Source organism: Pongo abelii, chromosome 12, assembly GCF_028885655.2.
Source record: "Pongo abelii isolate AG06213 chromosome 12, NHGRI_mPonAbe1-v2.0_pri, whole genome shotgun sequence".
NCBI classification, from domain to species: Eukaryota; Metazoa; Chordata; class Mammalia; order Primates; family Hominidae; genus Pongo; species Pongo abelii.
Window position 1 is genome coordinate 62,458,329 of NC_071997.2, and position 61,389 is coordinate 62,519,717.

Sequence of the window (61,389 nt, forward strand, 5' to 3'; positions counted from 1 at the left end):
CTGGGATTATAGGTGCATGCCACCACACCCAGCTAATTAAAAAAAATTTTTTTTTTTTGGTAGAGATGGAGTCTCCCTACGTTGCCAAGGTTGGTCTCAAACTCCTGGACTCAAGCGATCCTCCCACCTTAGCCTCCCAAAGTGCTGGGATTGTAGGTGTGAGCCACCATACCTGGCCAATTGTTGAGTTTTGAGAGTTCTTTATATACTCTAGATATGAGTCCTTTGTCAGATATATGATTTACGAATATTTTCTTCCAATCTGTGGTTTATCTTTTCGCCCACTTAACAGGATCTCTTACAGAGGAAAGTTTTAAATTTTGAGTAAGCCCACTTATTATCTTTTTTACAGATTGTGCTCTTAGTGTCATGCCTAAGAACTGTCACCAAGGCCCAGAATCTTGCTGTAGGTTGAATGTTTGTTTCCCCCAAAATTCATATGTTGAAACCTAACCTCTGGTGTGATAGTGTTAGGAGGTGGGGCCTTTGGGAGGTGAATAGGTCATGAGGATGGGGCCCTCATGAATGGGATTAGTGCCCTTATAAGAGAGACCCCAGAGAGTTCCCTTTCCCCTTCCACAATGTAAGGACACAGCAAGAAGGCACTATTCTGTTCTATGAACCAGGAAGTAGGCCCTCACCAAATGAAGAACCTGCTGATGCCTTGATCTGGAACTTCCCAGGCTTCAGAACTGTGAGAAATACAATTCTGTTGTTTATAAAGCCACCCAGTCTATGGGATTCTGTTCTAGCAGCCTGAATGGACTAAGACTGTCCAAAGACTTTCTCCTACGTAATCTTCTAAAGGTTTTATAATTTTACATTTTATATTTAAATGATATTTTGATTTTTGTATAATGTGTAAGGTTTAGGCCAAGATTCACTAAACCTCTTAGTGTTATATTTGGTCAAATGCTTTTTCTGCATCTATTAATATGATCATGTGATTTTTCTTTAGTTTGTTAAAATGGTAAATTACACGAATTGATTTTCAAATTCGTTCATATTGAACCAGCATGACCCAGAGAATCCCTCTGTTGGGCATATACCCAAAGGAAATAAAATCAGCACCACAGAGGTGTCTGGGCTCCCACATCAATTGCAGCATTATTCACAAGAGTCAATATATGCAAACAATGTAAGTGTCCACTGATGAATGAATGGATCAATTGTGCTATATATAAAATGGAATATTATTTGGCCTTAAAAGAGGAAATATTCCATTTGCAAAAACATGAATTAAACTGGAGGACATTATGCTAAGTGAAAAAAGCCAGACACAGAAAAATACTGCATGATCTCATTTATATATGGAATCCAAAAAAAGTCACATACATAGTGTACAATGGTAGTTACCAAGGGCAGAGAGGAGGAGGAAATGGGGAGATGTAGGTCAAAGGGTACAAACTTGCAGTTATGTAGGATCAATAAGTCTAGAGATCCAATGTGCCACAAAGCTACAGTTATTAATCTTGCATATTGAAGTTTTGCAAAGAGCGTAGATTTTAGGTGCTTTTACCACACAAAACAAGAGGTAACAGTGGTAGGTGATGGATATATTAATTTGCCTGCATGTCCTAATCTTTTCGCTATGTATATCAAAACATCATGTACAGTTTAAACATATACAATTTTTTTTTTAAAAGGAAAACAGCTCTGGGATTTGAGTTTGCTTTCAGCTCCACTGCTCCACAGCTTTACCAACTTGGCTTTAAGCTTTCAGTTTTTTCTTCTCTAAAGTGGGAATAATAAAGTTTAATACTTTAGACTATTGTGAGGAATAACAGCACATAGCCCTTAGTAAATGTGTGTTTTAAAAATCTGGAATGTTTTAATCAGATATGGTGTCTTAGTCTGTTTCTACTGCTATATGAGAATATCACAGACTGGATAATTTACAAGGAAGGGTTTATTTGGCTCGTGGTTCTGAAGACTGGGAAGTCTAAGAGCATGCTGCCAGCATCTGGTGAGGGTCATCCCATGGTGGAAGGCATCGTGTGGTAAGGAAGCACGTGCAACAGAGAGCAAGAGGGGGAGGGGGCAAACTCATCATTTTCATCAGAAACCCCCTCCCGCAGTAATGGCATTAATTCATTCATGAATGTGGAGCCCTTGAGACCTAATCACCTCTCCAACGTCCTGCCTCTCAACACTGTTCAAATGGGAATTCAATTTCCACTTTATGAACTTGTGAGGGACACACTCAAACCATAGCATATGGTAAGACACAGAGACACAGAAATGAATGTCACGAAGGAAGATGTTTTTAACTGGGTAAAACATTACAGTTTCCTAGAAGCAGGAGGCATGGCATCCCACACAGGGAAGCACTAGGGTTGACCAGGAGGTGAAGGGAATGAGGGGAAAGCATGGGTGAGACTTTACTGTGGTTGTCATGGGAAGGAATGGGTGAGGCAGGTTAAGCAGCTTCTAAGACTGGCTAGTTTGCATAATTTCAGCAGGCTCTCAGGTGAGAGGCTGGCACTGGGGTGATTAGGGGATGGGAATATTGGCTTGGCTTAAGAGAGTGTGTTAAAGGAGGTAGTTGGGGATACAGGCTTTGGTTTGGCTGGGGTGTACATGTAAGGCATGCTCCAATGGGAGTCTTTTGCAATCTCTAGGAATTAGTCCTAGGAAGAGGAGTCTTAGCAAGAACCCAGATGTCAAAACATCAGAAAATAAAAAGGCATGTTACTACAGTTTGTCATTATTCACACATTTATGGCACACCGCATGTATCAGAGGATTAAACAATGAAAAAGACACAAGTCGTGAGTAGCTTGCAGTCCAGTGGGGGATACAAACAAGTAAACAGTGTGAAAGTGCATTAATGGGGAAAGAACAGAGTATTAGGATGGCACATACCATGGGAGGGTTGTGAAGAAAAGTTTCCAGGAGAAAATAATGTCCAAACAAGACCTAAAGTATGAGCAGAAACTAGCCAGGTGAAATAGGGTGACATCTGTGGTGGGGAAAGGTGGAAGAGATTGTCCAGGCTGAGGAGACTGCACGTGCAAGGGCGAGAAGCGAGGGACAGGATGGGCTCTTTACAGAACTAAAGAAAAGTATGACAGTCACCTTGGGAGCAGAGTGCGGAGATGTGAAGACAAGGCTGAAGCAGACTTGTTAGCTATTGTAGAGTTATCCTGAGGGCAAATGGGGAATCTTCAAAGAATTTTAAGGATAGGAGAATAGATAGAGATTTGAGTTTATGCAGATAATGGGTAATGTGGAGACTCAATTAGAAGGGGAAACACAGGAGGTTGGTGCAAGAATCTAGGTTGGAAATTATCATGGTCTACTAGAATGGTGGCAGTGGGCAAGGTGAGAAGTGGCTGCATTTGAGATACAGTTGGTAAAACCAAAAGAACTTTGTGATGCAGAGCATGAGGGAGTTGGAAGATTCGAGAATGACATCTAGGTTTCTGGCTTGCACAATTGAGTAGTGTGATTTGCTGACATGAGGCATACAAGACAAATTCTGGGGAAAGCAGATGCATGCAGATCTGGACACGCTAACTTGAGATGCTATTTTGAACACTCAAGAGATGTCAGCTAGATGTGTATCTGGAACTTGGAAGAGAGATCTAGCCTGGAACTACAGGAAAAGGAATTACCAAAATACAGATGGTCATTTGAAGCCATGAGAGTACATGAAATCACCTGGTGCAGGCTCAGGAGAGAAAAGAGCCTGGAGACAGCCAGAGGAAGAAAACAAAATGAGACCAAGGAGTGGCCAGAGAAATAGTGTGATGTCAGAGAAGTTTAAGAGAAGATTCCTTTTTAAGGAGAGCAAAGTGGTCAATTTTAAATGTTAGTTAAAGGGAATGCACATCTAACCTACGGGATTGACAGCAAAGTCTTTGTTGACCCAGGAAATTTTATTTTGAGCCAGGAAGTTAGATTTTTTTTTTAACCTTTGCCAGTCCTAGTTCATATAAAATTACCAGCCATTACAAATGTATTCTAGTTTAAGAGACAAGGTCTTACTCTGTTGCCCATGCTGGAGTATAGCAGGTACAATCATAGTTCACTGCAGCCTTGAACTCTTGGCCCAAGCAGTCCTCCGCCTCAGCCTACTGAATAGCTAGGACTATACCCAGCTAATTTTTATTATTTTTATATTTATGTATTTACTTTTTTGAGATGGAGTCTCACTCTGTCACCCAAGCTGGAGTGCGGTGGCGTGACCTTGGCTCACTGCAAACTCTGCCTCTCTGGTTCAAGAGATTCTCCTGCCTCAGCCTCCCGAGCAGCTGGGACGACAGGCACGTGCCACCACGCCCGGCTAATTTTTGTATTTTTAGTAGAGACAGGGTTTCACCATGTTGGCCAGGCTGGTCTCAAACTCCTGACCTCAGGTGATCCACCGTCCTCAGCCTCCCAAAGTGCTGGGGTTACAGGCGTGAGCCACTGCGTCCGGCTTCAGCTATTTTTAAAAAAAAATTTTTTGTTGAGATGGGGTCTTGCTATGCTGCCCAACCTGGTCTCAGAACTCCTGGCCTGAAGAGATCCTCCTGCCTTGGCCCCCCAAAGTGCTGAGATTACAGGCATGAGCCACCATGCCCAGCCTTTTATACTTTACAAATGAATGCACGCTGTTGAATAATTCTGCTCCATGATTAGATACAGTCTGACCACTAGTAAATAATGATTGATGCCCTTTGAGGATTTTTGCTCTTTGTACCCATGTACCTTAGACCTTGGGAAGAATTAAAACTCTCTGGTTGAGGAGAGTTTGTGTCATGCCCTTTTTTTAGAATTATTTTAATCCAGTAACATGATTGCGTCCATATTGGTTGAACATATTTCAGGAGATTGACAAGTCATCTATGCTTATCATTTTTACCCCTGGCTCTATTATTTTCTATTCTTTACACAGGTTCATCTTAAACAGTTTAACCATTACCAGTCCAATATTCTACATCAGCTATCAGAACTTTCTGCAACAGAAATATTCTATAGCTGTACTGTCCAATATGGTAGCCACCGGGTACATGAGTTACTGAGCACTTACAGTGTGGCTAGTGTGACTGAGGGAGTACATTTTAAATTTTTTTAAATTTTAATTAACTTACACTTAAGTGGCCACAGTGATCTTCAGTAACCCTATTTTTTAAATGTATTTTTTGAGATGGAGTCTTACTCTGTCACCCAGGCTGGAGTGCAATGGTATGATTTCGGCTCACTGCAACCTCTGCCTCCCAGATTCAAGCGATTCTCCTGCTTGAGCCTCCTGAGTAGCTGGGATTACAGGTGCCCGTCACTACGCCCAGCTAATTTTTGTATTTTTAGTAGAGACAAGGTTTCACCATGTTAGTCAGGCTGGTCTTGAACTCCTGACCGCAGGTGATCTGCCCACCTCGGCCTCCCAAAGTGCTGGGATTACAGGTGTGAGCCACACTGTGCCCAGCCCCCAGTAACCCTATTTTTGCATTTGATGTTGAAAATTGCTCACATATGATGGTAATCCTATTGAAAGACTTGAAATTAGATAAAATGTTAGCTGTGAAACACTTCATAAAAAAACAAAACAAAACAAAACAGGCCGGGTGGTGGCTCATGCCTGTGATCCCAGTACTTTGGGAGGCCAAGGCGGGCGGATCACGAGGTCAAGAGATCGAGACCTTCCTGGCCAACATGGTGAAACCCCGTCTCTACTAAAAATACAAAAATAAGCTGGGCGTGGTGGTGTGTGCCTGTAGTCCCAGCTACTCAGGAGGCTGAGGCAGAAGAATCGCTTGAACCCAGGAGGCGGAGGTTGCAGTGAGCCGAGATCGCGCCACTGCACTCCAGCCTGGCAACACAGCGAGACTCCGCCTTAAAAACAAAACAAAACAAAACAGTGACTACCACTGTTCTCCACACAGTTTTGCCTATCTTGCTAAGTTTCCATGCCAAACCATTTTTTTAAAGGAAAGGTATTCATATCCCTTCTTAATAACTTACTGTGAAACTCTAGGACATATTCTCTTAAAGACCTCTTCCTTACTAATAGACAAACACAAATCATTCTTAAAATATAAATATTGTTTTCTAGCTCTAGCATAAAAAAATAGTAGAGGCTGTAAGACAAAAGCTGACAAAACACAAAGCTTTCACAAACCATAGTTTATACAATACTTTAGCTTACACTATTAACACTTATTGAAAATATTTCTATTGAAAAGAACTCTGCAAACACATAAAAATATTTGGTAAGAAAACAAAAGCACATCTTTACTACCAGTGTGAATTACTAGCTGACAATTATCAACTTCTCAAATAAGAACATTAACCTACTTGTGATTGAAGAAAGAATTATCCTGTCTATGGATGACATAAGCAACTTGGCCAGGACAGAACCAATGGATGAAACCACATATAATTCCAATTTGGCCAGTTAACTTATGTAAGTGAAATGAAACAGTTAACTTTATTCATTAATATGCTCAAAACATTATCTTTACTTCCAAGATTTGCAAAAACTTAATTATCCAAATAATTTAAGTTTGGCATTTATATATTTTTCAATACACAAAGGGTAAGGAAAGTCTTATACAGGAATGAGACGCAAAGAAAACAACAGCTTCCCGTGAAAGAGACCTAATATAGTCAAATATAAAAATAAGTAATCTTTTTTTTTTTTTTTTGAGACGGAGTCTCACTCTGTCACCCAGGTTGGAGTGCAATGGCGCAATCTCCGCTAACTGCAACCTCTGCCTCCTGGGTTCAAGTGATTCTCCTGCCTCAGCCTCCTGAGTAGCTGAGATTACAGGCTTGTGCCACCATGCCCGGCTAACTTTTATTTTGTGTATTTAATAGAGATGGGGTTTACTCCTGACCTCAAATGATCTGCCTGCCTCGGCCTCCCAAAGTGCTGGGCTTACAGGTGTGAGCCACCACACCTGGCTGACGCCCAGCTGAAATGTAACCTCTTGATAACAGTCAAATCACTGTATTAGAAACATTTAAATTCCAGCTCTGAGGGTCAAGGGTGAGGCATTTAAAAGGTTCCTTTAAGTTAAATCAAATGGATGAATTTTAAAAGAACAAAAGCAATTTATGAACCTATGGGCATATCATTAAGAAAGAAAAAAATTATTAATAAATTCCAAAAGTTAAAAGGAGTTGGGAAAAAACCTAACTAAAAAGAAAAAATTTTGGTTTCAATTAAGGGGGGTTTTTTGGTCCATTTTATGTAAGAGCTTACTTACTCTTTTTCCAAATGGGCATTTATTATTTGCACAGATACATAAAAATGATTCCCATTTTAAAAACCGTAATAAAAATATACATTAACCACAGAAGTACTTACTCTAACTGGAAAGAAAATGAACATGGCTATTTTCAAAACAGTAATAAACACAAAAGGTCAACATACATAAATCATGACAAGTGTACATCTCATTTTTGACAAAAATAAGTTCCATTTTTACATTAATGCTTCATCATCAGGTTCCATATTAGATCCTCTGAACTTATTTACATTTACTATGAAATTTCTATTAGCATGTGTAACTCAAAGGCACTCAATTCAGAGGGTAAAAAGTCCTGAGCTTAAGCAGGAAACAAAGTTCCCAACTAAAATTTGAACATAAATAATTCTAAAGATCAGAGAATATTAAAATGTTTAAAACTATAATATCTGGTACATAAATAATTCAAAACCTAATAATAAAGGTGTACAGACTGTCAAAGAAAAGACCATATAAGGCAAGAAATATCCTTGGAATCAAACTGATTTTTCCCTCATTCAAGATCATTTGAAGGTGCGAAGCTAACTTTCACTGTTCTTAAACTCCTAGGAAGTCAAATTAAAAAAAATAGCAATAACAATGCTTAAGTTTTAAAAAAAGTTTATCAGCTTAGTCTCCAAAACCAGGAAGAAAATATTTAATGATTAAAAACAAGTATGAACTGGAAAGATATTAGACTAAAAGGAGGACTCATAATGAGCAGGTGAAAATGTTAAAGGAAAGCTTTAAATGCACCAACTGAAAAGAGCATTTCTAATTGGCCATCCAAATTATTCTTTTAGATTATTTTAGCCAAATAAAAAGAAATTTACAGATGGATAACTGAGGTCCACTAACATAAGGCAGAAACAAAGTTTAAGCTAAAAATTAAATCTATATTTTGTTGCAGATAAATGTGAGATTTACCTACAGCAATTTTCTATTGATGCTAAATTAAAAGCATGAGTTGACATCATTCTAACAGAAATGGTTTGACAGATATTTTCTTGGCTTTAAAATGTTCTTTCGCATATGCATAGAAATGCAATGAGGATAAGAATAATCTTCTGTATTGTCTGTACAGTTCGTAAGGCCTTTGTCATTGTTAGTCACCTTAGATGTGAATATCAGTAGGGCCATTAAATTAAAGCTGGCCTAAAAAGTTTTCAAAGTGCTACTGTTTCCAACTGATGAGATCTTCAGCTTTCTGGATTTTCTGGGTGACGATTATTTTCAATTCTTTTTTTCTGGTGATATATACAAGAAGTTACAGCAGATATATAAAGGGAAGATCAGAAGCCTGCTGTCCAAGTTCATCACCACTTGTTCCTATAAGACAGATTTGTAGATTTAATGACAATTAGATAGCAATATCTTAAAAATAAAAACAAAAAACCAAACTGTTGAACTGAGTGAACCAGAGGAGATAGTGTCCTGAGTCTGAGATCCATAACTCCACTCTCCAAACTCCCACCCATCAGCTGTGTGACCTTGTCAAATGCAGCTTCCTCACTGTAAGATGGGGACAATAAGAGTACCTGACTTACAGGAGGATTACGAGAGATAATGCACGGGGGGTTTCGCAAAGCCAGCTATCTATTAAGTACTCAATAATGGTAGTTATTTTCATTATTGCAAAAATTTCTATCAAATACATATTTTGTCAACAGATACAATGTCTAGAAATACATAAACTTCTCACTTGGCTTCAATTTTTTAAAAATTTTATTTCCTTTTACAAAATTAATTAATTATTTTTAAAAATGAGATAGGGTCTTTCTATATTTCCCAAGCTGGCCTTGAACTCCTGGGCTCAAGAGATCTTCCTGCCTCATCCTCCCACCTCAGCCTCCTGAGTAGCTGGGACTACAGGCAGGTGCCACTGTGCCCGGCTACTTGGCTTCAATTACTGATGGCCGTTGGGTACAGCAAATCACCCGGATGAAGGTCGGGAGTCATTATCATCACCAAAAAGCAGGGTTCCTACCATTGTTTAAGATTTCCCACTGTCCCTATGACAAACGTGTAATTTGTCTCCTGAAACATAAAATACATTATCATGGAAAAGCAATTTCAGGTTCAGTTACATCAACACACACAAGAATGCTCAGAACTCCCAGAGACAGGAGCTGACACTACACAAATATAACATCCCTGATGCTACAGATCTCTGTTTGGAACCTCATATATCCTTTACTAGAAGCATTTGGTAAATAGAATCAATCCTCAGAGTAAAAGAAGAAACACTAAAATGAGAATTCCTATGTTTTAAATGCCTGGGATACGCTCTCTGCAATAGTATGCATTAGTTACACTTTATTTATTTTGGATAAGATAATATTAAACACTGTTTAAATCCAAAGTTTTAATTTTTTACTGAGGCATGTATTCCTGCATGAAGAGGAAGTAAAACTAGAATATCTTTGTGACTGAAGCAGACTCACTGAACACAGCTTCTGTGTTGAGGCAACAAGAAGATAAATTTGAATAAAGAAGGTAGAGAGTACAAATGTCTCACACACACACACACACACAAACACACAATCTCTCTCTATACGAGGGAAAGTGGTATTATAAAAAGACATCAGTGAACAAAATCAGGGGAGGCCATCACCTAGACTGTGCTAACAAGTGTCACCAGAGAGGAATGATGCCAAAGCATGGTTGGTCTTCAGATGCTTGAGACATCCTGACCTAGTCAAAATTTATATCAATAATCTGGGTGAAGGCACATTTACCAAATTTGTTGAGGACAAATGCTTTGATGATAAAAAGCATTATATCAAATGCTTTGATGATAAAAAACATTTATTTATTCATATTATATCTGATGATAAAAATCAAGATTCTGTTCCATAACTAAAAGGCTCTGAGGAAGATTAGACTTCTAGTATTTGAATATAGTTAAGATTGAGGCAGGGAAGGGTAGGTTGAAGGGCCAACTCTGGAGAAAGAGGGAAGCCATGTGGATATCACTTGGCTGAATGGACACAACAATTTTTGAATATTAAATTGTATTAATCCCCACTCTCCATTCCCAAACAGGATAGGTCGCTCCGAGCTTCATCAAATCTGTTGTTTCACCTAAAGGTTCAATCTGCATCTACATTTGCATCGAAGTACCTTTATAGCAAAGTTCTATTTTCCTTATTCCACTGTGGATGGAAGCTGTGGAGCCTACATATCGCAGCAGCAGAGCAGCAGCATCTTCCTAGGTCCCCATTTCTACTTCCAGACAATTAGCTGTTCATCTCTACATACAGATCCCTGCTTCTTTGAGGTTTTTGCAACTTATTCTATACTATTCCTCTATTACTTCCCCCACATTCTATCTTATATGTCTAAATTCCAAGATCCATAAATACAACTCACTACTGAAAATCTTCACTCAGTTATAAAGTAACTCAAATTCAAACCCTCAACTATTGGCTACTATCTATCCCTTCCTTTCTTTCTGGGCCACCTCCACGTTTGCTCTTACAATTTGGCTTAAAAAAATAAATTTCTGGGTATTTGTTGTTGTTGGTAGTGTTTTTTGTTTGTCTGTTTTTGTTTTGAGACAGGGTCTGACTCTGTCACCCAGGCTGGAGTGCGGTGGCACGATCACGGCTCATTGCAGCCTCAGCCTCCCAGGCTCAAGTGATCCTCCTGCCTCAGCTTCCGAGTAGGTGGTACCACAGACACATGCCACCATGCCTGGCTAATTTTTTAATTTTTTGTATAGACAGGGTTTTGCTATGTTGCCAGGGCTGGTCTTGAACTCCTGGTCTTAAGCAATCCTCTTGCCTTGGTCTCCCAAAGTGCTGGGGTTACAGGCATGAGCTACCATGCCAAGCCTGCAATTTGGCTTCGATTCCCCATCCCAGCTTTTGAATGTCTCACAAGGTTACCTTTTTTGTCCATCTCTTAAATACCAGTGGTCCCTAGGGTTCTATCCTGTCATATTCTCTACACATTTCCTGTACATTATCTCATCCAATTATTATTTCTAGTTCAGGCATTACTTGTAAACTCCAAATCCATTTATTCACCAGCCTATCAAGTTTTCACCTTGATGCTCTCAAATTAAACATGCCCTAAACAGAATTCATCATCTCTTCACCATCACCAACACTGTCATGTTCATTTTCCTTCCTATAATTCAAATCTCAGGTAAAACCACTACTGTAAATTAAATTGCCCAAATCAGAAAACAATCTGACATTTCCTCATGCACACACACAATTAAGAATCAAATTCTCAATGCACCACTTTATTTCCAGAACCCATCAATATTTTCATCTTCATTGCTACATTCTTTAAGGTTCTCATCACTTTTAATCTGAATTATAGCTATATAATCATAAATTATTTTATTGCCATTATCATATCTTTAATCCTTCCTACACATTGCTGTCTGAGGGAACCTTCTATAGTGAAAATCCATTTAGCATGGTCTTATAAGATGGACAGTTACAAAATAAATATACAAAAATCACTAACTTTCTTACATTATCAAAAACTATTAGAACAAATGATTCATTTCATATTAGCAATTGAAATGTAAAATACTGGCTGGGTGCGGTGGCTCACACCTGTAACCCCAGCACTTTGAGAGCCTGAAGCGGGCGGATCACGAGGTCAGGAGATCGAGACCATCTTGGCCAACAGAGTGAAACCCTGTCTCTACTAAAATACAAAAAAGCTGGGCGTGGTGGCATGTGCCTATAATCCCAGCTACTTGGGAGGCTGAGGCAGGGGAATCGCTTGAACCCGGGAGGTGGAAGTTGCAGTGAGCTGAGATCACGCCACTGCACTCCAGCCTGGCGACAGAACAAGACTCCGTTTCAAAAAAAAAAAAAAAAAAAAAAAAAAGAAATGTAAAATACTAAGCGTTATACTTCCAGGAAATATAAAGGAAGAATATGGGAAAAACTACAAATTTTAGAGACAGACATAAGAGAAGACCTAAATAAATGTAGAAGATACCATATTCCAGAAAGGAAGACATCAATGGTCCACAAACTACTCTACATATTTAATCATATAAATTAAAATCCCCATAGGAATTTTTGAAAGGAAACTTGATAAAATGATTCTACATCCCATACAGGAGAATAATCATGCACAAAGAACTGAGAGATTTTTGAAAAAAAGAAAAACAAAGGTGGTTTTGCATAACTAAATATTAAAATGCATTTTAAAGTTAGCCTAATTAAAACAATGCCTTGTCTTCATAACAAAGAAATCAATAAAACAAAAAGTCCAGAAATGAAAGCAAGTTTATAAGTATTTCATGTACAATAAGGCATTTCAAATACATTGATACATTCAGTACATTTCAGATGTATCGTCAAATACTCCAAAGTAAAAAATTAAGCCACAAAAAGAACAGAAAAATATATAGATGACTATTTATATAATCCTAGTAAGATGGGGGCCTAAGGATCACACCAAAAAAGAAATCATAAAAGAAAAAGATAGATTGTTTTGAAGGTTGAAAAGACAAATGACAAAAATATAAAAACTGTTTGGGCATGGTGGCTCATGCCTGTAATCCCAGCACTTTGGGAGGCCAAGGCAGGTTGATCACTTGAGCCTAGGAATTCCAGACAAGCCCAGGCAACGTGGCAAAACCTCGTCTCTATTAAAAAAACACAAAAAAGTTAGCTGGGCATGGTGGTGTGAGCCTGTAGTCTCAGCTACTTGTGAGGCTGAGGTGCGTGGAAAGGTTGGGCCCAGGAGGTAGAGGCTGCAGTGAGCCAAGATTGTACCACTGCACTCCAGCCTGAGCGACAGAGTGACAACCTGTCTCGGGAAAAAAAAAAAAAGGTAAGAACTATAGAGTATCACAAATGTATTTTTAATATATAAAAGCTGTTAAAAATTAGCAAGAAAAAAATGAACATTTTAATAAAAAATTAAACAGGAACAATATAAGCTGTCAGTTTACATGAGATGATAAGTTCAATAAGCATAAAAAAACCCAACAATACAGTAACCAAAGAAATGAAAACTGAAAATTAAGGGCCAGGCACGGTGGCTCACACCTGTAATCCCAGCACTTTGGGAGGCCAAGGCAGGTGGATTACTTGAGGCGAGAAGCTCAAGACCAGCCTGGCTAACATGGTGAAACCCTGTCTCTACTAAAAATTAGTGCACTCCAGCCTGGGCGACAGAGCAAGACTCTGTCTCAAAACAAACAAACAAACAAAAAGAAATGAAAATTAAAACAAATATTTGTTTTCACATTTACTACGCTGGGATAGAGATGAAAAAGAATAAGACACAATATTGGGTACTGCTGCCAGGGGGAAGTATAAATTGGACAGTAGCTTTGGAGGGCAATTTGGCCATTAGAAAATTGTATGCACCATGCAACAAGAATTCTACTTCTTGGAATTTATGCTTTAAAAATATCATAAAAATGGACAAAGATATATGTATATTTCCTATAGTAATGAAAAAAATGAGAAACAACTTTATCCAATAAAGAGGAATTATCTAAGTTATGGTATAGCCAAAACAACTAATATTATGGCGTTCACATAAAAATGATGCTGTGAATATATATTTATTAACAAAAAAAGCTATGGATAACAAAGTGAAAAAAAAAAAAAAAAGCGGGTTACAATTACTACCTCACTGTCTGATGCACCTAGGCTCACCTGGCCTTGGGCTCTGAAAGAGGACCAAGCCTTTCTTCTACTGGGCCCAGGCCAGGTGACCCCATTTTGCCTCTCCCCCAGGCCTGACCACTATGCGACCAACAAGTTCTCCCAGGCCACTGACTTGGCGATGAAGAAGACAGAGGACAACAACACACTTGTGTTCATTGTGGATGTCGAGGTCAAAAAGCATAGATCAAACAGGCTGTGGAGGAGCTCTATGACACCAACGTGGCCAAGATCAACACCGTGATCAGGGCTGATGGAGAGAAGAAAGCCCATGTTCAGCTGGCTCCTGAGCATGCTGCTTTTAGATGTTGCCAAAAAATTGGGCTCATTTAAGTTGAATCCAGCTGGCAAATTCTAAATATATATGTTTTTCACCATTAAAAAAAAAGGTTACAAAATAGCTAACCTACTGTGATCCAATTTTGCAAAAAAGATACAGGTGAAGGAGAAACTCAGCAATGTATCTGAGTGGTACATGTATGACTGTTGTTTCAGCTGACTTATATTTTCTATTTTTTCTACAACATCTATAGCCTATATAAAACACAGAGACAACTCCCAAAGTAAATCTCCCAAACTCCATCCACAGCCCTCATCCCCTGGCTCTAGTTATACTGAACTCTTCCAACCATCTTTCAGTTCCTTGAATGACCTGTGTATTCCCTTGCTTCCATCTTACTCACCATTTGAGGCTTGGTTCAGGTATGCATTCACTTTAACACTTTTCCAGGAGAGGATGTTTTCCCTGAGCTGTCTTTCTTTCTCCTCCTCCTCCAATAACCACCCCCAACCACGGCAACTGCTCAGTTACAGGTTAGAGTCTTCTCCCTCAAGGTTGCACACTCTGAGCTAATTCTATCATGCTACTTACACTAGGCTATATTAACACAAGCCTGTCTTTATTTCTTCTACTTCTAGCTGAGAACTAAGCACATGGTGGGGACACAAATGTTTGCTGAAGGAACATTGGAATACAACTATTATCTTGGCCTGGTGCTTTTTTAGGTCTCTGGCTGGGTTTGAGCCATGACGGTATTTTTCATGAAGTTTCAGGTAGAAGATAATGATAGTCATTGTCTATTCAGCTGCAAAGGTTACAAGAAGGACCAACAGAGAATTCTGATGGAGGCAGATTTGGACTTTCTCATTATATACCTGCCTTGAAATGGACATTCCTACATATTACCTTTCATGTAAGATGGGGGTCAGTTAGAGTTTCAACAATGGGTGGATGACCCTCTGTAAGAATGCTGTTAAAAGAAGTTCTCATATAGGGCATGTGAGGTTACAATGATCACTTCCAGGGTTACCTGCAATGCTAAGGATGTTCTACGATAGTCTCTTCAGTCTGAGGAAAACTACTAACTTCTCATAATTTATGTAAACTGTAACAGGCTTTGAATCCTTTAATAAAACATTATGCCCTTTGGAATGATGATTACTTTTAATAGAAATAAACTTCCTCAATATTTTAACAGCTTTCAATTTTACTTTTAAAAATGGTCTACTTTCTCATCATGACACTTTGAAACTTCTCCATGTGAGTGATGTATGAATAAATAAATGGCTTTGGAGATAATCTGGGAACATTGCAGAGTTTGCCATCTTATGAACCTAATGGGCTAGAGAATAATGCTCTTATGATATTCGGAGCTACAGAGACACACAGGATTGTCTTTAAGATGCCTGCTGTGAATGTATAAATAAATGCACTATGTACACAATGGATAAAGCACTTAAGATTCCTAAAATTTTAGGAATGAATTTTAGTGCTGCTGATATTCAGGATAAATGATTATTTCCTTATAATCAGTGTTTCCCTGCCCCTCAAACAGTGTTTTCTTTTTTTCTCCTAATTATGCTTCCATTGGGATGGGGTCAATTATGCATAAGTGAATGTGGTACTTTCATCTTTACCTTCAAAAGACTTTTAAACCAACTTTTAGGCCAAAATGCCATCACTTTAATGTTAATTCTACTTAAGAATTTTCAAAAGAGGATTCAAAAGACAAATATTATGATGACATACCAGAAGATAATCGAACATACCTGATCCTTTTCAAGTGTAAGTATTTGATAGCCAGTTGTTCTACTACATATTAGTTTTCCACTACTATCAAAAGAAGCCAAACGTAATCTAGGATTAAAAAAAAATAATAAAAAATAAACACAAGATTTTTAAACCACAGATTAAACAAGCTCTTCCTCACTTTCGTATTTACTTTTTCCTCTGTTTTTTTTTTTTTTTGCTAAAAGACTTTTAGGAAGTCTTTTCAAACTGTAATCTGACTGCATTCAGTGACAAGCCTGTGCTATTATACATATCTGGCCAAGAGAAATAATTTATAAATGTTTTTATTGTGGTAAAATATACGTAACATTTATCATTTTAACCATTTTAAAGTATATAGTTCTGTGGCATTAAATATATTTCCACACTGTTCTGCACCCATCTCTAGAATATTTTAATTTTCCCTCACTGAAGCTCCTTACCCATTAAACACTAACTCCCCACTTTCCCTTCCCTCAGGCCCTGGCAACCACCAGTGTATCCTCTGTACCTATGAATTTGTCTACTCTAGGTACTTCATATGAGTGGAATCTTACAATATTTGTGCTTTTGTGAGTGGCTTATTCCACTTGGCATGTCCTCCAGGTTCATCCATGTTTAGCATGTATCAGAATTTCCTTCCTTTTCAAGGCTAAATAATGTTCTATTTTATGTATATACCACATTTTGTTTCTCTAGCATCTGTCAGTGAACATGTGGGTTGCTTCCACCTTTTGGCTATTGTGAATAATGCTGTTATGAACATAAGTATACAAAAATATCTGTTTAAGTCCCTATTTTCAATTCTGCTGGTCTATAGAAGAGAAATTGCTGGATCATATGGTAATTCTGTTTAATTTTTTTGAGGAAGTGTTATACCATGCTCCATAGTGGCTGTGCCATTTTACATGGCCACGAGCAGTGCACAAGGGTTCTAAATACTCCACATCCTTGCCAACACCTGCTACTTTTGTTGTTTTTTTTTCTATTCTGTTTTTACTAATTGCTATCCTAATAGGTGTGAAGTGATAGCTCATTGTGATTTTGGTTTGATTTCCCTAATTAGTAATGTTGAACATCTTTTCATGTGTTTATTAGCCATTTATATATCTTCTTTGGAGAAATATTTATGCAAGTCTTTGGCCCATTTTTGAGTTGAGTTGAGTTTTCTTTTTAAATTATAGAGTTGTAGCAGTTTTCTATATACTGTGGGTATTAATGTCTTATCAAATGTATGGTTACAAATTATCTGCTCTCATTCCATGGGTTGCCTTTTCACTGTCTTGACACTGTCCTCTGATACACAAGTTTGTGATTCTGATGAAGTCCAATTTTATCTATTGCTTCTTTTGTTGCCTGTGCTTGGGTGTCTTATGGAAGAAATCACTGCCAAATCAATTGTTATGAAGCTTTTCCCCTATGTTTTCTTCCAAGAGTTTCATAGTTGTAGTTCTTATGCTTAGAACTTTGATCCATTTTAAGATAATTTTTGTATTTGGTGTAAGGTAAGTATAAATATATGACTTTTAAATCATATGTTCATTAAGATATTGTCCAATTTGTCAGCTTCTGGTATCCTCTCACAAAAAGATTGCCAGCAACTACTGGGCAAAGTTTAACATATTAAATCCTTTAAAAAGTTAAGGATAATATGTGTTTTCCTGGACACATACCTTGCTACATATTTCAACAGTCTGGACCTTTTATTTGCTAGGAATAGCAACAAGGCAACGACTTCAAGGCTGATATTCCCTGCTGGTATATATTCCAGCCTATTCATTCTCCCTGACATACTAGATCTTATGATTCTGATTACTAACAATACATTTCACAGGAATGGAGCCTCGTCATTTCCTACCACTTCCACTTATACTATAGCTTACCGAAGTTCTACTAATGTTGGTGTAAATTATCAAGGTTTCATTTCTTATATTTTCTTTGGAGTGAGGAGGAGTGGGGTGGGGAAATCTCATCCTACCTAAACGCTATGCTCCTTCGAGGCTGTAAACTGACAGATCCGCTACATGGCTGATTCAGTGTATTGCGTTTGAAAATGATGTACCGATTGGTGTAAGTTACAAGTAGGTCGAAGCCGAAGTTAAAACCCGTCCAACGCCAGCAGTACTAAAAAATACAAGAGAGAAGACTTATTTCAGTTTATCATATTAGCAAGTCAAAAATAAAAAATTCAAAATGTCTTTTTGTCTCTAACTCATTCCAAGTATTTCCCTCTTGGGTGGTCGACTTTCTGTCAGTGACTTTTTCTTAAGGCTTACCACCCAAAACTATTTATCTAAGCCAGAAAAGCTGCCCTTATGATCATAATTCTCTAAGCTACTTTCCTCTTCATGATCAGTTTCCTTATCTCTCCATACTGCAATACTACCATAAATAACAAGGCTTTTTTTTTTTTTTTTTTTTTTTTGAGACAGAGTCTCATTCTGTCACTCAGGCTGGAGTGCAGTGCCATGATCTTGGCTCACTGCAACCTCCACCTCCCGGGTTCGTGATTCTCCTGCCTCAGCCTCCCAAGTAGCTGGGACTACACGTCCCTGCCACCACGCCCGGATAATTTTTTTTTTTTTTTGAGACAAAGGTTTGCTCCAGTTGCCCGGGTTGGAGTGCAATGGCATGATCTCGGCTCACCACAACCTCCACCTCCTGGGTTCAAGCGATTCTCCTGCCTCAGCCTCCTGAGTAGCTGGGATTACAGGCATGCGCCACCAAGCCCGGCTAATTTTGTATTTTTAGTAGAGACGGGGTTTCTCCATGTTGGTCAGGCTTGTCTCGAACTCCTGACCTCAGGTGATCCGCCCGCCTTGGCCTCCCAAAGTGCTGGGACTACAAGCGTAAGCCACCGTGCCTGGCTTTTTTTTTTTTTTGTATTTTTAGTAGAGACGGGGTTTCACTATGTTGGCCAGGCTGGTCTTGAACTCCTGACCTTGTGATCCACCTGCCTCGGCCTCCCAAAGCACTGAGATTACAGGTGTGAGCCACTGCACCCAGCAATAATAAGGCTTTTCACTGCAACTCTAAGTGGGTATATAGCTTAGAGCACTAAGAGTCTCTAGAGCACTAAGGTAATTAAGAGCCCATTAAAATCCACCTTGCTTTAAAAACACTCTTAAGGGCTGGGCGTGGTGGCTCACGCCTGTAATCCCAGCACTTTGGGAGGCCGAGGCGGGTGGATCACATGAGGTCTGAGGTTCAAAAACAGCCTGGCCAACATGGCGAAACCCCATCTCTACTAAAAATACAAAAAAAAATTAAAAAAAAAATAAAATAAAATACTCTAACTCAAATAACACACAACTGGGTTATTTAAATATTATCATGAGGTTCACGAGTTTGTTTATTCTATCAGCGAACAGTTAATGTGAGAGTATCAGATAAGGTAGTGTGATACAGAGAAGTAGTTAGGGCTTCAAGTGTTTGGCTGACACCCTGAATTGCAATTCAGTATTTAACTGATATTTATTGAGCACATATTATATGCCAGGCACTCCTCTAAGCAATGGAATCATAGCAGTAAATAACATACAGTTTCTGCCCTAGTAGAGGTGATAACTGTAAGGGCAAAGCTTTTTTTTTTTTTTTTTTTTAAGAGACAGGGTCTCGTTATATTGCCCAGGCTGAACTCTAACTCCTGGGTTCAAGCAATTTTTCCACCTAAGCCTCCCAAGTAGCTGGAATTGCAGGTGCATACCACTGTGCCTGGCTGGAGCAAAGGTTTTGAATAGGTGAGCATGGATAGAGTCCAGTACAAAGAGAGGGAATGGACTAAGATAGAAGTAGGCAGTTCATTTTTCTAATAAGAGGAAAAGCATAGCACATAGCTACAGATGCAGGTAGACTGGCAGAACTACTGGTAAGATGATGTACAGATTCTTTTCATTGCAGTAGGCAGCAAGGCCATCAGATAAGAATAAGGGTGGGAGCATTGCCCTTTTAAGGAGAGAAGGTATGAGTTACCTCAGCTAATGGGAGGATCAATTCACTAGGAAAATGCAGACAGATCATGATGCAGCACTAACCTACTTGAAGTTCATGGTTACCACATTCAAGTGGAACCCAATGGGGTATGGTGTTTGTCTTTAATCACATTCATCTGTCTGGATACAGGCATGGAATGCAACCCTTGACAAGAGTTGGGGTTTAGCCAGGTGAGTTTAACATGTCAATGAGGAAAAAGAAAACTTAAAAAGAGTATAAGCAAGGGACCAATTTTAAGATGGAACATAAAATATAAGTCAAGCAAAGAAAGAAGTAGAAATGTGATCAGAAAGGTGATAGGGAAAGGTTGTAAAAACAATGTATTGTATATCCAAAATGGAGTTAAAAAATTGTTGGAGTCCAGGTGCTAGAGAGAATGAGCTAGAAAGATGAGGTGGGGTCTGAAAACGGGATGCCTGAAATGGAGATTTTGAAGGTGGTGTAGTAATTAATAATGCAAAAATTGAGGGTATGCTCATGGGAATGGATGCCTGAGGTAGGGTGGAGCACAAGAGCATGGGGGAAGGAATGTCAGAGAATAGAGATATTGAAATCATCAAGACCGAGAAGAAGAGTAGTGGTAAAGAAAGGTAGTGAGGGCTGGACGTGGTGGCTCATGCCTATAATCTCAACAATTTGGAAGGCCAAGGTAGGAGGACCACTTGAGCCCAGGAGTTTGAGAACAGCCTGGGCAACATAGTGAGACCTCGTCTCTACAAAAAATTTTAAAAAATTAGCCAGGTTGGTGGTGCATTCTTGTAGTCCCAGCTACTTGGGAGGCTCAGGTGGGAGGATCACTTGAGCCCAGGAAGTCAAGGCTTCAGTCATGAAGTCATGATCAGATCATGAGTCATGATCATGCCACTGCACTCCAGCCTGGGCAACAGAGTGAGACCCTGTCTCAAAAAAAAAAAAAAAAAAAAAAGAAAGAAAAGAAAAGAAAGGCAGTGAACTCAGTGAATTATGGCCACAATAAGGGTAGTAGGTGGTATAGTAGGAGGATTTGCTTCAAAGTAACAAGAAGATCTAAAAGCAGCAACAAGGAAGAATGAGAACTAAAGAAAACTATTCTTTTATACTCTGAACATTTATCATAATATAAAGGCAAACATAGGCTGGGTGTGGTGGCTCATGCCTATAATTCCAGCACTTTGGGAGGCTAAGGCAGGAAGATCTCTTGAGCCCAGGAATTCGAGACCAGCCTGGGCAACAAAGGGAGACCCCCATCTCTACAAAAAGTAAAAAATAAAATTAGCTGGCTTTGGTGGCACGTGTCTGTAGTCTCAGCTACTCCAGAGACTGTTGCTTTTAGTCCAGAGCATTGAGGCTGCAGTGAGCGACGATCGTGCCACTGCACTCCAGCCTGGGCGACACAGTGAGACACTGTCAATCAGTCAATCAATGTGAACGTAAAACAATCAACTTTTAAAAATTAAAAATAAATAAAGTCAAAATGAGGAAAAGTTTGAGAGAGAAATAACCAAATGGGTATCTATATAAGGTTGATTTTTTTTGAAAAACAAAAATTATGATTAGTTAGGGGGAATATTTAAAAAGGTAGTCCATGTCTCATTAGTGGATTGTAAAATCAATTTAATAAGATACAATCAGTTTTTTTTTTTTTTTTTTTTGAGATGGAGACTCGCTCTGTCACCAGGCTGGAGTGCAGTGTCGCGATCTTGACTCACTGCAATGTCTGCCTTACGAATTCAAGCAACCTCCTGCCTCAGCCTTCTGAGTAGCTGGGACTACAGGCATGCACCACCATGCCCAGCTAATTTTTGTATTTTTAGTAGAGACAGCGTTTCACCATGTTGGCCAGGATGGTCTTGATCTCTTGACCTCATGATCTGCCTGCCTCAGTCTCCCAAAGTGCTGGAATTACAGGCGTGAGCTGCCGTGCCCAGCCACAATCAGTTTTTTAAAAAAAATATTAAATAGAAGGCTGGGCATGGTGGCTCATGCTTACAATCCCAGCTATTTGGGAGGCTGGGATGGGAGGAGCGCTTGAGCCTGGGAGTTAAAGGCTGCAGTGAGCTGTGGTCACACCACTGCACTCCAGGTTGGGTGACAGAGGGAGAGCCTGTCTCTAACAAATAACATAAAATAAAAGTATTAAATAGAAAAAAGAATTTCTGGATACCCAGGGGTAAGTATTGTTTTGTTTTTAAATACTTTTCTTTCACTTATATACATTTATATTGGGTGGTAATGAAAAAATATCTTTTTTTTTTTTTTTTTTTTGAGATGGAGTCTTACTTTGTCGCCCAGGCTGGAGTGCAGTGGCGTGATCTCGGCTTACTGCAACCTCTGCCTCCCGAATTCAGGTGATTCTCGTGCCTCAGCCTCCCTGGTAGCTGGGTTTACAGGCATGCACCACCATGCCTGGCTAACTTCTGTATTTTTAGTAAGACGGGGTTTCACCATGTTGGCCAGGCTGGTCTTGAACTCCTGGCCTCAAGTGATCCGCCCATCTCGGCCTTCCAAAGTGCTGGGATTATAGGCGTGAGCCACTGCACCTGGCCGAGAAAAGGTAATTCCTAATGTGGGTAACAATCAATGGATTTGAATGTCTTTGATTTAGGACAACCGTAACACAGAATCACTTTTAAGACTATGTAACAGATGCCTCACAATTTCTTCTTCATCTTAATTTCTGGATTGCTAAGGGACCCTCTTCTTGTATGTCTTATCTGAACTCAAAATTTAAGTTCAGCATTCTCATACAAGGCCAAAATCAATCACTACTGAGTGTGGTGGCTATAACTCCTTTCCCAGCAGATCATGCTACAGAAAGTGTATCAAACAAGCTCTTCTGAGGTATGACAGGTGTCGTGATTATTACTTACAGGTGCAGGATGTGCTGATAATACAATTTGTATGAGAATATTAACAGTCACAACCCATACTTACTTCACCATCTTTGGCAAGCTTTCTACCACACCTCATGCTATTTCCCTCTAGTTCTTCTTTATTGATTTCTTGAGGCCTAAAAATATACATAAAACATGAACTTTCATAGAAAATATGCAACTAATAATTAAAAAATAACTATGAGTTAAGAACAGAAAATCTTGCTACCAGATTTAAAAATAAGTTTTTGTGGTACAGATAAAAATAAGAAAGTGTTGATTAAATTTAGTCCATTACCTTTGCTAGATAAAAAAGATTTAATATCTTCTATGTTTCACTTATTGCCCTGACTTCTGGACTACTTTTATTAGGGCTCAGCCAAACCAGATAAGAGGAAAAAAAAAACCTGAAAAATTCTATCTGCCAAAAAAAAAAAGTAAAAGTCTAACTACTAAGTAAAATAAGCTAAAATCTATTATTTCTGTAAATAAGATGTGACTTGATATCACCTACCACTTAATATTACTTGTTTCACATGCAAACCATTTTTCATGTAGTATAACTATGCAAAATCAATATTTAATAGAAAATGGCTGTATAATTTTATCAGTTAAGTCTTTATTTGGTTCCCTAGTTTAAACACCTTAATCAACTAAGAGAAATACTGTTATCTAAAGTTGTAATAAATATGGTATTATAATTAGCATCATTATTCCAAATGATAATAGTAATACAATACATTCATTCATATATTCATTCACTACATGAAATGCCTAGAAATTGGGTACAATAATAGCATATATAATACATAACAAAATAATGAAACAAATACAATAAATAAATAAGTGTAAATAAGACTAATAAAACATGTCTTTGACATCCAAGAGCTCAGTTTAGTAGGGGAACTAGACATAAGTAATAATTATACTACAGTTAATTATAATAATATTAATAATTTGTGGTTTGTGATGTTAAGCGCATGAAGAAGGTACAGATTTATTGCCCAGGGTTAGAGGGGGATCATTAGAGAGTAAATACTATTTGTGCCTGAGTGGAAGCTTGTTGGGTGGGGTGGAGGTGAGGGGTGAATTCTATGGAGGGGTAAGAGTATTCCAGGCAGAAGAAATAGTGGATAAAAAGGAACTGGAGCATAACAGAAAACCAAAATGTAAAGGAATTTAATGCAGCTGCAGCATATGAACATAAGAATTTAGTGCACATTTAGTGCAGATGAACATGAAAGGAGATGAAGCTAAAGGCATCTGGGATAGAATGCTGACAGTCCCCACAGATCATGCTAATAAGTTTCAACTGCTCTTGTAGGTAACAAGTTCCCAAGCATTTATTCTGTAACTTTTCAACTTTTTGTTATGAAAAACTGCAAACATATGAAGGCAGAGAAAATAGTATGAGCCAAATTTTCTTACCATCTAGCTTCAATAATCTTGAACAGCAATACTATAATCCCTTAACTGTCATCAAATATCCCTGGACATATTTAAGTAGAGAAGTGACACAGTTTTATTTCTGTTTTAGAAAGATAACCCTCTTGGCAACATGGACAAGAGTTTTATGAGGAGAACCCCAGAGGGAGATTTGACACCAGATTATAACCTAGCATCCAGGGAATATAGTGTCTTCCTCACTTTAGCAGTCCTGCAGCAGTGAGCAGATGCCTGGTATCTGCTGAACAGAACATTTCCTAAGCGGGGATATAATCATATACAGTTGACCCTTGAACAACAGGTTTGAACTGCTTGGGTCCATTTATACAGATTTTTCTCAACCAAAATCAGATCAAAAATGCAGTATTTTTGGGATGTCAAATCTGTGTATATGGAGAGCCAACTTTTTGTATATGTGGGTTTTGCAGGGCCAACTAACTGCGGGACTAGAGTATGTGCGGATTTTGGTATAAGCAGGGGTCCTGAAACCAATTCCCCCAAAATGACTGTATTTCTTAAGGCAGAAAACTAAAGACTTATTCCAGTGCAGTATCTTAGATGAGACTCTGTACTACCCTCAATAAGGACATGGGGTGAGGAAAATCGTGAACAATAAAGAACATCCAAAATTTAAAAATTGAATATACAGAAGAAGTAGGATGATTTATAAGTTACTTCATACACTACAAAATGCTTCAGTTCTGAATTCCATTAAATAGCTCACTTTTTGGTTTCAATTTATTATTTGTATTTCAACAATCTTTTTTTTTTGGGATGGAGTTTTGCTCTTGTTGCCCAGGCTGGAGTGCAATGGCACAACCTTGGCTCACTGCAACCTCTGCCTCCCGGGTTCAAGCGATTCTCCTGCCTCAGCCTCCTGAGTAGCTGGGATTACAGGCATGCGCTATCACACCCGGCTAATTTTGTATTTTTAGTAGAGACAGGGTTTCTCCATCTCGGTCAGGCTTGTCTCGAACTCCTGACCTCAGGTGATCCACCCACCTTGGCCTCCCAAAGTGCTGGAATTACAGGTGTGAGACACCACATCCAGCCTCAACAATCTTACTATTATTTATGCTGGATAAATATACCGGGAATATGTTTGAAAAAATATATAATTATAATCAAAGTAGAAACTAGGATCCTGGATAATAAAAATGACATAATCATCATGAATTTATGTAATACTTTCATATACTTACTGTTAGGATGAAAACTTAGGTCATTATTTAAAAAAATTATTTGGTATATAAAAATGAGTTCAAAGAGATCGGGGCAAAAAACTTAAACTTTGAAGGTCTTTCTGTACACTCAGTCTCTCCACAATACCTATATATTAAGAAGCTAGCAGAAGGATCAAATCACAAATATAAAAGTTCTGTGAACTACAAAGCACTATAATAATCTTTCCTTTAAGATGAAGAAAGAGGATTAATGTTTTGTTGGGGGAGTCATATGTTTTTGGGGAAGGTATCTGTAACCAGATGGTGTTTTTTTGTTTGTTTGTTTGTTTTGTTTTTTTGAGACTGAGTCTCACTCTATCCCCCAGGCTTGGAAGTGCAGTGGAGCAATTTCAGCTCACCGCAACCTCCACTTCCAGGGTTTAGTAGAGACAGGGTTTCACTATGTTGGCCAGGCTGGTCTCGAACTCTTGACCCCAAGTGATCCTCCCACCTCAGCCTCCCAAAGTGTTGGGATTACAGGCTTGAGTCACCGTGCCCAGCCTGGATGGTTTTTAAATTCATTTTAGACTTAAAGATCTTCAAAAACTATTTATTACATTAATCAGAATTTGACAATACTACCATAAATAAGAAAAACTGATTTACCTAGACATAAATATAAAAATTATGCTTTATGAAAGCATTACCTCAAATAATAGTTCAGTATGTTGAAAGAAAATCATATGATACTAAGTGAAACAAAGTATATATGAATTACATGTTCAATTTTACTAATAAAGCAAACAACATTTCAATAATTGCATTATACTATCTAATTGACCAGAAAGACATTTATAAGACTGATAATGTTGCAAAAATATAATAAAAAGTGATTATATGATCTTTACTTCAACAGCTTGAGTTTTCAATACCGTTAATGATTTTTCAACATAATGAATGCATTAAAAAATTCATAGCAAATTTTTTTAATGAAAAATGATACGGTATAATATACTTACCCCACCTCACTGTCCTGTTCTGCCCGCAGCATAGCAAACCACTGCTGTTTATACACAGAAGAGAGCCATTCTGAAATGTAAGAATAAATTAATAATAATAAATAACGACTGAAGAACATAAAGGATTTAAACATTCATAGTTGATAAAATTGTTACCATTTCTAAATACAAGTTTAAAATAGCAATTTAAAAATTAGGTAGCTTAGACCAGGCATGGTGGCTTATGCCTATAATCCCAGCACTTTGGGAGGCCAAGGCAGGTGGATCACCTGAGGTCAGGAGTTCGAGATCAGCCTGACTAACATGGCAAAACCCCGTCTCTACTAAAAATACAAAAATTAGCCGGGTGTGGTGGCAGGCCCCTGTAATCCCAACTACTTGGGAGGCTGAGGCGGGACAATCGCTTGAACCCAGGAGGCAGAGGTTGCAGGGAGCCAAGATCATGCCACTGCACTCCAGCCTGGGTGACAGAGTGAGACTCCGTCTCAAACAATCAAACAGACAGACAAACAAACAAACAAACGAAACCGGTAGGTAGCTTATATTTTACAAAAATACTATAATGGCTTAATGATCTTTAAAGTGGTAAAGGTTTTACAGCTTTGTCTCAGGCTAGACTGTACTTATTACATTGCATACATTTAAATTGGGATAGTTAAAAGCATATTCTTGCGTTTAATGCTTTCCTTTTCATAGTTCATATTAATTTTTCAATTGTAAAAATAATATCTGAAACTATATTTTTAGTTTTTACAGAAGTTCTGACAGAAAATTGAATAATAAACTCTTCTGTTATTAACATAAAAAAACAATTAATTGGTTTTTTGGGAAATAAGCCATCCCTAAATTCGTAGATGAAACATGCACACTCAATAAATAATTCTAGAATATTAGATTTAGATAATATAAAAATTAAAATATTTTAAATTATTCTAAATAGAATAAAAATTGTAATTATAGACAATCCTTTAATAATAAATATTTTTCCCCAAAAATAAGACTTTGTAAGTGGAAACATTAGTTATTTTAGATAAAAACAGATTAAAAATAAGAGTAGGCCAGGTGAGATGGCTCATGCCTGTAATCCCAAGCACTTTGGGAGGCTGAGGTAGGAGGATCACTTGAGCCCAGGAGTTCTAGACGAGCCTGGGCAACATAGTTGAGACCTGATCTCTCCAAAACCACAAAAATTAGGTGGACATAGTGGCGTGCACCTGTAGTCCCAGCTACTCAGGAGGCTGAGGCAGGAAGATCTCTTGAGCCTGGGAGATCAAGGCTGCAGCGAGCCCTGGACACGCCAATGCACTCAAAACCTGGGCAACAGAGCAAGACCCTGCCTCAAAAAAAAAAAAAAAAAAAAAAAAGTAAAAGTAGAATTGGCTCAGCACTATTTATCTTTCTGCTTTTGTTTATTCCCAACTAGAATGGGTAGTTTTTCTATTTTTTTTTTAAGTTCTTAATTTATTTCTCAATCTCTATCTAAAAGAGGGGTAGAAATCGTAGTGCAATTAAAATCTGGATTGTCACTTCCTAGGTCTCTACTTAATAAAAGTAATCAGGTGACTTCCAATGATTTACTGGTGTCTTTCCTTAAAACATCCTCTCTCTCTCTCTCTCTCTCTCTATATATATATATATATATATTTTTTTTTTTTTTTAAGAGAGAGAGAGACACGGTCTCACTCTGTGGCCCAGGCTGGGGTCCGGTGGCCCTATCTTGGTAAACTGCAGCCTCGAACTCCTGGGCTCAAGCAATTCTCCTCTCAGCCTCCAGAGCAGCTGAGACTATAGGTGTCTGCCACCATGCCTAGCTAATTTTTCCACTTTTTATGGAGAAGGGGTCTCCTGCTTCGGCCACCTAACGTGTTGGGATTACAGGCCACCATGTCTGGCCTAAATACACTTTTGAATCTTTCTTTCAGGGTCCTCCAAAATTACATTCTTGCTATTATAAGGAATTTAAGTGTCTAGTACAGATAATTTGTCTTCATAGGTAAATACTAGTAGCAACTATTGCATGACTTAGCACACACACACACGTATATTTAAAAAAATTCATATATATATATACACATATATTTAAAGCTGATCCCTACCTATTAAAATACCTGGAGTTTGAAACTCATTGATCTAGAGATAGCATATGGCATTTCATGACTCATTTGTAAAATTGGAATGAAAGAGTTAGACATACGTGTATATTCTCAAATATCATGTTAGATGTATCCCATAAATTTTTTTTTTTTTTTTTTTGAGACAGAGTCTTGCTCTGTCACCAGGCTGGAGTGTGGTGGCGCGATCTGGGTTCACAGCAACCTCCACCTCCCAGGTTCAAGCGATTCCTCTGCCTCAGCCTCCCGAGTAGCTGGGATTACAGGCATGTGTCACCACACCTGGCTCATTTTTTGTATTTTAGTAGAGACGGAGTTTCACCATGTTGGTCAGGATGGTCTCGATCTCCTTACCTCGTGATCCACTTGCCTCGGCCTTCTAAAGTGCTAGGATTACAGGCTTGAGCCACCATGCCCGGCCAAAAATGTTTTAGAATTTAAATTCCAACAATTTCTGTATAACCTCCTTTAAAACCAAAAGTATTTGAACAAGTTAAAAACATGAGTACATATTTTTGTTCCTCTTGTCATAGTTTAATCCAAAAGAATAAAAAGTCAAACTTGAAATCTTTCTGGTCACTGGTAGCTCAAGGATTCTAGGTCCCATGTCTTTAAAGCAGCATTCCAAAAATAAGTCAATGTAACACAAGTTCAAATGCAATATTAATAGCATTGCAAAAGGAAAAAAAAAGAATCCCTGGTAAAATATGGGATGAAAATAAGTGAAGCAGGTTCTTTTACACAGAGTTTTCAATATGTTTGTATGCAATCATCTCCAAAAAGGAAGAAACACTAGGAAGAGTTTGCCAGAATCCTTTTTGGCAGAGAGCTACTGTTGGCTGGAAAGATTCTGAAAAAGTGCCTTCAAGAAACTTTGACTAAGTAGACTGAACTTTGACTAAATAGTAATATGTTTCAGCACTTATTTTAAACTTTATCAGACCAAGGTCCAAAACAAAAACTCAAAACAGGGGCTGGGTACAGTGACTCATGCCTGTAATTCCAGCATTTTGGGAGACCGAGGCAGAAGCATTGCTTAAGACTAGAAGTTTGAGAACAGCCTAGGTAACATGGCAAGACTCTGTCTCTACCCGCCCGCCCCTCCCCAGCCTGCAGGGGGAAAAAATATGGGCATTTCAAGGTGGTATTTGACAGTGTCATGGATCCTATCTGCAGCTGTGATCTAGTCTACAGCAGTTTTGAATACAAACACAGTATTTTCCCAATGGAATAAATGAGATACATTAGATTGAATTTATTTAGATTATTTCCCTAGTTTTACACAAAGAATATGGGAAAGGGACCTCTAAAACCATATTATTTGAAAATCTCATGTCTTACATTTACAAACTTTAAAAAGCAAAAAAAGATACTTCCTAATTTGCCCAGTATTTTTTGTTTAAGTGAAGGGAAAAGTGTATCTTCAGGTATACATACACTCACATGAATACACTTAAAAGTAACATGGCTTATAGCAAAAAACTAAGCCTACAAGTTGAACTACTTTATGAAACGCATAAATCAGATGTAGATAATGAAGATGAGTGACTAAACATTTACGTAGTAAAAATTCCTACATGGACAAATAAGAGTATTCTGTATAGAGCATCTAGGTATAAAATATTAACACAAAATTATGGAGAAGCCTGGTTCAAAAATGCTTATGTATAATAATATCAAAATCTAGTTCTGAAGCTATTTTCTGAACTTATTACATGGATTTATATACCTTTTCATTTTCAGTAACTTATTTTCACAAAACTGACAATGAGGTAATTGGGTAGAAAGTTGGAACAGAGTGGCAGAAATTGATACAATTGCTGAAGGAAATGAAAAAGAGAAATACTGAACTAAAAGTAGTGTAAGAAGTCCCAAGGTTCAAGCTTAGTGTTGAAATGTGAATTTGCAGTAACACCAATACAAAAGCTGTAGGATGCTCTGCAGCAGTACTCAGCACAAAGTAGAGGGTATAGTAACAAAGAAGGTGTAATTTAGGTTTAGGATTTTGCCAAGTGAAAGACACAGAGTTGAAGACAACTGTGAGAGTGACCTAACATGATCTACCATGAAATCCAAGCCTGAGAGGGAAGAAAGGGCAGGAGAGGTTTGAAAGATTGGCAGAAAATGAAGGGCTTAAAATGGATTGGAAGTTAAAGAGCAGTATAAAAGGGAATGAGGCTATGAACATGCTAGGTTATATAATAGCCTGAAAACTACCAGGTTTCTGATGCTGAGAAATTCTGGGTTCACAAGGTTCATGGCATATCCAGGTTTTAGGAAGAAAGTGCCTAATGTTTGGCAAAGAGGTCAAATAACTAGGAGGCTGAGAGCTGAGGTCAAAAAACTACCAGGAGGCTGGGATATTAAATGTATTTGTTCATATGGACATATTATGTGACTGGATTGGGGGAGAAATAGTAAAATAAGTGTCTAAGTCTTAAATGAATGCAAAGAAATGACTAGGGGTCAGGAGAGAAAACAGGCTCAGATGGCATGCAATAATGGTTTGGAAAGTGCACACTGAGGGGGCTAGGATGGTGGTCTCCTGGCCCTATATTAGTAGGGTGTGAGAGCCAGAAAGTCTTCTACGGAGGGAAAATAGCTTACTCTGGAAGTTTAAAAAAAAAAAAAAGGAGGGAAGAGATGGAAGATTTTGTTGTCCCTGGTTCCAGGGCATATAGTAGAAAGATCTGGGAGGAATGGTAACAAGATAGGTCAGAGGTATCCAAGTGGAGGAAAGCATGACAAGAGTATGGAATAAGACAGTTAATGAACCTAATGACCTAAGATAAACCTAATTCCATGAAATAATGGAGTTCAACTGTGCTTGACACAGTTGAATCCTAAAATAAAGTGCTTCTATACAAAGTCCCAATTCAACTTTTAATTAAACATGCTTCTAAATTTTTCACCTAAAAATGGTAAACAGATGTACCCAAATTCCCCATATTGTCAAACGCCTAACTTTGATTAATGTTAACACGTTTGGCACTATTTCTGAAAAATGATCAAGTTTTAGGTTGATTAATCAAAATAATTTCAACTAATTTCAAATCTAAGATACCTTCCTACTGAGAGCATATATCAATCTATCTCAATAATGTGAATTAGGTGGCTTCCTTCTGTCTCTTCACAATGTGATAAATAATTATCTGTAAGATACGGTAACAATGACTGAAATCTGCCAAAAAATACAGGATCTAAATTCTTTCTGATTTTATACTGAATAAAATATTTTAGACTAGAAATACTTGTACCCATCTTGCAATCCAAAAATATAAAGCTTATCCACTTGCATCACAGGCACACTTAAATTAAACTACTTTAGAACAGACTTTTCCCCAATCTCTTTCAAAACACATTTGCAAAAAGCCTTAAAAGGAAGTACAGTTAGAGTGGCATATGTAATTGGCTTTGGCATCTAATATTACATCATTGCTAGGGCCTGGTATTTAACAGATACTAAAACTATTATAGAACTGCTATACTATAAGCAATGTAAAATTCAGAGAATTTGTGACTTAAACAGTATCTATAAACTTGCTAAAGTGATTTTATAAAAATGCATCACTTCCAAATATACCAGAAGAGTTAACTCTAAGTTTTCCTTCCCGTCAATTCCTTTCCAAATAAGTATACAGATATCAGGAACAAAAATCTATAAACATACAGCTATGTCACAATTAAGGTGTCAAAAATAATCACAACTTTTTAGACAAATCTATAATTATTACTACAAACATTACATGTAAATGTTCAAACAGAAATTCTATTTTCCATTTCTTATATGTATATATAGTACTAAATGGAATTATTGACAAGCACTAGAGATTTAACTCAGAAAGGTAAATCAGTAGTTATTTCAAAAAATTTAAATTATAATTAGCAAAGACACCTTTGCTTCAACATGAAGTTTAAGACTTTAGAATAAGAAAAAACCAAAATAAACAAATTTAAGGAGCACTAACAGAAAAATCAGTTATGCTCTTCAAATACTTCAAAAGTCATTTTTAAAAGTCTGATTCAAAATCATGTACTGGTTTATTAAATTAAAGAACATCCATATTACAGAATACTAGATAATCATTTAAATATTCTAGAGAGTATTTAATGAAATATGATATGGGAAAATACTCATGATATGTAAGCACAGAAAATTACCTCTATAAGATGATTCCACTTTGGCATAAAGATGTATACCTTTTTGGGATTAATAATAATTTCTACTTCTTTTCTTGTTCTTTTCTATGATCTATATTACTTTATAATCAGAAATATATTACTTAAAATTACAAATTATGTTCTCTTACCTGAAGGTACTATAGCATCTTGTTCAATAATTCTTGCAGAAGCCAGATCACTGATAATATATTGTAACCTTAAATGTCTGAATACTGACACAAATGGTTTTCCTTGTTCAGTTTCAAGAAAGGACATACCTTCAAAATCTATAAAAAACCATGTAAGTTAAACAGCCATTCTTTTCAAACCTATTATTCTTAAATGTTTCTATGGACGGGGGATACACAGGTACACTCATGTCTACTAGAATACAAAATAAGCTAGTTTTAAAGTTCTCAAGAATTTTATAAACCTTAGGTTTACAGATAAGAACATAAGGAGATTTATTTAAAAATCCCAGGAAATTAACTTTGGTCCTAATGAAACCCCTGGGCTGGGAATTCAGCTGTTTCTGGGCATTTGGCATGCATAGTGCAGCAAGTTGGGAAAGGAAGGCTTGAGAAAGGTACTTAGGGTTACACACTCTCGCCAGAATCCCCCTCCCAAGAACTGAACAGGCCAGTGAAACTCTGGTGCCCAAAAGCCTCCCTCAAGGATAAGGTACACAGGACAAAGAATATCTCTTAATTTAACTTACATTTCAGCTACATGTAATGAACACTAGTTAATATATTAATTCCCTTTGAAATACAAAATAAGAAAGACACTGTATGGCTAGGCGTGGTGGCTCACACCTGTGATCCCAGCATTCTGGGAGGCTGAGGCTGGCAGATTGTTTATGCCCAGGGGTTCGAGACCAGCCTGGATAACATGGTGAGATGCTATCTCTATTAAAATAAAATAAAATAAAATAAAGACAGACATTGTAGCCATAGATTTGCAACAGTTGGGTAGTATTCAGTTATTACTAAGATAATTCAAGGCTGGGCATGATGGCTCACACCTGTAATCCTGGCACTTTGGGAGGCTAAGGTGGAAGGATCACTTGAGTCCAGGATGTCTAAGACTAGCCTGGCCAACACTGTGAGACTCCCATCTCTACAAAACATAAAAATAAAAAAACTAGCGAGGTGTGGTGGCATGTGTCTGCAGACCCAGCTACTCAGGAGGCTGAGGTGGAAAGACTGGTTGAGCCCAAGAGTTTCAGCTTGCAGTGAGCTATGATTGCACCACTGCACTCCAGCCTGTGTGACAGAGCAAGATCTTGTCTCTAAAATAAGTAATAATGACAATAATAATAATAATAATACTGAAAATAGAATAATTCGGCTGGGCGTGGTGGCTCACGCCTGTAATCCCAGCACTTTGGGAGGCCAAGGAAGGTGGATCACGAGGTCAGGAGTTCAAGATCAGCCTGGCCAGGATGGTGAAACCCTGTCTCTACTAAAAATACAAAAAAAATTAGCTGGGCATGGTAGTGGGCATCTGTAATCCCAGCTAACTGGGAGGCTGAGGCAGAGAATTGCTTAAACCCGGGAGGCGGAGGATGCAGTGAGCTGAGATTGCGCCGCTGCACTCTAGCCTGGGTGACAGAGTGAAACTCTGTCTCAAAAAAAGAAAAGAAAATAGAATAATTCAAGTTTATGAAGTACATAATTTTTTTTCTTTTAGAGAGAATTTAAGGTTATTCCTAAAAATTACCCTCAGTTACATTCCAGTGTGCTTTCATGAGTCAGAAGGAAAGGTTTAGAGTTACTGCTATCAAACAGGTATTTGTGCATGAGCCCTAGTCTATGTTTTCTGTTAAACGACATATATCCAGGAGAGTATGTATACCCAGTCCTGTTGCTATTAAGGATAAGGAGGAAAACATGACAGTTGCCATTATAGACTATTATGTCTCAAACCATGCTTTACATGGAACACAGGTTTTCTGTAGACCAGAAGGTGTTCCCCACTAAAATATTTTTTTCCTGAAAATTGTAAAAAGACAGCCAAGTTAATGAAAAGAATTTCCACATTATCTCATATATTTTTTGTATTCCCTTGGCACCCGCCTAGAGTCAGCAAAGCAAACAAGAAAGCAGTAAATTCATTAAAAAATTAATAGTTAACTTTGCTTATTTATACAACAGGTGTGTGACAGTGGATTTATATCTCTTGCTTTTAAAAATAACAACATTGGTTCTAGTTCATATGTTGAATTAAATGTGCCAATTTCTTGGGGTGTGCTGAGAATACCATTTTGTTTTTACAAGTGTTCTGTCACATGAACAAGATATAAAAATCTAATTCTGGATTGTCTTATAGAAATCTGGTGATTATATCTCATGAAGCCTTTTCGTCACGGCTGTAGAAGAGACTTGCTCATTTACTTCTGTAAGGATTTATAGAACCAAAAAAATGTTTTAAAGTTTCTTGCTGGACAACATGTGGCCATACTTATTCCATCAGCCAAATTCAATAGCAATCCTTAAGTATAATTGTGTAGAAAACTTTCTAAATTTCTATTGTTTCTTGTAGTCCTGATCCATATAGATCTGAAAAGTCAAATAATTAAGAAAACTGAAAAGAAATATACAAAAATACATGGTGGGTGTGGTGGCTCATGCCTGTAATCCTAGCACATTGGGAGGCAGAGGCAGGCAGATCACTCGAGGACAGAAGTTCAAGACCAGCCTGGCCAACATGGCAAACTCCGTCTGTACTAAAAATATAAAATATTAGCTGGGTGTGGTGGCATTCACCTGTAGTCCCAGCCACCTGGGAGGCTGAGGCAGAATTGATTGAATCTGGGAGGTAGAGGTTGCAGTGAGCCAAGATCGCACCACTGCACTTCCAGCCTGGGTGACAGAGCAAGACTCCGTCTCAAAAAAAAAAAAAAAAAAAAAAAAAAAGACAGACATATACCAAAATATAATGAGTGAGGGATCACAAGTGATTTTTCTATCCAATTTCCTAAGTATGCATCTTATTTATAATTTTAAAACTATTGAAAATGACTCTATAAAATCTTCACAGAAAAACAAGAGCATCAGACATACATTTTGGTTTGTGCAATCAATATCTCCTTGAAAAGTTATCTTGAACTGTATACTTTCACACCTCAGGGGCTGGGAGGGAGAGCCTCAAGTGGGAATCCAGAAGTGGACCACAGCTTGCTTCTCTAGTTTCTGCCATTTAGGCTACAGGGCAATTTCTCTTTTGATTGATTGCTGTGGTGAATCTATCTGGAGCACAAATGATCATAAGGTTCTATCAACATTTGCCTGATATCTACTGTTTCTACTGAGTCCCCTTTTTAACTTCTTCACCATCCTTGTCTCTTTCAGCTTTTCTCTCTCTTCTATTTAAATGCTTTCCCCTACTTTTCTCCTCTATAATTTCCCTAGTCCTTCTTTAATTGCCATAATGTAACACAAAAGTATAATTTAAGATACAAGTTTAGTATTTTTGTTCTTCAAGGAAATCAAGTTATAGTTCACTGACATGGGTTCTTTACACATTTTTACTTCAGGAGCTTTATAGAAAATTAATTTATCTGGCTCTGAGGTAGGAAATCTGACTACATAAAATAATTCTATAAAATGCATTTAACTAAGATATAAAGAGCATGAAATTTTAAAATTAAGAATATCTATTCATCAAAAGACTTTTTTTTTCCTTTTTTTTTTTGAGACAGGGTCTCACTCTGTTGTTCAGGCTGGAGTGCAGTGGTGTGTGGCCATGGCTCACTGCAGCCCCAACACCCCCAGGGTCAGGTGATCCTCCCCCCACATCAGCCTCCCCAGTAGCTGGGAATACAGACAAGTACATGCCACCACGCCCTGCTAATTCTTTTTTTTTGAGACAGAGTTTCGCTCGTTGACCAGGCTGGAGTGCAGTGGCACAATCTCGGCCCCCTGCAACTTCCACCTTCTGGTTTCCAGCGATTCTCTTCCCTCAGCCTCCCTAGCAGCTGGGATTACAGGCACTCGCCACCACACCCGGCTAATTTTTGTATTTTTAGTAGAGACAGGGTTTCACCATGTTGGCCACACTGGTCTCCAACTCCTGACCTTGTGATCTGCCCACCTCAGCCTCCCAAAGTGCTGGGAGTACAGGCATGAGCCTCCGTGCCAGGCTGCCCTGCTAATTCTTTAAATTTTTTGTAGGGACAGGGTCTTGATATGTTGCCCAGGCTGTCCTTGAACTCCTGGGCTCAAGTGAGCCTCCTGCCTTGACATCCCAAAGTGCTGGGATTACAGGCGTGAGCCACGGCACCCAACCAAAAAGACATCTTTAATAAATTAAAAAGATGACCTACAAACTGGAAGTGCAGAACATATGTATGACAAAGGATTAGTTATAAGGAATATATAAAGAATGCCTACAAATCAATAAGAAAAGACAAATCTGACATTAAAATAAGAAACACACTTGAACAGGTATCTCACAGAAGAGGAAACATTTGGCTAATAACCATATTAAGAGTCATTCAATCTCTTTAGTTATAAAGGGCATTAAAATTAAGGCCACAATGTGACATAGTTCTATAACAACTAAAACAAAATGATATATTATACAGTGGCGTGTTGCTGCTAGCTCACAGGAGCTGTGTCCATCTCCTTTCTCATTCAGTGATGTCATGTTGGTAGCCTGCAATCAATCAGCCATGATGGGAAAATCTGTACCATGGGAATTAAGAAATGGTACTCATCAAGGATTATTTTTTCAGAGTCAGCTTATTAGCACACCACTATGTATATATGTTAAGACATATATACATGGTGCAATAATATATATTTATAAAGCAAAAGAATAAACATGAAGTTCAAGATAGTGGTTAGGAAAAGTCAGAGGGACACAATAGAAAAGAAGCACATGAGTTAGACTGAAGTTACTGATGTTCTAGTCCTCAAAGATTAGGTCACAAAGGCTCAACGTATTAAAAATAAACCAAAAAGGTGGCCATAAACTAAGAAAATCACAAACTAAGGATTATGATTTATCCAGTTCTTTGCACCTGACAGCTGTAAAAAATACTTTTTCTAGATATGTTTTAGCAAAGTAAAAAATAACATACATACATTTTAACATAGTATACACACGTATTTTTTTTTTACATTGCATGCCCTCCTTTGCGCAGATGAGACCTTATAGCAGTTGATCTTAACCAATTTTAGATCAGTCTCCACTGAGAATCTGATGGAAGGTATGGAAGCTCTCCTCCCACAAATGTATGAAGCAGCAGCACACACATACCAAATTCTGTACCCACTTTTGGGGGTCAGTGACACATGGAAGCCTATCTATGGCCCCTATGTTAAGAATGGTTGCCTGACAGAGTATAGCTTGTTAGAGAAAACTCAGTGTGGTCAAGACAAATGTAATCAACAAGATCTGTTAGTGATAAGATGGGAAAAACAATAGTTTTTGGCGATCAAGAGTATGATGACAGTTCAAGGAGTAACAATTCAGATAATGATAGTTAAGGTATTTTTCTTATCTAGCCTTGATTTTCTCACTGTAAACGAGGGGCTGAAGTAGATAATTGCTAAGGTCTTCTCCAAGCTCTAAAATTAAGTCTATAAACAAGTCAGGGCCTGATTTCATTTAATTAATTAATTTATTTATTTATTTTCTGTTCTCACGGGGCCTGATTTTAACAAATTTCCTTTTAAAAGACAAGTTCTCAAAAACTTCAGGCCTACCTTTCCTCTGTTTAGAAAACCAGACATCTGTTTCTGTCAAAAGCTGTTTTAAAGATCCATTCCAAGAAGGCACAAGTTGAAGGAACATCCACTAGGTTAAAAAAATTAAATAAGAAAACAATTATGAAATTTCATCATTTTATGATTTTACATTTTCAAATTGCTTTCACCTTAAAATATAATAGCTAAAAAATTTAACTTCTACTTTACCAGCAATTGCAAGAAAGAAAGTACAACTATAAGCACTCAATTTATCATGGCATTATCATAGTCCAATGGCTGGGTGCTGTGGCTCACACTTATACTCCCAGCACTTGGGAGGCCAAGGCGGGCAGATCACTTGAGAGAGGTTTAGACCAGCCTGGGAAACATGGTCAAACCCCATCTCTACACACACAAAAAAATTAGCTGGGCATAGTGACATGCATCTGGAGTCCCAGCTACTCAAGAGGCTGAGGTGGGAGAACCTTCTGAGACCTAGAGGTTGAGGTGCAGTGAGCCATGAGCGCACCACTATGTTCTAGTCTAGGTGACAGAGTGAGACCTTGTCTCCAGGAAAAAAGAAAAAAAAAATCATAGTCCAGTGATAAAAATTGGATGTGTGTGCTAAGGAGTAAGCCAATCCTTCAGAAGTATTTATGGTAACACACTGAAGATTACTGTATTAAAAAGGTAAAGGTTTAATATATATGTATATTACATTAGAAATTTTATACTAATTTATTCTACTCACTAACAACTCAATTTCACTAAATACTATATGAGATTATAAAAGCAAGAAATTAACATGGGAAAAAGGAGCTTCTTTGTCTTATTGCTGCTGAGATAATCTGCAGAGTAGGTAAGAGCAAAAACTTTTAAATCCTGGACCTGGCACTTAGGAGCTGGGCACATTACCTGGTATCTCTGGGCCTTAATTTCTTCATTTGTAAAATGAGCATGATAACATGTTTACCTCATAGGACATTAAAATATTAAATATATATAAATACTTCGAATGGTGCACGGCACGTAAACACCCTGTGAGTATTAGCACTTACCATTACCGGCAAAAAGCAGTTTTAATAACAGAAATGAATGCTACTGTGACAACTCACTGCAGGCTCCACCTCCTAGGCTCAGGTGATCCTCCCACCTCAGCCTGCTGAGTAGCTGGGACTACAGGCACGAACCACCACACCCAGCTAATCTTTCGTATTTTTTGCAGAGAGGGGTTTTTGCCATGTTACCCAAGCTTATCTTGAACTCCAGGCCTCAAGCAATCCACCAGCCTGGGCCTCCCAAATTGCTGGGATTACAGGCGTAAGCCACTGTGCCTGACCTCTGCACCAATTTTTTAAAAGATTGGATAGCCCAGATAGTAAAGTTCCTTGAAGAAAAACAGTAACAAAATTTCATCTCTACCACAGAAACAAACAAACAAAGAGTGCCTATGAGATAAGCTAGAAAGTGTCTCAGTCTGAAGTTTCACAACTGTGTTAAATACTCACAACATTGTTTTGGGGACAAAAGGGTAAAGGCAGGATTATGCAGTAGGAAGAGGGCAATGGACTGGGACTCCCAAGACCCAGGCTCTGCCTCCAGCCTGCTCTGAGTCTCACTATCTATATGAAAGAATAAAGGCTGATCTGTGTCTTCAAAGAGTTGTGAAAATAAAATTACATTTTTAAAATGTTGAAACTTTTCAAAAGCATGAAGTAAAACATATGCCAGACAGGCAAACAGGCCTTTAAAAGAAAAATTTCAACATTTCTTAGAAAAAGTGTGTGTAAAAATGCCATCATTAACAGAAGCTCAACTTTGAAAACGTTCCTAAAAACAATATAAAACATTTCTGATTATGTAAATAAACAAATAGCAATAACATATTTTTTGTTAAAGAAAAGTCTGGGAAAAAACAGAAAAGTACTTCTAAAATAGAAAAGTACAAAAAATAAAGTTAAAATCACGAATGATTCCAAATCCCTAAATATAAAGACTTTTTAAGGTTTTGGCCTATTTCCTTTTCCTACATTTATAACCATCCCTTTATTACTGGATACTGTTTCCAGTTTTTCACCATTATACGCAGTGCTGAGGTGACATCCTTGTATAATATGACATCATATTATGTCAGTACCTTTTTTAGAGCGGTGTATATATCCATCTCCACTTGCATCACAAATAAGTTAGATGAACCAATGAGCTGTTTCATGACATTTATACTGAAAAGGATAAATAGAGGGAGTGAGCTTATCTTTAGGCACAGGATAAAGGATCCTGGTAGAAATAAAAGCTTTAAGTCTTTCTTGTAAAAAAATATGTGGAATTAAAAATGACAGCAGTCCTTCTGCCCAAGACAAAGAATCTTAGAAAACAATCTATCTGGATACAAGGATACTTTTAATTCAGATAGGGTGCTGTGAAAGGTCCTTTTCACACTGATAGGGAAAGAAAGAGCTCTGGTCTGCTGATTAATCAAGTTAAAGCAAGGTTCCAGTAAGATAACTTTAAGTATGCTCTGATAAAATGACAGCCTTCCTCTTTTGCCTTCCACCACTCCACTTCTACGTTTTGTTTTGTTGTTTAAAAAAAGGCCAGGCATAGTGGCTCACATCTGTAATCCCAGCACTTTGGGAGGCAGGAGAATCATTTGAGGCCAGATGTTTGAGACCAGCCTGGACAACATGGTGAGACCTCGTGCTACCAAAAAAAAAAAAAAAAAAAAAAATTAGCCAATCATGTTGGTGTGCACCTGTAGTCCCAGCTACTTGGAAGGCTGAAGAGGTAGGAAGGATCGCTTGAGCCTAAGAGGTGGAGGCTGCAGTGAGCCAAGACTGTACCACTGCACTCCAGCCTGGGCAACAGAGCAAGACACTGTCTCCAAAAAACAAAAAAAAAGACACTAAAACAGCTATATCGTCAAAGTAATCTTTAACCTCTAGGCTTAAGAGAATTGCTTAGTCATAAACTATGGTTTTAGTACTATTCAAGACAATAAGATCAAGAAACATGTGTTAGTTATTTAAAGTGAAAATGACATCACCAGTTATTTGTTTTGTTTTGCTTTTCCTTTGTTCTTTCTTTTCTTTGAGCCATAAAAAGCCAAGAGAGCACGTGGGTTTTTAAGAGGATCCTGCTCCTTTTTCAAAAAGCTCAATGAGAAATTAGAGTCATCCCCCTGTATCTGTGGGGGATTGGTTTCAGAACCTCCTACAAATACCAAAATCCTCTATGCTCAAGTCCCTTATATAAAATGGCACAGTATTTGCATGTAACCTATGCACATCCTCTCATATACTTTAAATCATCTCTAGGTGTTCTTACAGTACCTAATACAATGTAAATGTCATGCAACAGTTGTCATACTATATTGGGTTTTTTTGTTATTATTTTTTATAGTTTTTCCCCCAAATCTTTTCAACCTGCAGTTGGTAGAATCCACAAATGGAGAACCCACGGATAAGGAGGGTTGACTGTATTAAAGTGTTTCTAATGATTTTCAAATCAAACATTCTATGGTGATTTATTTATGCCTTGACATCACCAGGTGATGAATATCTCTCACACTTCTCTACCAAATTATCTCCTAAAGGCAAGAGAAAAGAAAAAACCCAATAATCTAGGAGGTGGTCTAACCATAAAAAGTAACTTTTCTATAAATTGTATCTTGAGAGTTCAAGGAAATTTGAATTCCCTCTATTCCATAATGTATTTAAACATAAAAATATTTACCTCTCCTCCACCTCCTCCCCACCAAAAAAAAAAAAAAAAAAAAAAATCAGTAAAATTCACATTCTGGGAAGCTATGTAACATTTGACTTTGGTTTTGTACATTTCCATCAGAATGTCACATACTCCCGGACACATTTGTATCCTTGTCTCAGAAGCACTGCTGTCAGGGAAATGCAAGCCAGAAAATGACTGTAATGCCAACCAGCCTTCAAAAGTTCATTGCTAGCCAGATTTTCTCAGACCCATCACAAATACCTTAGTCCTATTACTACGAATAAGCTCTTTGACAGCACTCTTGCTGTCAAAATCATCTCTGCATCCTTCACAGCCCCTAATAGAGTATCTTTACACATAAGGAACAGTCAGGAAGTACTTGCTGCAGGAATAAATGGATAATATGTGTACTTAATCCAAAAAGCCAAACTAAGCTGGGTACAGTGGTATGTGCCTATAATCCCTGCTACTTGAAGGCTGAGGCAGGAGGACTGCTTGAGCTCAGGAGTTTCAGTCTAGCCTGGGCAACATAGCAAGGCCCCCATCTCTTTAAAAAAGAAAGGCTGCTCTGCAGCTTGGGTGGTGGGCAGGGTGGGCAGTCCTCATTGTCACTGCCATATTTCTTGTAGGTTTTTAGAACCCTGGAATCCATTTCTCACGGGTGACTGTGGTCCTATTTTTCCAGCTTGGACTACATAGTCCATAGGTGATGGAGAAATCTTGGACCTCTGGCTCCATCTCCAGGACATCTGGCTCTGCGCTGTGCTGTGTCTGACCAGGTCCCGCTTGAGGACGAAGGCGGCACAGTTGACTGCGGGAGCCTCTGCAGCCCCAGCCTGAAGCCTGCATGGGACCCTGTGTGGCGCTAACAGGTTTTCTTAAAGGAAGATTGATATTTTCTCAAAGAGAGGGGATGTCACTATGTTGCCCAGGATGATCTCGAACTCCTAGATTCAAGCAATCCTCCCACCTTGGCCTCCCAAAGTGATGGGATTATAGGTCTAGGTTTTCCCAAATCTGCTTTTCTGGTAGAGAAACCCTGAGGACTGATTGGCTTTTGCTTGTCTAAAACCATGGCCTGTGAATCTGTAACATTCAGGGACATGGCCATAGACTTCTCTCATCAGGAGTGGGAATACCTTGACCTGGTTCAGAAGACCTTGTACCAGGAGGTGACAGTGAAGAACTATGGTAACTTGTCTCACTCTCACTGAGGCTGAAGTGCAGTGTCGCAATCACAGCTCACTGCAACCTTGACCTCCATGGCTTAAGCAATCCTCCTGCCTCAGCCTCCAGAGTAGTTGGGACTACAGATTTGGATTCAAGGTGTGAAATAATCAGAGATGGAAAAATGTACATTTATAGGAGACACACATTTGTTACTCCACATCAGAGAATTCATTCTAGTGAGAAAACCAATCAACATGAAAAGTTTTTGAAGGTGGAAAAAAAAAAAAAAGGCCAAAACAGTTTCTTCAAACTTATTTCTCAATAATAAAGATGATTTTTAAAATATAACTTTTAAATTCTCTAACAGCCTAGCAAAACCTGAAACTTTTCTATAGTCTTATAACAGTAATGCATTTTTCTATTAAAATTGGTTAAAACAGTAGACATAATATCCATTATATTATTCACAACAAAGAAATAAGTTTGCACAGCATTTCTTCAGTTTATGGATGTAGTCAAGCCCTTTCATTAAATTGTTTGCTTTTTCATAATATATTTTTGTGTTCTACAAAAATGTTACGTACTTCAACAAATGATAAACAATATTTTAGGATGACTAATTATAAAGTTACTTGAAATTCAAATACCTGAGTTCTTTAAAAAGTTCAACATTCTGGTGAGTCATCAAATTGTTTAGAAGCCATTCAAGGCACCTGAAATTAAAATATATAATTATTACATTATATGCCATGTATTTACAATTTATTAAGTAGGACTTAAAATAAAATCAGAATATTAATCTTGCCAGAACATGCTCGAAACTTTTAGCTTAACAATAGGAAATTTAGTATTATTTCTGTCAGTGGATATTATTAAGAGAATATTTCCTTTATATTAACGAGAGTATTTCTAGTTTTAAAACTTCATTTTGAGTTTGTGTTAAATAGTTTATTAAGGGGTCTGCATACTAGTATAACCTTCTTTAAAATCTCAAAACAGGTACTGCAACTCTCAAGAGTTAGAAGGACTGTCAGTCTATCAGGCCTACTTCTTAAACAATTTTAATAGAAAATATACTATAAAGTGCAGTGGCATGATCACAGCTCATTGCAGTCTTGAACCTCCTGGGCTCAAATAATCCTCTGACCTCAGCCTCCAGAACAGTTGGGACCACAGGTGCATACCACCATGCCTGGCTAATTTTTAAAATTTTTTGTAGAGATGGGGTCTCCCTACGTTGCTCAGGCTGGTCTTGATCTCCTGGGCCCAAGTGATCTTTCTGCCTTGGCCTCCCAAACCACTGGGATTACAGGTGTTAGCCACCACACCCGACCAAGAGTGACCACTGTTTTTATAAGCATGTATATAATCCACCTATGGTCACTTACAAAGACAACACTTTTGAGGAATTTACTAATCAGTCCGAAAGTTAAAAGGGGCTTTTTATTTAACAAAATTCCATCCCCCTATCCTATTTTTCCTTAATTCTTTCTTTCTTATAGCTATACATTCTCTTAAGAAACTAAAGCAACCAAATTCCTAAAAGTGGGATAGGAAGAAAAACAAGAAAGGCAACTCACTTTTTCTTTACAGAATCTAATCCATAGGTCCCTGCTGACGTGTAATAGCCACATACAGTTTTCACATTAACTGTTTCCTTCATTGTCTCACCACACTGCTGTATTAAACCGTCCTGTAAATATAAATAAGCACTGGAAAGGCCCATTTCACGTGGGAAAAATTAGCTCTGATATGTGCTTTTACATATTAAAAAGCAAAAAAAAAAAAAAAAAAAAAGAAGGAAGAAAGAAAAGAAAGAAAACTCATTAAGTGCAGCAAACCTAAGTTTTGTTTTTTTTTTTAACAAGTCCAATAAAAATACTGAAAAAAGTTCAGCAAGTATTCAACTAAATACTTGGAATTTGAAAATGGAAGGTGGGGGGAACAGTAAGGTAGAGATGAATACTGCTATTCTTTTTCTTTTCTATTCTTCCCCTGTCTGAGACCTTTGCAAATTTTTTTAGCAGCATTTTGTCTGTTTTGCCATTTCTTTTTAAATTAAGAAGTCTACATAGTCAGTTAACCATGTGGTGGGCCTAAACAAACAGTATGCATTAGCAGAAAGTGATTATTAAGTTTAAAATAACTACAAAGCTAAGAGATAGACCTAAAACAAGTATATTATTATTTTAAATGATTAACATTAAAGTTTTAACCTAAAATGTTTATATAGGTTTTAAGTGAACTAACTTTAATATATGGAAAGAATACTACTTTTCATTTAAATTTCTGAAACACATTCATCATGCAGGTATATTAAGTTAAAGAGTTAGTAAATCATAAAAGTAAGCAGAAAGTGAATTTAGAACAAAATCAAAAGGACCAGAGTTAGAAAATAAAGCATACTTATATTGGAAATAAGTACTGAAAGGATCGAAACATTTTGAAAATCAAATGATCTCAACCAAGGATATTTAGCAAGCTATTAACTAATACTTCAAATAAATCAGTACAAAAATACCACATAAAAGTAAACAATTTTTTAAGATTAAAATAAAACATTGACTCCATTAGGATTTTAAACTTAGCTGGAAATCATTCTAGACTCCTCCCCTTTCTTCTTAACGCTATCACCAAGTCCAGTGGATTATCCCTGAATCTCTCTGGTATCCACTTTTTCCTCTCCAAGCTTATTGCTACTACCCTACTTTCCTCCCTTGGACGACTGCAACAGGTTTTTGTCTCTAATGCTGTACTCATCTTTCCTTCAATTCATCTTTCACATTGTTACTGAAGTATTCTTTCTAAAACATAACTTTGTCTTTCCCCTGATTAAAATATTCCAAAGATACTGTGTATGCTAAACTTCTTAGCAATGTATAGACACATTTTCATGATCTGGCTTCTGCCCCCCTCTTCTGCAATCCTTCTTATGTTTATGTGGGAGCCATGTTTCTGTTAGTCTTGAATCCTCCATTATTTCACATCGCTAGGTCTTAGTTTACTCTGTTCTCTCTGTCTGCAATGCTCTTCCTTCCCCTCTTCTTACTTTGCAATACAAACACACTTTCAACTTTCAAGACTCAGTGTGAAAACTTAACTTTCCTATGTGACACCACCAGGATGAACTGACCACTCCCTTCTTTATGCATTCACTAAATGCTACAGGATGTTTATTATCATACCTATAATATTGAACAGCTCTTACTTTACCTTTGGGTTTGTATATCAACCCTCCCTCCCCTCTCCACACGTACATATACTATATTGTGAACTTTTTGAAGGTAAGGATTACATCTTAAGTTACCTTTGGCTTTCTGTGTCTAGTTTGACACAGTGCTCAATACACTTCTGTTAAATGAACAAATCTGTCATTCTGCCAGTAGATTAAAATACATATATGTGATTTATACACAATTCTTTCAAAATTAAGAGAAATTTAAATAGTAGGCATGCATGTTTATTTGAACCCATGAATGAAATTAATTGGTAATCATAAGCCATCTGCTTAATAGTCAAGTCATTAATGAATAGAAATCTGTAAATGACCTTAGACAAGTACGTTTTTTCCACACCATAGTCATACTAAGATATCTACACAGAAATGGCCTGCATTCATTTTATGCAGACATCATGACTCCCTCAGTTGTAATAAATTGCTTTTGGTTAGGCATTTTAAATGATTTATAATAAATGGCATATTTATACGTTTCATTTTTATTTAAAAACTCTAAAAAGCTAAGCTTTATTTTTGTTTTTGGAGTACACACTTTGAGACAAAGATTATTATTCTGAACCTTTCTTCGAATTATGTGCATACTTACCAATTGCAGCAAACAAGCTGCTGCCAAAATGGCAACAACTCGACTGGGCTTTATCAAGACATCATCTCGATACAGTGAACCAAATGCAACCTGCAGTGCTGAAAGCAAGGTACACATGTAGGATGAAATAATATTTATATCTATTACAAGTATTATACAAATACTTGTATTTGTATAATAACGACTGTCTTCACATACAAAGACATTTGTCTAAATGTGGCATGCACATAAAAAGATAACAGAAGTATCTCTTTAATTAAAACGCTAGTAATGGTTACTGGTTGACACTGTTAATTTAATAACAAGGTTATAAATTTCTGTTTATTCTACCAAATCTAGCTGCATTCTTCTAACATGTAATCTTGACATCAGTGGTCACAACCAAGATGCCTTGGAAGCAGTTGTATAAGATACTCCTGAGTAGACCAATAGTTAAGTACAAATATGCAGACTCAAAGATAATCTTAACCCTGCTGCTTTCAGCACTTCACCACTGAGAAAATGTGGTACAGCTCCTGAGTCCTGTCCATGCCACACTCATGCCCAGCCCCCACAGTGATCTATGCTTGTCCATCCTTCCTCCACTGCCACTGTTATGAATGTCCCACATGGTTTGCTTTGTAAATATTCTTTTTTTTTTTTTTTTTTTTGTGAGATAGAGTCTCGCTCTGTCACCCAGGCTGGTGTGCAGTGGTGCGATCTCGGCTCACTGCAAGCTCCACCTCCCAGGTTCAAGCCATTCTCCTGCCTCAGCCTCCCGAGTAGCTGGAACTACAGGCTCCTGCCACCATGCCTGGCTAATTTTTTGTATTTTTTTAAGTAGAGATGTGGTTTCACCATGTTAGCCAGGATGGTCTCGATCTCCTGACCTTGTGATCCGCCCACCTCGGCCTCCCAACGAGCTGGGATTACAGGCTGTAAATATTCTTAACTAAAGTATTTCTTTGTCTTTGTACTGAGCACCAGGTACTTCCATGTGGACCACCAATGAGGGGAGCAGCAAGAGCACTGGAATGGGAATGAGGAGAGCTGTAGTCTGACACAGGCTCACTAAACTGCTCTGAGATCCAAAATAAGTCCCTTAACTCCTCTGGGCCTCAGCTTCCTCAACTAAGGATTCTTTTAGCTCTAAAACAATATTTTTATTTATTGTTCCCAGAAAACATCTTCTATAAATATATAGGGAATAATCAGTATTATTTATCAGATTTTCTACGTAATTAAAAAAAAATGGTCATACTTTTCCTTCCTCCATCCTACATCTTCCATATCCCAGGTGGGCATATTTACAAAGGTAAGTAAACAAACTGATAAGGCCCACATGACAAAATAGATTAGTGATAAGATGGACAGAACTGATAAACTATGGTGTAAATCAACATAAAATTATCACCTTGAGGTGATCAAAGGAGTTTTCTAGACTACAAGGCTGGAAGGAATTATTTATTTTCTACCAGAAGAATAAGATTATGTTTTTATGATTTTTGCATAATAGTAATTATTGTGGTAGTTACCTTCTACATCAATGTTCTGGTCAGGAATCTCCAGTTCAATAATATTCATGCTGGATTCTTTCCAAGAACCACTGAACATACTAGAAAAGTAGCCAGACTTAAAAAAAACAAAGTCAACGATTATCAAGTACTTTCTGTGTCTTCCAAATTATTTGCCCATTTCTAATTCTAAGCAACTATTCTATCCATTAACTAAACTCATCCATTCTATTACTTCAACAGAAAAAGAACTGCCAAATATGTCTACAGGAGAAAATAAATTAAGATAAGGACACTATTAGGTGTATCAAAATATACTTTTGGTTTAGTACTATTTTTGACAAAAAACTAAAATTCTTATATTACTATCTAAATTGAATTCATGTATTTCTATTTGAACCTGGTTAGCTTTTTACTCAAACTGTTGAATCTTTACTGTACACCAGAATGGCTATAAAGGAACAAACCAGTCCCAAGTCGGCAAAAACAGGATGATCGCCAAAGAAATCAGGGAAAATCCAAAATTTAGTATAATGAGAAATTTCCAGAATGGACCTGAATTCTTGGAAAGGTACAGAATGAAGTCTTTAGGTATCTGCCAGATAGCACTCCTCATAATTAGAATTACTTTGAAATGGATCAAATATTAACTAATTTATTTAAAACTGTTACTGAGTACTTAGTATGTAGAAGGCACTGTGAATATAGCAATCAACAAAATCGATATTGTTTCTGTCCTCAGGGGGCTTATATTTTAGCGTGTGGCTTGAACTATAATACAGCTTCCATGAGAGGTAAAGTTTTAACAGAGGTATTCTCACCCTCAAGTTCACAAAACTGCTTTCAGATATTAAAAAGAAACAACATGAATCATACCCTGAAGTTAAAAGCAATATTCTGATATAGTCTCTGGGCAACATACTTCAAGCCAAAATAAATTTGTTTCAAAAACACATTTTAAAACATGATTAAAACGTTAGAGAAGGCAATTCATTTTCAAATACTTTTACTGAAAAATTTTATACTATGCTGTCTTACCAGTAATTATTCTCAAATGGTAAAGAGGAAAAATGTAAGTTCCAAAGGATAAAAACTGTTGTTTTACTTCTAGTGCCTAGAACAATATCTAGCTTATAGATTTGATGAAAGAAAATGAATAAAATATTTGGGCCATTAGAGCAACACTGCATTCTATTTTGAAAGCTCCGATTTTTTTTTTTTTTTTTTTTTTTTGAGACAGAGTCTCGCTCTGTTGCCCAGGCTGGCATGCAGTAGCATGATCTCAGCTCACTGCAACCTCCATCTCCCAGGTTGAAGCAATTCTCCTGCCTCAGCCTCTCAAGTAGCTGGGATTACAGGTGCCCAACACCACGCCGGCTATGAAAGTTCTGAATTTTTAAAGTGGGGTGTCAGGTAGTAATATTTTCAGTACAGAAATCTACTTAGTTTATATACTTTTTGGTGTTGTCTTTACCTGGATTTTCCAGGAGAGAACTTTCCACTCACACTCAATGCGAACTACAAAGCAGCATTTCAGATGAGTTTATCCAATTTAAATAACCATAAGCAAAATAAACACACTACAATCTTAACTTTAATGTTAAATATTTTTCCCCAACTTTTCCCCTTTTATCAACAGAAGGCACCAAAAAAAGCATTTTATGAAGTAACGACAAATATGTAGTATTAGGCTAGTCTGATACTGAAATCTCAAAATCTCTTTCTAGACCAAACTTAGTTTTCACTAACAATGTTTGCCAATCTTTCTTACAGACTTTTAATCAAATGAGAGGATTTAACCACTACGGTGTTCATGCAAAAGATTACTGTGAAGTGCAATGAGAAAGAACATGACTTAAGAGTTTAAGTGACTACCCTGTTACTCAAATAGAAAAAATACTTACTTGACATAAATATATTTTGTGTAAGCTCCATTCTTCTCCTAGAGCACAAATCTTAATGTCACTGTTTTCACCATTCAAAAATAATGTTTGATAAATATATTTAGATGTACTCTTTAATTTTTTCCTGTTAAAAGAAATGAAAAAGTCACATATTTATATAAAACTGAATGTTTTACTGATTTTGCATATATTTCTAAATACTCCTTTTATTCAATTTCTATTAAATAGAGTCAACTTACCTATTGTGTAAAAGGATGGGGGATAGTATATGTTCAAATTTTCTTGTGTCTAGAAGAGTACATAAGAAACTAATAATAGTGGTTATCTCTGGGGTCCTCTATGCATGGGAGAGATAGTGGAGAAAGCGGGGCAGCATGGGAGGCAGACTTTTCACTGCACACGTTTTAGCAATTTTGGACTAATTTAATTACCTATTCAACAGATTAAGAAGTTAGCATGTTGATTTTTTGCTTATTTCCTTATTTAGAAACCAGCACTATGAAGGCACTCAAATAGTGCGATAATCTGCAAGTAGGAAATGGAGAACAAGAGTAAACATTTCACCTACCCAAGTAATTTTAAAATAATTTACATTTAATCTTATTTTGGTACCAACCTATTCTTAAACTACTTAAAATGTTTTCCACCCGCTGGACAAATGGTTTGCAACCTTAGATCAAAGGTTTTCTTTTCTTTTCCTATTTGTTTTTTAAAATTATTTATTTATTTATTTTAGATGAAAGGTTTTTAAAACTGCTCAAAGGAGAAGTCTTAGGGGCCACCAAGGAGAGCTAAGGAGTGAACTGTGAGCATCCCATCTAACTTCAACCAGAGCAGCATCACCTATTCAATCTGTAAACATACTGGATTTCTGCACAGCTTTAATTTAAAGGAAGACTTGACTAAAAAAATAAAGTTTGAAAATCATTGCTCAAAATGATCCAGTAACTAAGAAAAGGCCCTAGGCAGAGGCTGATCAATATCTTAAATTCCTGACCAATTCTGACAGCTTTCCTAGCATATAAAACTTTCAATCTCTTTTTAAAAATGAAGTAATTGTTTCAGATGACATCCTGAATTGGTGAATTTAACACCTGTGTACTTAACACCTCTTCCTAGCCGACAATAAAAACAGCACATGCCTTAGTGGTAATAGACTTGGGTTTGAGTCCCAGCTGCTCAGTTATCACAGCTGTAAAAAGAGGACCTTAATAGTATCCACTTAATTCGTTATGAGGAGAAATCAAGAGACAATGTAGTTTCCAGTTCCTGATAGCAGAATGTACACTTGTTGGCTTCCCATCCCTCCCCAAATTACATTAAAGATTAAGAGTACAAAAAGGAGTAAGACCACACCAGGAAAAGGTGAGGGTAGGCTCATCACTTGATGAGCGATTTATACAGATCTGAAAGTTAGAAAACAAATTCAAATGAAAAAGAACAGTGAAAGCCACAGCCAAAAAATACATTATGGAGGACCAGGATGGAGGCTAAGCTTATCTGCCCATTAGAACCCTTGGGAGAAAAGAAGGATGAGGTCTCAGGGAAACAAAGGCAGAAGTAAGAAGAGGGGCAGAAAATGGGGAAACTAGTGCCTTTTCCACTCTATGAACACAGAGTATAGATAAGGACAGTACAGATACTGAGGCAAAAAGATTCCAAGGTTTTTCTAGAAACAGCACAAAGCTAATGGAAGATCTAAGGCTGTCGTGTAGCTGCTGGTGCCCAGACAAAGCAATCCTCATTCTGAAATTTAAAGAATCTGTGGCCTGTTCACTCCCAATCCATTCACCCTAAGTCATGGTTCCCAAACCGTGTGTGAAATTCACCAGTTCAGGATACCATCTGAACTTAGAGCACCACAGTCAACTCATAGAGGCATGTGGAATATTTTAAATTCGAAGGAAACATAGTAACATCTTTCAGATACCATGCACTCTGCTATCATTAGGTTGTTTGGCCCTAACTATGAGGTATCTATTTTGGACCAGGGGTGAAAATTACTAAAACATGAAATGTGCTGTGATCCATGAAAGCTTGGGAACCTCTGCTCTACAAAGCATGCCCCACCTATAACCAACTTCGTAGTCTTCTTACTCAAAGAAGAGGTACCTTGGAAATAGATCTATTTACTCAATTAAAACACCATACACCAGTTACCCATTCTTAAATATAAGTGGACAAGCAAGGAAAGATCACCCAACATGAGGAAGAATAAGAGCGTATCAGAGAGACAGAGAGACTCCCTCCACCCCTGGAAACATATAATTCAGGGAAAAGAGAGGAAAAAAAAAAACTCTCTCACCAGTATACCTAGAGATCTGAGGTTATTATATTTACCCCATAGGATGCTATGATAAAGGATTACTCAGAATAAGAAAGAGCTTTTAGAGACTAAAGACATGATTACTGAAATTTAAAAAAACAAACAAAGAATGGTTTGTTTTTCTTCCTCACGTTGGGTGATCCTTCCTTGCTTGTCCACTCATATTTAAGAATGAGTAACTGGTGTATGGTGTTTTAATTGAGTAAATAGATCTATTTCCAAGGTACCTCTTCTTTGAGTAAGAAGACTACGAAGTTGGTTATAGGTGGGGCATGCTTTTTAGAGCAGAGGTTCCCAAGCTTTCATGGATCACAGCACATTTCATGTTTTAGTAATTTTCACCCCTGGTCCAAAAGAAATACCTCACAGTTAGGGCCAAACAACCTAATGATAGTGATGAAAAAGTTAAAGGAAATTTCCCAGAACATAAAGCAAAAAGATAAAGAAAGGAAAAAAGAAGAGATAGGATCCAAGAAATCCAAAATCCAGTTAAGAGGCATCCCAGAAAGAGAAAATAAAGATAACAAGCGAAAGGAAATTATGGAAGAAATTAATAGAAAAAAATTTCCCAAAACTAAGGTAGTATATGAGTCTCCAGATTATAAGGATCCAACAAGTACCAAGGCCATTAAAAGACCCACACTTAAGCACATTCTAGTTAAATCCCAAAATACCAAAGAAAAAGTTCCAGAAGTTCCAGAGAGCAAAAATGGTCACCTGAAAAGAGAATTACACCAGAATCAAATTTTTCACCAAGACTGTACGCCTGAAGACAATGAAGCAGTGTCATCAAAGATATGAAGAAAGTTACTTTAGATTTCCATACTCAGTCAGAGGATGAATAAAGTAAAAGAGACTAAATTTATATTTAGATACGCACAAATTACCCCCTTTTGCACCCTTCCTTGGAAAATACTTGAGGATGTATTAAATAGTTCCTAAAATGAGTGAGAAAGAAATGCAGGCTACACAAAATAGTGGATTAAATCCTAGAGATGGGGTGAACATAAGTCCCAGCATAAGAGCAGACAAATCCAGATTGGAACAGGAGGATGGAAGAGGTCTAGGTTTTAGTGAAGGATTCCATGAAAGTGTGTTTCAAAAGACTTTTCTGTGTTTTTTCAGAAAAACCTGAAGACATGATGAAGGAATATTGTTATTTTGTCAAGAGTGGGGGAAAGGCCATTATAAACTCTAGGACAATAAAAAAGCAATACAAAAAAAGGCACTGTCCAAATAAGATACAAACAAAAGCAGGGAATGACTTTAAGCACTTGATGGAATACAAGAAAAGATTCCATATGACTGTGAGGTTAGAAAAATTTCTCCCTTTGAACAGACAAGCAGTTGTGACATTGGACCCATCAAGTATGATTTATAATCCTAGCATACTACTTAACTCTTCTGAAACAATATTTACATAGTTATAACTGTGTAAATGTTGTTTCAATTTTTTAGAGACAAGCTATGGACAAAACACTCAAGATCTGGTTGTAGAACAGTGTGGGTTTTAACAGTCTCATAAATGTAAAAGTAGAACATGGAGTTGACAAAGGTATGAGGTGGAAGTTGGGCCTAAAAGCTAAAACTTCTCATAAAGTGGTCTGTTGATGTGGGAGAGCACACCAGACAACCTCAGGAAGTATATACCAGGGCCAACACACAAAATTCAACATCTTAATACTTTCTCTTTTAAATTTTTATTTATTTAGTTTTTGAGACAGGGTCTTACTCTGTTGCCCAGGCTGGAGCACAGTGGTGCAATCTTGGCTCACTACTACAACCTCCACCTCCTGAGTTCAGGTAATTCTCCTGCCTCAGCCTCCCAAGTAGCTAGGAATACAGGCATCCACCACCATGCCTGGCTAATTTTTGTATTTTTTGGTAGAGGCGGGGTTTCACTGTGTTGGTCAGGCTGGTCTCAAACTCCTGGCCTAAAGTGATCTGCTTGCCTTGGCTTCCCAAAGTGCTGGGATTACAGGTGTGAGCCACCACGCCTGGCCCATCTTAGTATTTTCATATACCCTGCATCCGTACCAGGCTGAATAATCCAAGCATCTTTCAGTAATATACAGACACTAAATTCTGATATGCATTTTCCGATAAAGGTTTGCTTTAAAAACTTTCCATTCCAGTCCACTCATGTAGTCTAGGAGTTGGTACACTTTTTCTGTAAAGGTCTAGATAGTAAATATCTTTAGCCTTCTGGGCCAAAAGGCCTCCAAATAATTTTGTTGGCATCCTAGTAGGCAGTGTCCTACTTGCCAGCCTCAGCTTACCACACTTGAGCAAACTTTTCCACTATCCAGTGGGCTATAGCCACACCTCCTTCAACATCACCTGAATCTTAGCTTGGGAAAGGATTGGAGGCACCTATTACAAATTTGTTCCTTCTGTGGCTATTCTGCCTCAGCCTTAGAAGTACTGACTACTCCATGTATTTTCTAGGGATCTCTTTACCTTAGCGTTTTGTCCTCAGTAGTTAATTCTCTGTGCCTTGTTAATAATGTTTATATTAAATTTCCTGTATTCAAATTGCTGTGTGATTTCTCTCCTTCAAATGCACTGTGACATATATTTCAATAATTACGTTAAATATAAGTGGTCTAACTACTAATTGAAAGGTTAGATTGTCCTGTTGGACAAAAGAAGCAAGACTCAACTATATGCTGTTTACATGATATCTATTTTGAATATACACAGGTAAAAAGTGAAAGGAGGGAAAATGAGATATCATTCAGACATTTATCAAAAGAAAGTGGCTGATGGATACACTACAATCCCAGACTTCACCACTACTTGTTATATGCATGTGAGAAACCTGTACCTGTACCCCCAAATATAAATAAATAAATGTATGTATGTATGTGGTAGTGGCTAAATTACTAGTGATAAAGAAGGATGAACATTTTGTTATGATAAAGGGGCCAATTCATCAAGGAGACATATCTACTGCATGCTTACATTCTAGACATTGTGCATTTGTTTGTTCTCATATTTGTCAAAGCCTAAAAGGCAGGTATTTATATCTCCAATTTACATATGAGGGAAATAAGGCTATTAAGTGCAGAATACAGACAAGAAGTCAGAATTTTTTTTTTTTTGAGATGGAGTCTCACTTTGTCACCCAGACTGGAGTGCAGTTGTGCGATCTTGGCTCACTGCAACCTCGCCTCCCAGGTTCAAGCCATTCTTCTGCCTCAGTGTCCCGAGTAGCTGGGATTACAGGCACCTGCCACCACGACTGGTTAATTTTTATATTTTTAGTAAAGACAGGGTTTTGCCACATTGGCCAGGCTGGTTTTCAACTCCTGACCTCAGGTAATCTGTCTGCTTCAGCCTCCCAAAGTGCTGGGATTATAGGCATGAGCCACTGCACCTGGCCAAGAACTCAGAATTTGAACTCTTAAAACTACGCTATAGGTTGGCAATGGTGGCTCACACCTGTAATCCCAACACTTTGGGAGGTCAAGGCAAGAGGATCACTTGAACCCAGGAGTTCCAGGCCAGCCTGGGTGGGCAACAGAGTGAGACCTTGTTTCTACAAATAAAAAAATTAGCTGGGTGTGGTGGTGCATGCCTGTGGTCTCAGCTACACAGAAGGCTGAGGTGGGAGAATCGCCTGATTCTATGAGGTCGAGATGGAGTGAGCCATGATCCCACCACTGCATTCCAGCCTGGGTGACAGAGCGAGACCCTGTCTCAAAAAAGAGAAAAATTTTTCCAAAGGAAAAAAAAAAAAAAACTATGCTACACTGACTCTTCAAAAAGGTTACAGGGTCAGGCATGGTGGCTCACACCTGTAATCTCAGCACTTTGGGAGGCTGAGGTGGGAGGATCGCTTCAGCCCAGGCGTTTGAGACCAGCCTGGGCAATATAGTGAGACCCCTTTAGAAAAAAGCTCCAAAAATCAAACAACAAAAAAAGTTACTGAATAGTATTCACAGTAGGGGTCCATTTTTGTAAATAAATACAAATATTCATACAAAAAACGGTACAAAAGGTTTTATAAGCCAAACTATTAAGTTTTTAAATCTATGATTCCTTTTTTACAATATATAACACTTGTATAGCAAAACCTTTGTGAATCTGCTTTTAAAGTTTAATTTTAGGCCGGGTGCGCAGTGGCTCACACCTATAATTCCAGCACTTTGGGAGGCTGAGGCCAGCAGATCACCTGAGGTCGGGAATTTGAGACAAGCCTGGCCAACACGATGAAACCTGTCTCTACTAAAAATAGAAAACAGCCAGGCGTGGTGGTGCGCGCCTGTAGTCCCAGCTCCTCGGGAGGCTGAGGCACAAGAATCGCTTGAACCAGGAGGTGGAGATTGCAGTGAGTTGAGATCGCACCACTGCACTCCGGCCTGAGTGGCAGAGCAAGGCTCTGTCTCAAAAAGAAAAATCATTTTAAAAATTTCATGTGTGACCCTATCAAATAACCTTTAAAAACAAAAGCAGAAAAACCAAATTGTTTGTGTAAGCATATATTCTACCTATAAACTACATTCCAGGTCACAAGTCAATATTCCATCTTTCAACTCATCCAAAAAAAAAAAAAAAAAAAAAGGTTAAACAAGCTGCAGCAGCACCGCCCTACATACGGTACATCCACGGTCAACGACTTCAACTACTAGAAACTTGCACAGACTCTGTTCCTAGTTAGGAACAAATGTACACTATTGATAAACTTCACCTTTACAATTAACGAGAACTCCTGTGTGCAATTACTTCCCCTCCACTGAGCGGGCGACAATAAGAGTGCCCATTTCAGAGATTACATTTAGTGTCTGTACTAAGACAACCGGATGCAAAACAACTTACTCTGCGGCTACCCACTTGAGAGGGCAAAGGTGGACTGGGAAGGCCAGCCAGCCGGGCGTCTCTACGGTTTAACGAGACGCGAGCTCGGGCTTGGCGTTTCTCATCCTCATCTTGGGGCTGTAACAACACCCTGGAAGCGTCTGTGGTTGAAAATGCGGAACACCAGGCGTCTCCCAAGGCGCTCCCCCGTCCGCCCGGCATCGGGCCGGCTTCCACATTCACCCTGTCAAGGGTACGTCCCCTCTCCAGAGGCTGGGAAGCGCTGCACCCCGCAAGCGCACGGGGCGCCGGCTCGGCCCCACGCCCAACAGGTGCGGGTCCGGGTCCGCGCCGGTGCGTGCCCCCACGTACCTTCGAGGGGTGTTGAGGAGCCGCTGCTGCTCGTCCCCCTCCTCCTCATCCTCGTCCGTCTCCGAGTCAGGGTGACAGTAGCAGAAGGCCCCGCTGCTCCGCTTGCGCTTGTGGCTGCCCGGACAGTAACAGAAGCCGTGGCCCGTCGCATCGTCTCCAGTGTCCGGCCTCCGGGCCGAGCCCCCCGCCCTGGCACCTTGCGCCTGCTGGCAAAGGGCTGGTCTTGGCTGGCGCAGCACCCGGCTGCTCAACGATCCCATGGGTCACGGCTCCCCGAGACTTTAGGGAGCCCAGAGAAGGGGGTCTCCCGCCATGGCCCGGCCGCCGCCGCCGCCAGCCTTCCCCGAGCGCAGGTGCCTACACCGCCACCTTCTCACGCGCAGCCCCAACCGTTGCAGCGGACGCTACAGCCTCCATCATCCGCCCCGCCGGCAGCGTCTGGTCGCGCCGCGCTCTAGCACCGCAGGACCTCGCCCCCTCGCTTTCGCAACAAAGCGCGGGATGGAGGGCGCATGAGTGCAGCGAGCCTCCGGAAGGGGCGGCGCAAGGCGTGCGTGCGTGCGTGCGTGCGTGGCAGGTGGCGCCTGCGCACAACCCGGCGCACCCGTGCAGGCTGGTGTTTTCGGGCCTGCTGTGGGCCTGGCCTCCGACTAACCTGAACTTCGGCGTAGACGTAGTGTTGAGCCGTAGTTCTTACACGCCTCTGTAGTGGCAAGACCTGGGACTCCAGTCAGTCACTCATTCTTTCTACAAAGGTGCCTTGAGTCCCCGGTGATGGGCCTGTGCTAAGCTAGTGGCAAAACCCCGAAGCTATTTGGTCTCCTTGCGGGAGCTCGGCGCTTGCTGGGGCCACGCTCTGCTTGGTTGGGCGTGGCCTCCTGTGAGAGGGGCCCTAGGATGAGGCGCTATGCTGGATTCCTGGGCTTCCTTAACATGAGCCCTCCCCTGCTGTAGACGTGAATGGAACCCGTTAAGTTATGGGAACGTTCCCGGCACTACTTTCCTTTCCTCTCAACTGCCAGTGGGATGTCCGAATAGGGTCTGGCACCATGACTGTCCGGACTCGAAAGTGCCTTCAGGAGGCCCTAGCAAAATTTACAAGTGTCTGCTTGGAGTAGTAGCAACTCTTGTGATGGACTCCGGACAGCCAGCGTTCATTCCCTGACTCCCTTCTGTTACTTTTTAAGTAAAATAATGAAAATATTTCAAATAGAGTAATACAGACTCCTGTGGACCGACCACTAGCTTGAAATTTTATCAGACTTACTTTCATTCTTTTTTCCTCTCAGCTTTATTGAGGTGTAATCAATGATTCATTCTTTTTAAATAGAACAATACAGATAGGCAGAAGCCCCTGCATACCTCCTCCATCTCATTCTGTCTCCCTCCCCAGTGGCAATTACTGTGCTGAGAATGTTGTATATCATTATGTCCATGCATGTCCTTATATGCATACCCATAAATAATATTTTCTTTTGCATGTTTAGACATATCATGGAATGGAATCATAGCTGTACCTCTCATTGCGCACCTTTCTCCTCTCTCAAAATTATACTCTCAAGATTTATCCATTTGGTCAATCGCTGGATAATTTTCACTGCTCATTGTATGACTGACCCATATTTGTTTTTACATTCCTTAGTGAGAAAGGTTATTTCTACTTTAACGGCCTTACAGAGCAGCAATGAACATCATGTGCAATGGATTCACCAAGCAGATTCCCAGAAGTGAATTTGCTGGGAAATTTGCAACTTTGTTAGCTATTACCAAATTGCTCTCTGGGTTGGTTGCATCAATGTACCAATTGAGACTCCCGTTGGCAGTATACGTAGTTTGAGGGCCCCAGTGGACTAATGTCTGATTCATGAATGAGAAATCTGAACTGAGGCTAGCCGAGGCAGCTTGGGGTGGAGGTGGCAGGCAGAGAATAATGGCTGCAGAGGGATCAGCTTGCATACACAGAATTTGCCAGCATAAAGAACGTGCAGGTGTTTCCCATGGAGCAGATGTGGACCACCATGAGATAGCTGGGATGGGATCATCTTAGGTCCTGCCCAACAGGCCTGGGAGGAAGGCAATGAACTTCAGCACTGAGAACCTCAAAGAGTCACCAAATTCCTAGAGGCTGAAAAAGGGGTACACATTTGCTTTGCCAAAGGAACCGCAGGTGAGTAGCGTGATGAGGTTGACAAAGGAACCCACAAGAATGCCCACAAGAATCAACTTTAGTTTGTCAGGGTCACATAGGGCTGATCCTCTACCACCATAGCAATGACAGTCAGGTAACAACTTTCCTGCTCCCCTTAACTCTCTTCTTTGCTACAACCCAGACATGGTAGGTTGGGGCAGGGGGAGAACACGGAAGGAAACCTAGGTGGAAAAAGAAGAGAAGCCCATGGTCTCCCTTTCCCCAGAAACCAGCTTCCTACTGGCAGTAGGCCAGAGGTGAGTGAGGGAAGAAGCCTCAACTGTAAATCAAGCTTGGAATTTTGACTGGATATATTACTTACTAAAATGACACTGTTTTATGACCTTAAAGGACTACACAGTAGGACTTTAAAACCTAAGAGTGAACAGAAAAGTCATGAGTCTATCTATCTGAATTTACATCTCAAGAAGGGGAAGAACTAGGCCCGCTGAATAAATGTAAGTGGACAGTGGGAGGGAAAAACGAACATAATTATATCTCAAAGTCATGCTAATTCAATATGACAAACATTCGTCCAGGGTGACTTTATCCCACCTTCTAGAAATCTTATGGTGAATAAATGCTATTTGTTTTAAAATTTTGGCTAAGCTACATATCATTTAAAGATAAAACTTCTACCAAAAAATTCATCATGCTTCCAAAGACAAAATAAAGCTGATGTGGAGATTCTGTGGGCTTCTGGGAAGGCACTGAAGTGGTTAGTATTATTTCCTGTAGGTCACCGGAGTGACTAAATATTCACATAAGTAGCTTCTACCAGTAGCTGTAGCTTTTATAATAAACAACACTAAACTAAGAAATTCTTATTATTTCACCCACCAAAATACAATGGATGCTATAAAATCAACAAAGAAGGCAAGTATTCCTACTATAAGAATATGAATGTCTTTTATACATTTATATTTAATATAAATGGTCTACTTAGAGCAGAGGGCATCACTCATTTCCAGAGAATAAGTTCATACATTATTTTATGATATTGAGTAGTGTTTGGCATATGTGAACATTAGCCAGTAGGCATGCATAAGACTAAATATGTGATTTTTTTTTTCTTATCTTGTAATTCCTATAGAAACTGAGTAACACAAGTCCTTCAAAAATAGCTCCTTTCAGGGGCCAGGATGAAAACCTCAGAAGGTGAAAAGTGGATCAGAGAAAGACTATACCTCACTTTAAAGACACTTTTTTTTTTTTAGACGGA

General features: G+C 38.4%; 1 protein-coding gene across 2 annotated transcripts; it reads right to left on the bottom strand.

Annotated features, from left to right (window-relative positions):
* Positions 1-6,096: 6,096 nt before the first annotated feature.
* GMCL1 (germ cell-less 1, spermatogenesis associated) lies at positions 6,097-60,587 on the bottom strand. Of its 2 annotated transcripts, XM_002811934.5 has the most exons (14): positions 57,980-60,587; positions 50,482-50,605; positions 48,599-48,695; positions 47,085-47,182; positions 44,841-44,953; positions 43,908-43,973; positions 40,502-40,586; positions 38,383-38,473; positions 32,818-32,955; positions 26,397-26,466; positions 22,830-22,905; positions 17,902-18,047; positions 15,923-16,010; positions 6,097-8,546 (listed from the first exon to the last, which is right to left on the bottom strand). In XM_002811934.5, exons 1-14 carry the CDS (start codon positions 58,237-58,239, stop codon positions 8,451-8,453), a joined length of 1,548 nt encoding a protein of 515 aa, XP_002811980.1. In that variant the 5' UTR covers positions 58,240-60,587; the 3' UTR covers positions 6,097-8,450. The 2 variants fall into 2 exon arrangements, with proteins under 2 accessions (XP_002811980.1, XP_054404080.1); XM_054548105.2 differs by lacking the exon at positions 32,818-32,955.
* Between the last annotated feature and the right edge of the window lie 802 nt (positions 60,588-61,389).

Excerpts from the sequence above, each read along its gene's own strand:
- GMCL1 (XM_002811934.5), bottom strand. The coding sequence starts at position 58,239 with ATGGGATCGTTGAGCAGCCGGGTGCTGCGCCAGCCAAGACCAGCCCTT. Across the intron at positions 47,183-48,598 it reads CCAGAACATTGATGTAGAAG|CACTGCAGGTTGCATTTGGT; the intron begins GTAACTACCACA and ends CCTTGCTTTCAG. Across the intron at positions 22,906-26,396 it reads GAACAGGACAGTGAGGTGGG|GCCTCAAGAAATCAATAAAG; the intron begins GTAAGTATATTA and ends GTATATTTTTAG.